Source organism: Schistocerca serialis, chromosome 5 (genome assembly GCF_023864345.2).
Source record: "Schistocerca serialis cubense isolate TAMUIC-IGC-003099 chromosome 5, iqSchSeri2.2, whole genome shotgun sequence".
In the NCBI taxonomy this organism is placed as follows: Eukaryota; Metazoa; Arthropoda; class Insecta; order Orthoptera; family Acrididae; genus Schistocerca; species Schistocerca serialis.
Genome location: NC_064642.1, coordinates 15,234,145 through 15,306,233, shown reverse-complemented (window position 1 = coordinate 15,306,233; position 72,089 = coordinate 15,234,145).

Genomic DNA, 72,089 nt, shown 5'->3' with positions numbered 1-72,089 from the left:
ATATTCCTTAACCTCTCAGCATAAGTCTGTTATTCGCTTTTGTGGCTTGATGTATTATTAGTCTTGTAGGTTCGAACAAGATTCGACTGCGCTCAATAAAATTATTTGAATTTCATAGTAACAGAACCACTTTCCTGGCCACACAGGGGATAGGCGGGACCGACCGACCGCCGTGTCATCCTCCTACACTCGATGTAAATGGTTTCATTCGGGTGCAGTATGAAAGGATGGAGCGTCATCACACCGCTCTCCCAGCAATTGGCGGCTTAGTAGATCTGTTGCCGCTACCATTGGGTCACGTGCCTTCTTAGTCTAATAATGGGTCGTAGCCGACTCGCTAGCGTCGGGTGAGGAGCTGCTGCAGCCGCTGTTTGTGCACGTTTTGCTTGAGGAGGAGGAAGAAGAAGAGTGACAGGCCGCGGCAAGGGAGGAAAGGGGCTCGGCAAGGGTGGCGCCAAGCGGCACCGCAAGGTGTTGCGCGACAACGTCGAGGGCATCACGAGGCCCGCCATCCGCCGCCTGGCTCGCAGGGGCGGCGTGAAGCGCATCTCTGGTCTGATCTACGAGGAGACCCGCGGAGTGCTGGAGGTGTTCCTGGAGAACGTGATCCGCGACACTGAGCACGCCAAGCGCAAGACTGTGACGGCCATGGACGTGGTGTACATTCGTTGTGGTCAATTTGTGTTATACCTGAGCAGGCATTCTGTCAAAGATAATCCGTTCTGTAATCCTTTCTGGTATTATGTTTAGTTCGATTCCATAATCTGGCTATTACGAGTGAATGTGATTGCGTGTGAGTGTCGAAACTGTAACTTAAGACTAGCACGGTTTTGTCAAAATGGTTTTGTTTCAAACATGTGACAATATATCGAAATACATATCACAAACTACTTTTCAGTTAACCGCTCTGTTAACCTCAAGGACATTAAGAAAATATTTGACGCGACTTGCAGAGATGCATAGTACGGCTAGTTTCCGCTACAGCTTTCTCTAGCCAACGTACGTTACTCATTTCCTAACAGATCAGACGTGTGGTCCGGTCTCAGAAAGAGGAAATTACCGCAAGGTTAGGATACGTCTTGTGTAGGAGGAGCAATAATAGCGCGTCGCTGCACTGCGCTGCCAGGACATGACCTTCACAGAAAGGTTTGCCTAAGTGGTGGTCGATAAAATTATGGCGTAGCTGTGCTACTCAACGAAAACGACACTGCGTTACAAACGACTTCAGTAGCAATATACGTAACCACTTCACCCTACAGTATGCTCCGTGTGCATCCCGTCGCAGGAATAGCTCGACGGCACAGCCTACTGATCTGGAGTGACAGCTCTCCCTCCCATTCTTGTTACCTGGTGACCTCAGTGCACAGCAGATACTCTGGGCCTCTACTGGCTGTTCACAACCTGTTGGTGTAAGAGGATATCTGTATACTTAACACTGGGAGAAATGACGCATTTCTGCACAGCTACTGCATCATTCTCCGCTAAATCTCACCCTATGCTCTCCTACCCTCGCAGATACGTGGGAAGTGACCAACGATTGACAGTCAAGTGATCACTCTTATCTAGCTACACGTAACCACGACTAAAAAGCCTAAACGGAAGCCACCTAAGTGATTGTTCAGCAGGGCGAACTGTCAGCTATGCTCTGTATATCCATCTTTTCAGAGATGGTTGCGGAACTCGCTTGTTCAGTACAGAATGTCTAATAAAACACCTTCCAGCCATCTAATTTCCAAACTGTTACTTCATTTGGCAACTAGATTCGCCGATTTATTACGCCATCTTCAGACCCCCTGACCGACATGTAGGAAGGTGTTTCGGTTCGGGTCCAAATAGGGGCCTGCATTCAAAGACTGCTATCTGTACATTACTGCTTGATACAGCATCTGTCGACAGTTAGATAAACAAGCAGAAATCTATGGATACCAGTCTTTGAATGCAGGCCCCTATTTGGACCCGAACAGAGGTGGGAAATTAGATGGCTGAAAGGTGTTTCATTCGACATTCTGACCGCTATACAGCCGATTTGCTGTATTCCAAGCCGGCCGTTGTGGCCGACCTTTTCTAGGCGCTTCAGTCCGGAACCGCGCTGCTGTTACGGTCGCAGGTTCGAATCCTGCCTCGGGCATGGATGCGTGTGATGTCCTTAGGTTAGTTAGGTTTAAGTAGTTCTAAGTCCAGGGGACTGATCAACTCAGATGTTATGTCCCATACTGCTCAGAGCCATTTGAACACTCAATCAGCGCCCAGGTGTGGGTGGATACGTCACGAATTTGATGCACGATGCTGTTCAATTCCTTCAGCCTACATGTTTTAGCCATCCTAGAAGAAAATCGTCCATTGGTGGGACAACGAACGTCGGTTAGCAATTAGGGACAGGCATGCCGCACTGCGTCGGTATAGGAAGAGATCAAGTGGAGCTGATCTCGCACACTTTCGCCAACCGGGGGCTTAAGCTAGACGAACCATCGAGGAAATTAAACGGAGTAAGTGGAGACAATCTACAACATCTATTAACCGTTCCATAGCAGCAACAATGCTATGCTGGTCTATTCAGCTTAGCCCCCCCATGAACCATGGACCTTGCCGTTGGTGGGCAGGCTTGCGTTCCTCAGCGATACAGATAGCCGTACCATAGGTGCAACCACAACGGAGGGGTGTCTGTTGAAAGGCCAGACAAACGCGTGGTTCTTGAAGAGGGGCAGCAGCCTTTTCAGTAGTTGCAGGGGCAACAGTCTGGATGACTGACTGATCTGGCCTTGTAACATTAACCAAAACGGCCTTGCTGTGCTGGTACTGCGAACGGCTGAAAGCAAGGGGAAACTACAGCCGTAATTTTTCCCGAGGGCATGCAGTTTTACTGTACGGTTATATGATGATGGCGTCCTCTTGGGTAAAATATTCCGGAGGTAAAATAGTCCCCCATTCGGATCTCCGGGCGGGGACTACTCAAGAGGATGTCGTTATCAGGGGAAATAAAACTGGCGTCCTACGGATCGGAGCGTGGAATGTCAGATCCCTTAATCGAGCATGTAGGCTACAAAATTTAAAAAGGGAAATGGATAGGCTAAAGTTAGATATAGTGGGAATTAGTGAAGTTCGGTGGCAGGAGGAACACGACTTCTGGTCAGGTGACTACAGGGTTATAAACACAAAATCAAATAGGGGTAATGCAGGAGTAGGTTTAATAATGAATAGGAAAATAGGAATGCGGGTAAGCTACTACAAACAGCATAGTGAACGCATTATTGTGGCCAAGATAGATACGAAGCCCACACCTACTACAGTAGTACAAGTTTATATGCCAACTAGCTCTGCAGATGACGAAGAAATTGAAGAAATGTATGATGAAATAAAAGAAATTATTCAGACAGTGAAGGAAGACGAAAATCTAATAGTCATGGGTGACTGGAATTCGAGTGTAGGAAAAGGGAGAGAAGGAAACGTAGTAGGTGAATATGGATTGGGGATAAGAAATGAAAGAGGCAGCCGCCTGGTAGAATTTTGTACAGAGCACAACATAATCATAGTTAACATTTGGTTCAAGAATCATGAAAGAAGGTTGTATACATGGAAGAACCCTGGAGGTACTAAAAGGTAGCAGATAGATTATATAATGGTAAGACAGAGATTTCGGAACCAGGTTTTAAATTGTAAGACATTTCCAGGGGCAGATGTGGACTCTGATCACAATCTATTGGTTATGACCTGTAGATTAAAACTGAAGAAACTGCAAAAAGGTGGGAATTTAAGGAGATGGGACCTGGATAAACTGAAAGAACCAGACGTTGTACAGAGTTTCAGGGAGAGCATAAGGGAACAATTGACAGGAATGGGGGAAAGAAATACAGTAGAAGAAGGATGGGTAGCTTTGAGGGATGAAGTAGTGAAGGCAGCAGAGGATCAAGTAGGTAAAAAGACGAGGGCTAGTAGAAATCCGTGGGTAACAGAAGAAATATTGAATTTAATTGATGAAAGGAGAAAATATAAAAATGCAATAAATGAAGCACGCAAAAAGGAATACAAACGTCTCAAAAATGAGATCGACAGGACCTGCAAAATGGCTAAGCAGGGATGGCTAGAGGACAAATGTAAAGATGTAGAGGCTTATCTCACTAGGGGTAAGATAGATGCTGCCTACAGGAAAATTAAAGAGACCTTTGGAGATAAGAGAACGACTTGTATGAATATCAAGAGGTCAGATGGAAACCCAGTTCTAAGCAAAGAAGGGAAAGCAGAAAGGTGGAAGGAGTATATAGAGGGTCTATACAAGGGCGATGTACTTGAGGACAATATTATGAAAATGGAAGAGGATGTAGATGAAGATGAAGTGGGAGATACGATACTGCGTGATGAGTTTGACAGAGCACTGAAAGACCTGAGTCGAAACAAGGCCCCGGAGTAGACAACATTCCATTGGAACTACTGACGGCCTAGGGAGAGCCAGTCCTGACAAAACTCTACCATCTGATGAGCAAGATGTATGAAACAGGCGAAATACCCTCAGACTTCAAGAAGAATATAATAATTGCAATCCCAAAGAAAGCAGTTGTTGACAGATTTGAAAATTACCGAACAGTCAGTTTAATAAGCCATAGGTGGAAAAAAACACGAATTCTTTACAGACGAATGGAAAAACTAGTAGAAGCCGACCTCGGGGAAGATCAGTTTGGATTTCATAGAAACACTGGACCACGTGAGGCAATGCTGACGTTACGACTTATCTTAGAAGAAAGATTAAGGAAAGGCAAACCTACGTTTCTAGCATTTGTAGACTTAGAGAAAGCTTTTGACAATGTTGACTGAAATACACTCTTTCAAATTCTAAAGGTGGCAGGGGTAAAATATAGAAAGCGAAAGGCTATTTACAATTTGTACAGAAAACAGATGGGAGTTATAAGAGTCGAGGGACATGAAAGGGAAGCAGTGGTTGGGAAGGGAGTAAGACAGGGTTGTAGCCTCTCCCCGATGTTATTCAATCTGTATATTGAGCAAGCAGTAAAGGAAACAAAAGAAAAATTCGGAGTAGGTATTAAAATTCATGGAGAAGAAATAAAAACTTTGAGGTTCGCCGATGACATTGTAATTCTGTCAGACAGCAAAGGACTTGGAAGAGCAGTTGAATGGAATTGAAAGTGTCTTGAAAGGAGGATATAAGATGAACATCAACAAAAGCAATAAGACGATAATAGAATGTAGTCGAATTAAGTCGGGTGATGCTGAGGGAATTAGATTAGGAAATGAGACACTTAAAGTAGTAAAGGAGTTTTGCTATTTGGGGAGCAAAATAACTGATGATGGTCGAAGTAGAGAGTATATATAATGTAGACTGGCAATGGCAAGGAAGGCGTTTCTGAAGAAGAGAAATTTGTTAACATCGAGTATAGATTTAAGTGTTAGGAAGCCATTTCTGGAAGTATTTGTATGGAGTGTAGCCATGTATGGAAGTGAAACATGGACGATAAATAGTTTGGACAAGAAGAGAATAGAAGCTTTCGAAACGTGGTGCTACAGAAGAATGCTGAAGATTAGATGGGTAGATCACATAACTAATGAGGAATTATTGAATAGGATTGGGGAGAAGAGAAGTTTGTGGCACAACTTGACTAGAAGAAGGGATCGGTTGGTAGGACATGTTCTGAGGCATCAAGGGATAACCAATTTAGTATTGGAGGGCAGCGTGGAGGGTAAAAATCGTAGAGGGAGACCAAGAGATGAGTACACTAAGCAGATTCAGAAGGATGTAGGTTGCAGTAGGTACTGGGAGATGAAGAGGCTTGCACAGGATAGAGTAGCATGGAGAGCTGCATCAAACCAGTCTCAGGACTGAAGACCACAACAATAACAAGCAGCAACGATGCTATGCTGGTCTATTCAGAAGATATCAGGGGAGAAAAAATGTTCAGAGACGATACCTGCCGTATTACATAATCGTATCCTCCAAACAGCACTTACGAAAAGAGCGCAGACGATGGTGAAACGCTTTTGTGATTCTACCACTATTTACATAAATCATTGATTCCGCCAATGTAGGGAGCACATGGACATACACAGATTATTCGTCTAACAACCCGGAGTCTTATAACTGCCGTTTCTCCGTGTGAGAACTACAGTCTACGTTAACTGCTGCACTGGATGGAGTCGAAAGATGTCCTCCTATGCCATTTCAGTCAAATATGGGCTGATGGCAGATTTTGTGAAAGTGCCTATCTACATACAAGTTTATCTTCACAAGCGGTAAATATTCGTTGCACGTCACAAAGGAAAAGAAACTAATCCACACCTGTTTAGTGCGCACTAAACTACTGTTCCCGTCAACACTGAACAATGGTAGATCGCATTCGTAGTAGTTGCAAAATGCATGAAACGTTCCGAATTATGTCAACGAGTTTCGAGAAGGGCTATGCGTCTCAGACTGTAGTATGAGAAATAGCAACTCTAACAATGTGTTTGAAGGGGGGGGGGAGGGGGAGGTGGCTGGGGGTACCCTTTGGCAACCTATTTGGTGCTAGAAACAACATATGTAGGCCTACACTACACCAAATCTTTATTGAGTAAATGAATGAAAAAGCACAATATATATAAATAAATCACAACCAAAGTTAATCATGAACATATGTTTACACACTTACCTTCTAACATAGATGTTTTTCTTGGTTTGACAAAGGCGAACTCCTGAATGAATTCGTTGAAATCCCAACATTCAGCTAGGTTAAGTGTATTCGATAACGTTGCCAGCCCACAAAGTCGTGCCTGGCCCGTTGTTGACATATGGTACGTTGTAATCAGTTTAAGCTTCCAGAAACTTCTTTCTCAACTTGCCACTGTCACCGCTTGTGTTAGAAACATTTTTAAGGCTAGTCTTAGTGTTGGGCGTAAAGCGATACTCTCGTATCGGTTTCTGAATACCGGAGACAATTGCGTCGTGTAGCTACCAGCCCAGCTGAGTACTGCATTTTCGGCGATATTTAGGCGCATCTGCTGTTCAAAGTGGAAGGTAATAGGAGGTACGTACATACAAATGCTTTATTTGCTGAAAAAAAGTGTTCTAATCGCCAGTGACTGTAGTACGTAAAGGAGAATTGGCAGTGGTCGGATATGCGATGGCAAAAGTAAACGTTACTTCCTAAATGAATTTGTTGAAACGCAAACAGTGTGAAATACGACGAAACTGGAAAAAAATAGTTCGTGCAGTGCAGTTTAGTGGCTACAGTTCCAAAATAAGACTAAGTTTCTTCCGTATGCTCTTAATATTAATATTTATAGATTGTTTCTGCAGTACCGAGAAACAAAAGGGAACGAGGGAAAATGTAAAATAAGTTACATACAAAGCGAAAATAGTCAATTTACAGGATCGTGGTAAGAAGAACAGAAATGTACTCGTAAATGGTGTTAATGAAGGATCCAAAGAGGAGAGGAACTGATGCAGGAAGGGTGCCACGCATCCTTCCACGTGCAAACGCCGCTTAATCACAACGTCTCGATTCAAAAGGCCGTAGTGCGCGTTTCACTTATTCCTTATTTATTTATTACAGAGTGTTTACTTTGGCAGTACTTGCACAGGTGTTTACGGTTGCTGTTAGGCCACCAGATGCCGACATTTATCTTACATCTTTATCATTGCGCTTCCGTAGTGGTTGCAGGCTGATGTAGTAGGTGCATTTGAAGTGTATTGTAGACGCATTGTCGAAACATTGCCTCTATCAAACCTTGCTATTTTGAAAGACACACAAGTAACTACTGCTCTTCATTTGTCATTTGTTGCGCAACTGCAAAGATAATTTTCAGTATGACACAAGACATTATATAAGATGTATGTATCCAATTTATTCTCAATTTCCTCATTTATGCAAAATTTTTATTATCTTGTTCATTTCATGCTTCTGGAATTGTATTAAAATTTAAGATTCTGCTGAACCCATAAATGTTCCGCTCTGGACAACGGCACAGCTACCCCCTCCCCTCCCCTCCCCTCCTTCATCCCCTCGCCCCCTGGAGTCGGCCGTGTGTGGCAGTTACTTCAATTTTTAATCGTCGATGTAGCAAACAACCACACTGGACGACTGACGAGCCCGCTTTCAACTTGGACACGGCAGAGTGCAAGAAGGCCACTGCAGCGGCGACCGAACAAGACACAGCCGGGCCAAGAGCACCCACAGGCGCAAAGATGCGAGCGACAGAGACTGGCCACTTGCGCGAGTTCCACCAGCGCCACGGGCGGCGCTCAGGATGAAGATATCGACTTCGGCTCGGCCATCTGCCGGCCGACTACAATCCACCAATGACGGGGCGACAACGGCCAGAAGCCTACTCGGAAGACAGAAGAGCAGCTGTCGCCCACTTGCTTAGAGATCACCGCCCGGCACTGGTTTAGACAGGGAACGTCGTTTAGTGAACTCCTAGAAGTGAAGAGTTGTTGTAATTACGTTCGGTATGTACTGTGGAGTTAACCTACGATTATTTGCACTTAGCCATTGAGGTCCTTCTTTGTGTTATAATACACGCAGTGTTGCATATTTAATTAATCGGCAAGTCACAAAGATACGTAAACCTTTCTAACTGATTTGTGTAACTTTTTTACTAATTGGTTGGAGTGTTGTTAGAACCTTCGTTTTCCTGTCCTGTTACCTGACCCTGGGACGTACTTTTGTAATGGTGGCAGGGCGAAATTGTCTTATCGGCGTACTGCACCAGAAGCCGTTTCCCGAACTCACAAACTCGGCCTACCGTAACAACTCGGTCTCCACAGCAGTGGTTCTAAAATGGATTTTTAACGGCACTTTATCAGCACACGATGGTTTTTCTTGCTCTTTCAATGCAAGGGGACAATGTCGGGTGCTCTGTTACCTTCCCAGAAGTTATCATGAAAATCAGCCTACCCAGTCACTTCTCACAAGGGTAGGCCGCCAATTGTGAAATTCAGACTCGATTCATACTGCGCATAATAAAAGCTCATGGCCAGAGGTGTAATGTGGCAAAGCACCAAGATGCACTTCTCAGCCGTTGTCGAGAAAATCGACAGTTAAAAGAAACCGTTGCCGTGAAATACTCTCTACGAGTAACGATTTTCTACAGCGTCGTGGCGCAGCGGTAAGCGCTCGGGTTCGTAATCCGAAAGTCGTCGGATCGAATCTCGCGCCATGCAATTTTTTTATTATTAGTTTTTTGTAATTCATATATATATATATATATATATATATATATATATATATATATATATATATATACTATTAATGAATTGCTTATGCATCTTGGTGAAGGCGGATCGCTCTCCAATTGTACCGCCTCCATTTTTCCGTTTGTACCAAAGCTCTCACGTCCGTACTGATTGTATATATATAATTCCCGGCAATCAGTTGCAACAATTATGCATATAACAAGTTGTTGAAAGTCGTTTGTCGTGGAGAAACTGGCGACTTCGAACATCATTATGTTTTCCGCAAACAAAGTTGTATTTCACAAATGTTATTAATTGTTCAAAAAAATGGCTCTGAGTACTAAGGGACTTAACATCTATGGTCATCAGGCCCCTAGAACTTAGAACTACTTAAACCTAACTAACCTAAGGACAGCACACAACACCCAGCCATCACGAGGCAGAGAAAATCCCTGACCCCGCCGGGAATCGAACCCGGGAAGTTATTAATTGTCTTCATAATATTAACCACGTATAGTTAACGGAAGACGTAGAAACGATATTCCGAAACGAATACGTATAGCGTAAGTCAAACATTAGAATTAGAATAGAGACCCCACGAACACAAATTTACTGTGGCAGGTATGAAATATAAACTCCGTTACTCGCTCGTTACACTTGAAGGACAGATGTTGAATGGGCCGAAACGAGCCGCCGCATAACAGCGTGTTGCCTGCTAACTTCGAAAGAAGGTAGATGCGGTCCCTAGTGCAACTTATGACATCGTCGAAAATCAGTGCGGACGTGAGAGCTTTGGTACACCCTGTTAAACAAACGGAAAAATGGAGGCGGTACAATTGGAGAGCGATCCGCCTTCACCAACATGCATAAGCAATTCATTAATGTTTGAATTACAAAAAGCTAATAATAAAAAAAAAGTGCATGGCGCGAGATTAGATCCGGCGACCTTCGGATTACGAACCCGAACGCTTACCGCTGCGCCACGACACTGTGGAAAATTATTAATCGTAGAGAGTATTTCACCGAAACGGTTTCTTTTAACTGTCGATTTTCTCGACAACGGCTGAGAAGTGCATCTTGGTGCTTTCCCACATTACACCTCTGGCCATGAGCTTTTATTATACGCAGTATGAATCGAATCTGAATTTCACAATTGGCGGCCTCCCCTTGTCAGTGTACTATGTAGAGGTCTGACTGATCACGAAAGCACTGGAGAGCACGAGACTCTTTGACGGAGGGAAGTGTCTTGTCTTCACAGTCTCCCTCAGTGCTCTGCAGGCTATTCACCAGTCATTCGGAGCAAATAGGATGGTTCAGATGTTCCAGGACACCATACACCTCATGGACGGCCAGAAGGAAGAGGTGGCCTCCCGCTAGGGCCTTGGACACATGGAAATCGACCGGAATGAAGAAGCTGACACGGCGGCCAAAGCAGTACGCCAGGAAAACAGCACAATACGCCTTAATGCCCCCGTCCAGGGTGTCGTGTCGTGGGTGACAAAGTGTGTGTCGGCTGACTGGGAACGGCGGTGGCTAGAAGTCGGTAACAACAAGCTGCGGTCGGTCACACCGACTATCCGTCCATTCCTTTCGAACTCCCCGAAGGGATGAAATACTCTTCACTAGCCTTCATGTCGGACATTGCCCAGTAGTGCATCATTATCTCTTGCCCGATGAAGACTCACCGGAATGCAGTGCGTGCGATGTCACACACGCGGTACACTACATTCTAACGTCCTGTGTTTTGTACGCTGATCGGAGGGGAGTCTTTGCTCTACCGAGGAAGTTACCCTCAATTTCAGACGATGACGAAACAATAAATGTGTGACGTCAGTATTCCTGCCAAATGTAATTGGTTGGAGTTTTCAATGTATTTTTGGGTGCCTAACTAATATAATTAGCTCTGCGATCAACTAGCCACGTTATTGCCTTACGCTGTTTTATTTACTCTTTCAGCACGTGACGACAGTATGGATACATCTACTGGAGACTGTATGCAAAATTTTTATTATTATGACTGTAGTTACGTGACCTTTGCCTTTAGTTTTAACACGAGTAACAACTCACACCCTGGTACGACGATTTTGAGAAAGAGCGCTGATGACCACTCTGCTTAGCGGCCACCAATTTCAAATTCGTTCATGCACCCGAATCTGAATTAAGGTTACCCAGAGCCTCCACAAAACAAGTTTCCCAAGCTTTATTCAACCGCCTTCGGTCATTGTCATACAACTGATGATGTAAACCACCAAAGCAATGACTTATTTCCTTTATTCCTCATTCTTATGGCCCTAACTCCCGACAAAGGTACCACAAAACAACGATGTAACAGCAAATTTTGTTATGTAATGTAGTGCGCCCAGCTGTCTAAAGGCCGGTTCCCACTAGAGCGTGGCAGCGCGGCGTGCGGCAACGGCAGCGGCAAGCGTTTTCCTCTTTGACTCGGCGGATCGTGGAATTGCCGTTCCCATCTGGAAGCGGCAGACGCTAGCGGTAGCCAATGACGGACAGCCACTGAGGTACGGGGCGGGACCCACTGAAACGCCCGGTGCTTTTGGTTAACTATATCTTACACCTACACGAAGGAAAGACGAAGTTGGGTGAAGACATACCAATTTTTCATTTTCTGTACAGTGTACTCTTGCACATATTTCATTATTCGTGTTTTCTCATTTCAACATAAACAGATTTCATGACTACCATTCATGATTGTTCACTATCTCCTAACACATTGAAACAATGTTCCATAAAAGAGATTATTCAGATAGTTAAACGAGACAAAAATTTAAAGTGTGATACGGTAGCAGGTACAGGAAAACACTAAAAACACAAAGGCTTGGGGGAAGGGATGAAAGTGGAAGCCACCTGATAGAATTTCGCACAGAGCACAATGTAATCATCGCCAGCACCTTGCTTAAGAATCATGAAAGAATAATATACACTTGGAACAAAGTTTTCGAAACCAGATTTTAAATTATAAGATATTTCCTGGTGCAGACGCAAACCTACAATAATTTATTGGTTGCGAGCTGCAGTTTACAACTAAAGAGACAGTAAACGGTAGCAAATTAAGGAAATGGAACTTGAATAAGTCAAGACCCACAGTTTTTCGATAATCTTAAAGTTACCGTAATGCAACGACTGACTGAAACAGAGAAAGGAATCCGCTAGAATGCGAATGGATATCTTTGAGAGAAAAAGTGGTGAATGCAGCAGAGTATGTGAACGGGAAGAAGGTACAGTAGAAATCATTAGATAAAACGTGATATATTAAATTTGACACGAGGGAAATATATAAAAATGCAGCAAATAAAGTAGGCCATGGGAAATAGAAATGTCTAAACATGACGTTGACAGAAAGTCCAAAATTGCAACGCGATTTTGCACTTGGAAAACAGGTGAATGAAAATGAGAAAGAACATAGAAAACTTTGCTCAAAGGAGAAGCAACCGTCAAGGACTCATTTGGCAAGCCAGAACTAAGCAAATAAGAGAAGGATAGAAAGTGGAAGGAATATGTAGAGAGGAGAGGGGGAGGGGTTGTGCAAAGTAACATAAGCACAATGTTATATTCCTGTGAGATGTCTGAACACGCAAGGCAATACTGATCCTACCACTTAGCTAAGTAGACACACTGAAGAACTGCGAAACTGTGTTCATAGCATTTGCATGTTTAAAGAAAGGTTTTGACAATCTTAATTAAAACATTCTTTGAAGCTCTGGAGATGTCATCGATAAAACACAGGGCCACAAGATTATCTACAACTTGTACAGAAACCAAACTGCATTTCTAAGACTTCAATGACTTGAAAGGGAAGCAGTAATTGAGAAGGCAGAAGTAGAGAGGATGTAAAATGTAGACTGGGAATAGCAAGAAAAGCGTTCTGAAAAAGAAAATTTGTTCACATCGAATATAAATTCTAATGATTGAGTACTATTTTACAAACGTATTTGTGTGGAGTGTGGTATTTGTGTGGAGTGCAACCTTGTATGTAAGTGAAACGTGGGCGATGAACAGTTCTGTCAAGAAGACAATGGACGCTTTCAAAACGTGGTGATCAATAAGAATGTTGAAGATTAGATATGAGGATCGTGTAACTAAAGAAGAGGTACGGAATTAAATAGAGGAGGAAGAGGAAATTACGGCACAACTTTGACTACAAAGGGGTTGACAGGACATATTATGAGGCATCAAAGAGTGAGGACAAAGGGGATGGGTGATAGTATTCTGATAATAATCATCTGTTGAAATGTTATTCTACTATTTTATCTATTAATTTACTCAATTTACTCATCCATGCACTCCTCCACAAAACATTTAAACCAAAACTGAAATCAGCTGAACGCCAAATCTTTCAACCACTGTCTGACAACTATTGCATTCACTTTCAACTTTCTATAACTATCACTGGTTAAACACACACACATACAGATATAAGGAGAAAAGAAATAAACAAACATTAGTTTCTTTAGGTTGGCAACATGTACATAAACAAACCAAACAGGAAGGGACATGAGGTGAACACACTGTAGTTACGACTTCAAATCAGTGTTTTCGGAAAAATGTCTACAGCTAGTGACAGAAGAAAAAAGAGTGAACATGAAAATGTGATTATGTTCCATAATCTAAGTTTTAGTTCAACCTCCAGCATGTGACCAGGTGAGGGGAAACGCAGATGTCCGCCAAAAAGTCGATTCACTGTAAGCAATCAGTTATTCACGTAAAAAAACGATGTGAACTGTTTTATAATCTGCAGGTATCACATATCAAAACAAAACTGAATCATTCTAGATTGCACTGAAGATGCCTTAAAGTAAATGGCGACACGCGTCTTGAACCAATAAAGTACACTGGATAAAGAAAAAAACGTTTGTTACTTACCAAAGGAAATAATCAATAGCTGTAGATACTTAGCAAATTACATCTTATGACATACCAGCAAATTAGTTTCCGTTTAACTTCTCATTCCACATGCTATTAAATGCCGTATAAAAAAATTCATCTATCCCTTCTGAAAAACTGTAGTTACTTTCATATCTCGGTGGATAAACAGATTTTGGATATTTATCATGCGACGACGAAATACATGACTTTTTAAAAGTTATCGTTTGCAAAAAAACACGTTTCGATTTCTTGAACCGTTTACGAAATTTGCAGTTGATACAACCACATGGCTTACGACGAGCAGGACGAAGTACCGGTCGCGTCGCGAGCGACCCGCGCGCGGTCACCGCACAGCCCGTCCGCCGACATATCATTCAATATCTCGAGAACGCTGATAGCTATCGTTCTGCTCTCAGCCTTAAAAACAATTTCGATATGTTGACTAAATTTCATACGCAATAATGTATTATCTACAAAGAACTGTACGCAAAGTCCATGCAATGCGTTTTTACCTCTGCACACTCTTTAAAATTTCGTGTAAAGGTTTACGTAAATGCGATACAGCGAGTAACCACGACGAATAACGAAAAGATATTCAGTCCGTTATCGAGAGAAGATATCAGGCTGTAACATGCCCAAGAATCAAATTTTTCTGCCGAATAATTTCCTTGGAATCGGATGATAAGTATTTCATAGCTGCCGCCGCGTCCGCCGTGGCCCGGGGTTCCGTGCCTGACGTCACGCTCAGTGCACTCTGTGATTGGCGGCGCGGACCTGGAGCGCGGCACGCGGCAGTGGAAGCGGTTCGACATGGCCAAACCGCGACGCAGAGCCCGCCGCGCCTTGCCGCTGACGCCGTTTCCATGGCAACCACGCCGCTGACGATCGGTTTTGACGCGCGGCAGCCCTAGTGGGAACCGGCCTTAGCGTAATGCATGTTCTGACGTTCCTACCCTGTAGAAGGGATAAGATAAACAATTATTTCGTCGTGTTGCAATCGTCTCATAGTTGGAAGTGACGTCACGATCTGACGTCACACCCCACGGCGTTTCTTCGTCCCCAGATTTGATCGAGCGACTCAGAGGCGCAGCGACGGTAACGTGCGGTGCGCCGTGACGCAGGTCATCAGAGCTGATGCATGGAGCAGGCGGGAAGGGTGGGGGAGGGTGGGAGGGAGGGGGGTGAGCGTGTGCGTGCTGTGCGTCCGAGGCTCAAGTCGTTTACGCACCTGTCAGTGCTGACGCTCCGACAGATTGACGCCGGAGCGTCCTCTGCTGCTGGCGGAGAGATTTTAATTTCTGGTGTTTGGTCTCACGGAGGAGCAGAGATACAGACGTACTCTTCCTGATTACCTAATGAACCGAAGACGTTGTCTCACTGTTGAACCAGTCTCTGCTTCTCCGCAAGGCCTCAACGAGTGTAGGATCTACGCTGTCTCTGGATTCGCCCTCTACCATTTCTCACGCATTGACTTCTGTGAGATGTACCAGACACTACGCTAACACATACACATCGCAGACTCTGAGCGGCTTAGTTGCACTGAAGACACAGACACATTTCATATTGAAATACTTGAGTGTAATTGAACAACGCTACTTGACATTTTAATGATGTCGCTTTGGGTAATTCTCCACATTACATTGCAAGGTTCCAGTTATTTCTAAATTCAAATGTGTCTTGCTACATTTTTAATTATATTTGATATAATCCCTTATCAGTTGCACAAGCGTAAAGACCGCAATTTTCAGCCCGTCTTTATTCATTAAATAATTATAGTCAGTTACGCACTTAATGGATTTCCTCTGCCCGATTGTTGTAAGGTATCAGTTCTACATCTACATCTACATGGATACTCTGCAAATCACATTTAAGTGCCTGGCAGAGGGTTCATCGAACCACAATTCTCTATTATTCCAATCTCGTATAGCGCGCAGAAAGAATCAACACCTAAATCTCTCCGTACGAGCTCCGATTTCCCTTATTTTATCGTGGTGATCGTTCCTCCCTATGTAGGTCGGTGTCAACAAAATATTTTCGCATTCGGAGGAGAAAGTTGGTGATTGTAATTTCGTGAGAAGTTTCCGTCGCAACGAGAAACGTCTTTCTTTTAATGATTTCCAGCCCAAATCCTGTATCAATTCTGTGATACCCTCTCCAATATGTCGCGATAATAGAAAACGTGGTGCCCTTCTTTGAACTTTTTCGATGTACTTCGTCAGTCCTACCTGGTAAGAATCCCACACCGCGCAGCAGTTTTCTAAAAGAGGACGGACAAGCGTAGTGTAGGCAGTCTTCTTATTAGGTCTGTTACATTTACTAAGTGTCCTGCCAATAAAACGCAGCCTTTGGTTAGCCTTCCCCACAACATTTTCTATGTGTTCTTTACTGTTTAAGTTGTTCGTAATTGTAATACCTAGGTATTTAGTTGAATTGACGGGTTTTAGATTAGAGTGATTTATCGTGTAACCGAAGTTTAACGAGTTCCTTTCATTTCAGCACTCATGTGGATGACCTCACACTTTTCGTTTTTAGGGACAACTGCCACTTTTTATAGATTCTCTCCTGCATGTTAAGCTGTGACAGATATAATACTTGCATCTCTTATCATGCTGGTGATGATGTGAATTTAGTTCGTAAGCGGATACCGACGTGTTCCAGCTTAACTACATTCTCTAGTCACTCTGTAAGGGAAGTAGTGTGACGCACCAATTTTATGATTGTGTTCGTTGTTTTGGTTTCCTCCCAGATTCTGTCACTATCTCAGCTGAATTTTCGTCGTACCGGTAACTCACATCGAAGCTGCTAAGCATTTCGATAGAACCTGCACCTATGACGGTTTCATGAATCGAATTATCAACTGTACATACGTCTGATGCGACACATCTCCCTTGTGAAAACGTTTTCCTGTTTTCAAATATTGGAACGACGGGGAACGTGGGAGTAGGGAAGTCGAGGGTGTTGGTGGTTTAACAGGACAAATTTCAATCCATAATTTATTAGTAAAGACCAAATCTAAATGTTATGCATAATTATAAGAGCGACTTCACCGTGGCTGGTCACAAATGGCTCTGAGCACTATGGGACTCAACATCTTAGGTCATCAGTCCCCTAGAACTTAGAACTACTTAAACCTAACTAACCTAAGGACATCACACACATCCACACCCGAGGCAGGAGTCGAACCTGCGACCGTAGCAGTCCCGCGGGTCCGGACTGAAGCGCCTAGAACCGCACGGCCAGCGCAACCGGCGGCTGGTCACAACAGTTCGCTCTTAAAGTGCAGTTTATTACAACTTGGCGTAAGACAAAAATCGTTAGCGACATCACTTCAAATCGAAAGGTACTTAATGACATTTAACCGCGAGAAAATGAATTTGGCCTTACAGCTGGAAGCCACCAACCGGGACGTGAAGGACGTAGCGTGTACCCATGAGTATTAAATTTGCGTCTCCCTTCACTATCTGAATAATTTCTTTTTTCTCATCATACATTTCATCAATCTCTTCGTCATATGCGGAGCTAGTTGGCATATAACTTGTACTACTGTAGTAGGCATGGGCATCGTGTCTATCTTGGCCACAATAATGCGTTCACTATGCTGTTTGTAGTAGCTTACCCGCATTCTTATTTTCCTATTCATTATTAAATCTAGTACTGCATTACCCCTATTTGATTTTGTATTTATAACCCTGTAGTCACCTGCCACCGAATTTCACTAATTCCCACTATATCTAACGTTAACCTATCCATTTCCATTTTTAAATTTTCTAACCTACCTGCCCGATTAAGGGATCTGACATTTCACGCTCCGATCCGTAGAACGCCAGTTTTCTTTCTCCTGATAACGACGTCCTCCTGAGTAGTCCCCGCCCGGAGATCCGAATGGGGGACTATTTTACCACTGGAATATTTTACGCAAGAGGACGCCATCATCATTTAACCATACAGTAAAGCTGCATGCCCTCGGGAAAATGACGGCTGTAGTTTCCCTTGCTTTCAACCGTTCGCAGAACCAGCACAGCAAGGCTGTTTTGGTTAATGTTACAAGGCCAGATCAGTCAATCATCCAGACTGCTGCCCCTGCAACTACTGAAAAGCCTGCTGCCCCTCTTCGGGGACCACACGTTTGTCTGGCTTCTAAACAGATACCCTTCCGTTACGGTTGCACCTACGGTACGGCTGTCTGTATCGCTGAGACACGCAAGCCTCCCCAACAAAGGCAAGGTCCATGGTTTATGGGAGGGGGGGCTAAATACTTATGGATTACAATTACAAATAATCTAAGTTGGAGCGATCACGTAGATAATGTTGTGGGTAGATAAAATCAAAGAGTGCGATTAATTGGCAGAACCCTTAGAAGGTGCAACAGATCTACTAAAGAGACTGCTTACACTACACTTGTCCGTCTTTTTCTGGAGTACTACTGTGCAGTTTGGGATCCGCATCAGGTGGGACTGACGGATGGGAGCGAAAAAGTTCAAAGAAGGGCGGCTCGTTTTGTATTATCGTGAAATAGGGGAGACAGTGCCACAGACATGATACGTGAATTGGAGTGGCAATCATTAAAACAAAGGCGTTTTTCGTTGTGATGGGATCTTCTCATGAAATTTCAATCACCAGTTCTCTCTTCCGATTGCGAAAACATTCTGTTGGCACCTACCTACATAGGGAGAAATGATCTTCACGATAAAATAAGAGGAATTAGGGCTCGCACAGAAAAATTTATGTGCTCCTTTTTCCTGCTTGCCGCTCGAGAGTGGAACGGTAGAGAGACAGCCTGAAGGTGGTTCATTGAACCCTCTGCCAGACACTTAATTCATGTAGATGTAGATGTATGTCGCGTCTGAAGTTTTGGCGGGGCTATGGTTGCAAGTATTTTGTATACAGGTGTGGAACTCAGGTACTCGGTGATGCCTACTTGTTTGGAGTGGTTAGACATCTCCCATAGTGGTGCCGCATAATTCTCCGAGTGCAAAACAGTCCCATCGCTGGCGAACGGAGAACTTCAGGCTGCGCTTTCCATGTTACACCAGTCAGTTTACGTATGCTATTGTTGTTTGCACTTAAATTTCCTTTTGGATTAGTGCGTTTTTGAAACGCCGTGTACGACCTAGGCTGACTCACAAGTATTTTGGCTTGGTGAAGTGTTGTAATCTAACCCTCTCCATTCAATTTACAACTGTCTTCAGGCTTCTGTGTTAGAAAGGAGGGATGGGTATACTTGTGTTTTTTTTATGGATTAGGTCGCAGGTGATTTTCTGCATAGTAGTTCCGCAAACCCTCTGTCAAGCTCCCTTGATGTGTTCGTGCCGTCGAAAATTGCGCGGCATTAAGTTACAATGATGACTGCTTGCGTTCATGCAGGAGCGAAGACTATATGAAGCACTTTTTATATGTATATGTACACAAATAAATGTAAAGCACCACTCACACAGTTCAAGATGTTTTGCCACATAGGAGAATGTATTGTATCTTTGTACACACCCGTGCATATAGCAAAACTTTTTGATGTGGGTGAATGATGCTTTACATTATGTGTGTATACACACATCAAAAAAGTGCTTCATGTAATCTTCACTCCTGCATGAACACAAGCAGTCAGCATTGCAACGTAATGCTGCGGAATGTTCGACGGCACCAATAACCCAAGGAATCTTCAACATATGTGGGAATAAAAATCGAAAACTAAAGTAAAGTACAACAAAAAATGTATCTTAACGTGAACAAAATAAAATAGCGGTATACTGTAGCGGCTACAGAAACAGGCTGGTTGCTGTTATCTTCTCTGTAAGAGTCAATCTGTATTTTGTACACAGCCACTGTAGTGTAACGACGTAAGTTTCTTATAAATGATTTTCTTTCGACATATGACCATGTGTAGACTTCGTCACCTACGTCAGTTACAACCCACTTCAAAATTATTTATATTCTTTTTTAAATTGTCTGAGAATGGTTCTTGAACGAAACTGTAAAACATCATTTGAGTCGTATGCGCAGAATTACGTCACTCGGGTCAATTGGTTTGCGTATACTTTGTCAGTTTAGATGTCGCTTGTTTCTCCTCAGAAATTATATTGATACACGTTATCTGATTTAATCGATATTAGAACCACATTGAATAAACTTTTGAGATTCAACGTCGCGATGAACGCTGTCAAAATTCAATAATCTTGTCAAATATATTATTAATTCATTCACATAATTCTTCGTAAATAAATCCTCGGAACACGTATTTCAACTTTAGTAGCATCCACTAGTTTATTATCTTCCTACATACAGACGTGAACCTGAGCCTTGACGGGACAAAACTAACATTTTCAATAAGATTAAACTTCCTATGATATCATTGTTGTACAAAACATTACAAATTCTCAATTATTTGATTTTTAGAAACACGACGCAACAACTCGGTTTCAGGATCTTCTGTTGCTCTTTGGCTGTCGACCCGTGACGTATAGTGGCCAGCAATTTTCTCTCTGGTCCCGGCAGCGAAGATGCTGTCTCCGTTCGTTGTGCCGTCCTCTCCGTACATGAAACATCAAAATAAATACAAAAACTTTAGACAATTCACAACCATTACAAATATTACAAAAATACAAAAACAAAACTAAATTAAACTTATATTCACCTGCAAAATGGGCTGACACTGGTGGATGGGTGACGCTTCAATTTCGCGTACCACTACACCACGAGCTCAGAATGTTAGTTTTCGACAAAACAGCACATTGTCAGTTGCCTTTCAACGCTTTCAAATGTTCTTCCATGAGCAGTAATGGCTCTGACGTCTGCATATACGTAACCTACGGTTATTTCGTGCTGCACGATGCTTGGGCACACGCAACCGATGCGTCTGTGACAGTACCTGCGTGGACAGTTCCTGTCATCAAGAACGCCCCTGACATTGGCGACTCCGCAACATAGCACTTGGTTAGATCCTGGAAGCCCCTGTGGTCTGTACTTTCTCGCCAAAATGACTTGGCTAAAGGGAACCATACCGATATCAACAGAGCCAGTGTTTCTCTGTCGTGCACACACTTCACTGAATTCCCCTGTCTCAAGACATGTACGCCATCCAGATGAAGCAACGTTGAAGTATCTCCATTGATGTTAAAAATTGAGCTCACTTTCTGAAACGTTATTGTTTTAGTAAACTTTCTGGAGAGATCAAATCCATTACAGCCGTGGAATCTCATTTACATTACACATTGTGCTGAGGCGTGTGACCTGTACGGTAACAGTGTTACACTTTTATTAGTTAGATTACTTTTACAAAGTGCTGTATATTAAAAAAAAATTATAATGTAATATCTGTACTTGCAACTTTGTTACGGTGTTTTGTGTCACTGGATTCTTATTCACGATATCCTGCGAGTTCTCTCTGAAACGCTCTATTACTACAGGTCCTGACGCAGGTGGTATATAAATCATCCGATTACCATTTCTGACCCACCTTTGATGCTTAATCCACATCAATTCTCATTCGAAATAACCTCGCTAGATGTCGCTGAATTCTTTACGGCAATAAATACGGCGCGACTATTGATGAATGACCTATCCTTACTAGAAATATGCCAGTCCGAATTTAGTATTTCATTTCTGTTCACTTCTCGTTTTAATCAACTTTTTGTTCCTAATATTACCTGGACGTTATAACTTTCACTAAGTGGTAATAATTCTGGGAGCTTCCCAAGGACGCACCTCCAGTTTACTGACATCACATTAACATTTTCGGTGGCAATTCATGTCTGATCTCACGGGGAGGGTGCTCTCTAATCTACAAAGCTCGCAAGTGTACGACACACGTACTCCGCTACACTAGCAGTAGCTTCCTGCCTGTAGCGCAGGCCAAACCTATTCAACGGAACCCTACAGTTCTGTACCCGACAGCGGAGGTCACGAAATTCGCATCCGATGACATTAGATCGACAGGAAGTGCAAAATGGCTAAGCAGGGATGGCGAGAGGACAAATGTAAGGATGTAGAGGCTTATCTCACTCGGGGTAAGATAGATACTGCCTACAGGAAAATTAAAGAGACCTTTGGAGATAAGAGAACCACTTGTATGAATATCAAGAGCTCAGGTGGAAACCCAATTCTAAGCAAAGAAGGGAAAGCAGAAAGGTGGAAGGAGTATATAGAGGGTCTATACAAGGGCGATGTACTTGAGGCCAATATTATGGAAATGGAAGAGGATGTAGATGAAGATGAAATTGGAGATACGATACTTTGTGAAGAGTTTGACAGAGGACTCAAAGACCTGGGTCGAAACAAGGCCCCGGGAGTAGACAACATTCCATTAGAACTACTGACGGCCTTGGGAGAGCCAGTCCTGACAAAACTCTGCCATCTGGTGAGCAAGATGTATGAAACAGGCGAAATACCCTCAGACTTCAAGAAGAATATAATAATTCCAATCCCAAAAAAAGCAGGTGTTGACAGATGTGAAAATCACCGAACAATCAGTTTAATAAGTCACAGCTGCAAAATACTAACGCGAATGCTTTACAGACGTATGGAAAAACTAGTAGAAGCCGACCTTGGGGAAGATCAGTTTGGATTCCGTAGAAATATTGGTACACGTGGGGCAATGCTGACGTTACGACTTATCTTAGAAGAAAAATTAAGGAAAGGCAAACCTACATTTCTAGCATTTGTAGACTTAGAAAAAGCTTTTGACGATATTGACTGGAATACTCTCTTTCAAATTCTAAAGGTGGCAGTGATAAAATACAGGGAGTGAAGGGCTATTTACAATTTGTGTAGAAACCAGATGACAGTTATAAGAGTCGTGGGACATGAGAGGGAAGCAGCGGTTGGGAAGGGAGTGAGACAGGGTTGTAGCCTCTCCCCGATGTTATTCAATCTGTGTATTGAGCAAGCAGTAAAGGAAACAAAACAAAAGTTCGGAGTAGGTATTAAAATTCATGGAGAAGAAATAAAAACTTTGAGGTTCGCCGATGACATTGTAATTCTGTCAGAGACAGCAAAGGACTTGGGAGAGCAGATGAACGGAATGGACAGTGTCTTGAAAGGAGGATATAAGATGAACATCAACAAAAGCAAAACGAGGATAATGGAATGTAGTCGAATTAAGGCGGGTGATGCTGAGGGAATTAGATTAGGAAATGAGACACTTAAAGTAGTAAAGGAGTTTTCCTATTTGGGGAGCAGAATAACTGATGATGGTCGAAGTAGAGAGGATATAAAATGTAGACTGGCAATTGCAAGGAAAGCGTTTCTGAAGAAGAGAAATTTGTTAACATCGAGTATAGATTTAAGTGTGAGGAAGTCGTTTCTGAAAGTATTTGTATGGAGTGTAGCCATGTATGGAAGTGAAACATGGGCGATAAATAGTTTGGACAAGAAGAGAATAGAAGCCTTCGAAATGTGGTGATACAGAAGAATGCTGAAGATTAGATGGGTAGATCACATAGCTAATGAGGAGGTATTGGATAGGATTGGGGAGAAGATGAGTTTGTAGCACAACTTGACAAGTAGAAGGGACCGGTTGGTAGGACATGTTCTGACGCATCAAGGGATCACAAATTTAGCGCTGGAGGGCACCGTGGAGGGTAAAAATTGTAGAGGGAGACCAAGAGATGAATAGACTAAGCAGATTCAGAAGTATGTAGGTTGCAGCAAGTACTGGGAGATGAAGAAGCTTGCACAGGATAGAGTAGCATGGAGATGGAGAGCTGCATCAAACCAGTCTCAGGACTGAAGACCACAACTACAACAAGTATTCTGTAATGGTGTAAGCCTCTTATTTAGCTCTTCTCCTTTGCTCCAAACCAGAGGACCGCGATCTACCTTGGGTACGATGCTACAAACTGTGAGCGTAGGCTGCACGCCGCGTCCGATACTACTGGCCTGCACCAAGTCAGTCATCCGCCGAAAGGAACCGAGGCTGCCCTCACAAGCCAAGCGGCAGGCGCCATCCGTGCCGACATTTGTCACTGTTTGTAGCCTGTTGCAGCCAGTCCGCTCGACATCCGCCGGCAGTGCCTCTCGCACGCCACGCACGAAACCCCCGGGCAAACTTATCGAGTGCGCACTGGCATTCTTCTTTCGTGCCTTGCCTGCTATTTCCCTGAGTGATTACCCGCGTAACGCTGGAGCTCCGACCTACTAGCAAAATGGTTCAAATGGCTCTGAGCACTCTGGGACTTAACTTATGAGGTCATCAGTCCCCTGGAACTTAGAACTACTTAAACGTAACTAACCTACGGACATCACACACATCCATGCCCGAGGCAGGATTCGAACCTGCGACCGTAGCGGTCGCGCGGTTCCAGACTGTAGCGCCTAGAACCGCTCGGTCACAACGGCCGGCACCGACTAGCATACCAGCTCTCTGTACCTGTCCCGACTGGGCAGAAAAATCGGTTGCTGGCTCAGCAAGACAGCCATCCTGTGCTGGCTCAGAAGTACAATCAACGGTGAGTGGCACCTCGTACCACTTACTGTGGTGTAAAGAGTCCGTCGTGAGGCGAGTTCCCTGTTTTCCCTTCCGACCAGAGACACACGAAAACATCGCTGTCCGCCAGTCACTCTCGAGTGAAGACAGTTCTTTCAGGTGTTGCTTATGGGAAGTCGCAGCGGCAGTTTGGTCAGCAGGGGATTCGAACGGCACCAGAGGTTCCTCAGTTCTCGTCTCCAGTGCCGCAGCCCTGTGCCGTAGACAGAAGCCTCCCGATCGGTGAATGCAGCTTCCAGCATGCAACGAGCACAGTCCCTGTTCATATTGTACTGTGTGAAGAGCCGTATGAGATCTGAAAAGATACAAACAAACCAGTCTGGATGGCTGGTCCCGGCGGAGGTTCGAGTCCTCCCTCGGGCATGGGTGTGTGTGTTCGTCCTTAGGATAATTTAGGTTAAGTAGTGTGTAAGCTTAGGGACTGATAACCTTAGCAGTTAAGTCCCATATGACTTCACACACATTTGAACATTTGAACTAACTAAGAAAGAACAAGTAGACCCCCACAAAAAGAAAATTACCCCACTGTGACGCTACTGTGGATGGGGTGAATGCAACATACGCAGGGTGAGGTAGGAAGAAAGGTACGTGCTTTGAAGGGTGATGTTTTGAGAGGTGACAGGATTGGTGATTCTGAACAAAAAACTTGATATGGACATATGCCCTATTCCGCATTGTTTCAGAGACACTACTTTTGTAAGTTATACTTGAATAACTCGAAAACCGCACCCTCCGGCGAAAACGTGTCCCAGTAAAAAATTAAACTACATTAAATTTCCTACAAAAGGGATGTATTCGTTTTTCCTCAGCATTAATAGTTGGTGTGAAGAGAGCAAGAGAAAACTGAAAATCTAGAGCGACTTGCATGCCCTGTAGCTTAAGTGGTTTCTGCAGGGCAATTTGAGGTAGTTTCCCGATTTCATAGCCCAGCAAGTGTCCCCTATCAAACTGTTCGCTTCAACTTCCTCTACACTACTGTAATACGGTGTAAACAATGAAAATGTTTGAATAATACAGAAAATAAATAGCACTGTGCATTACATATGTTCTACCTCGGAAACCATTCGGATAGGGCATACGTCCATATGAATTTTTTTGTTCAGAATCAGTAACAGTACCACCCCTCAAAGCATGTACCTTTCCTTCTGACACATACTGTAAACAAAAGAAATAAAAATCTGCTCTGAAGAAATTTAAGAATTTAAACTAAAATGCCCGCGTGACTGCTACGGTCACAGGTTCGAATCCTGTCTCGGGTATGGATGAGTGTGATGTCCTTAGGTTAGTTAGGCTTAAGTAGTTCCAAGTCTAGAGGACTGATGCCCTCAGCTCTTAAGTCCGATAGTGCTTAGAGCCATTTGAATTTGAAGAGGGAACATACTCCTTCCACCGGGCCTCACGAATCACTGCCGAATGGCAACACAAGATGCAAAATGCTGGGGAAAATCCGTTGCAGAATGTCACTCAGTACCTTTATGATCTTTTGCATGCGAGAATAAACGCCTCCGATGCCGCCACAGAAGGCTACAGTATGCATTAATGCGACCGTTTCGACACCCTTGGTGTGAATCTATGTTCCTGATGGCCCGAATTCCTTAACATATGCTGCCATAAAAATATAATTTACATTTGGGATGCTAAAATGACTGTAAAGTAAAGACGTCACATTTCCAAATGCAAGTCCATGAATATACAGGATGAGTCACTAACTATTGCCATCTAGAATAACTCTGGAAGTATGGTAGTAGCTGAAAAGTCAGTGGGACAAATGTTGTATGGGACAACGGGGGGCCATAATATGACGTTGGTTTTTTGTTCCTAGGTGGGATCGCTTCAAAGATATGAATTTTGTTTTTTTCAAATGGGATGCTGTAGTTTGGTACTTATTTTATGATAGCGGCTATCGAGCTAGTATCTTCGGATCAAGCGAATGTGAATGATGGATTTCTTCAAAGAGCAAGCCGATATGATTCTCGTTTACCGAGAATGGATATTTAGTGAGGGAGAGAGACTTATACGCTGAAAGAAAGCCTGAACGTACTCACCCCACACGTCGTACATTTACATAGGTGTATGATACGTTGTGAACAACTGGATCTTTAACACAACGGAAACATATCCGGCAAAGGTACTACCGAGGAAACGGAAATTGGTACTCTTGCCACTGTGGTTCGCGATCTTTGCGTTAGTTCGCGTGAAATCGCAAGGGAATCTGGCATGAGCCAGAGTAGTGTTGTTCGTGTTCTGCATCGCCATAAATATCATCCTTACTATGGCAGTGTCCATAAGAATTAACTGGTATGGGTTGTACGCGTGGCATCGAATTCTGCTGTTAGGCTCAACTTCACATTCAGAGGGATGGCACATTTATTAATTTGATTTTATTTACTGATGAGGCTACATTCACGAACCATGCAAATGTAAATGTGCATAACATGCATTATTGGGCAACTGAAAATCCATGTTGGCTGCGGCAAGTAGCACACGAAAAACCGTGGTCGGTAAATGTATGGTGTGGGATTCTGGAGGAGAGAATTGTAGTCCCCTATCTCGTCGAAGGAAATCTTAATGGTAGGAAGTACACTACATTATTGCAAGGAAAATTAGGTCTGTTATTGGAAGAAATACCTTTAGGAACAATGAACAGAATGTGGTATCAACACGATGGGTGCCCGGCACATTTTTCGCTGAGGGCTAGAAATGAGTTGCATAGAGAATTCCCAAATCGTTGTATTGGACGCGGAGGAGATGTGTCGTGGCCGGCTCGTTCGCCAGACTTGACGCCTCTGGATTTTTTCTTGTAGAGATTCGTATAAGAAATTGTTTACAAAGACATTCCAACTACATCTGAAGATATGCTAGAATTGTAAGAGCATGTGCTCCGATAAGTGCCGATGTGATAAGGAGTATCGATGAATCCGTGATAAGAAGATTGCAGCACTGCATTGATGCCAATGGTCATCATTTCGAACACCTTCTGTAAATGGACGTTCATGCCACCTTTGTGACCTTCGTTGACCTTCAAAGATCTTACTGTTAAACATCGTTGGATTCGTCTCGATACCCGTTATCAGAAAATAAGTACCAAACTATAGCATCCCATTAAAAAAAATAAAAAAGTCGACCTTCATATCTATGAAGCGACCACACCTAGCAACAAAAAAACCAACATCATATTACGGCCCCCGTTCTCCCATGCAACTTTTGTCACACACAATTTTCAGCTCCTATCATACTTTCGGAGTTATTCTTGGTGGCAATACTTAGTGACTCACCCTGTATAGTAAGTGGACTAGTATTCCCTTGATATCAGTCATTTCGGTTGGAATCTGATTCTTCGGTTTACGGCCATGAATAGATGTTTCTATTTCAACTTGCAAGGGAAGTACGCACCCATCGGGTCACCAATTTTGCTTATTTATCTCACCTATGTAGTACATACTTCGACGTAACGAGTGCTGTTCTGCTAGGATGTGTATATCAAGCGTTATCGAGAAATCATGGTTCAAAATTTTACGAACTTGTTGAACACCATACGAGCGCGGTAGCCATCGAGAATCACCACTAACGCAACCAGTGACGCAACGTCGGAGGACATGAAGTCGACCCCATACTGCCGTCGAGTTTAGTCTTTTTTTCTGGTCTTCTAGCAAACACGTATATCGCTACAACTAACCACGATATGAATAATTATAGACATAGTGGAACATTGTGGCGAGGTATAATCGAGATATAATAAGGAATCGTGCTGACGCGAACATTTATCTATCGGCACACGCATGCAGTTATCGACATTACAATGTAATTCTTCATCATCATTCGTAGGCTGACAGTATCTGGGATGGAGTCTATCATAAAAGCATGAGAAAAGACTGGCATGAAGTACATTTCTTGAATGCCAGTTTCTGACACGCGCACACGAGTTTCAATTTTTAAGCGGAAAACGTACCCCAATAACCTTAACATTTAAAAAGAATGGCTATTCAGATACAACATTTGACGCAAACAATGCATATTTCAACATGGATACTAATAACGGAGCTGCCGACTGATACAGTACAATTTGCAGGAGAGGATATTTCTCTCTGTCCCTGCGAGAATGTAGAAATTTTCTGCAGTAGCTTCAGGAAATGTTTGCTTTGATCATAGAAATGTCAATTACAACGCAGGCTCAACAGTGTTACGATTTTTCATTATATCTCGCTTACACCTCGCCGAAACTTTAGCACAATGATTTTATGTATATATATATATGTAATTGTAATTAATATTATTATTGTATCTCCCTGAAATAAAATGATTCGTTGTTGCGATACAAATGTTTGCTGGAAGAGTAGAAAAAGGAAGGTGAAACTCGAAAGGCGATGCGGGTTTTGCAGCGTAGCTAGCAGCGGTAACGCCGCAGGTTTCGTGCAGTATTCAACAGGTTCCTGAAACTGTGAACCTCGATTTCTCGTAAAGGCTTGATAAGCACATCGTGCCACAGCAGCATTCGTTAAATCTGTCTGCTACAGTTGTACGAAAGGTTAGCAAAATCGGTGACCTAGTGGGTGTACGCCAGCCTTGTGTTCGATGTCTGTTTTTCAGTTCCTTCCCTGAGCTGCACAGTACATGGACATCTTCCCCTGTTGTAGGACTGCCGCTTGTTTGCCGATATGTTTTATGGCGATATTATTTATGTTTCACTACGAACAAATGTGGAAGGCCGTTGGAGGACTGAACCGTGCTGCTTCCGAACATGAACCCAGTGCTTTAGCAGCCGCGGCGTCTCGCGCTGGAGCTATGGCGAGCGGGCTGTCCTACGTGCAGCATCTTGTAGCTCCGCACATACCGAAAGGGTCGGCAGGAAAACGGTGGTGAGCGCGAATTGAAAGATCCGCCAGGCGTGCAGTAGGTCACACCGTGTCCGTCTGAATGGTGCGTCGCAATCGTTTGCTCGGGACGTCGCTTGGTTGTGTCAGCAAAGGAACGGCTTAACGTAGCTGTTATCTGCTGCGGTTACCCTTCCGTCACCAGACCACTTGCTGTATCGTTCCTCTTCCGCATACGCACCGAATTCTTGCAGCACACGAGGATTTACGTCGCTGCTTTCGCTCTTTCCTTTTTGACATCCGTAATACGTGCCTCGCAGCTAAACATCGTTACGCTTTATTTCACACGCTTGCGCTATCTGATGATTCACACGGCTAAACTATAGCTAGTATCTGTGCAACAGCCGGCCGAAGTGGCCGTGCGGTTAAAGGCGCTGCAGTCTGGAACCGCAAGACCGCTACGGTTTCAGGTTCGAATCCTGCCTCGGGCATGGATGTTTGTGATGTCCTTAGGTTAGTTAGGTTTAACTAGTTCTAGGTTCTAGGGGACTAATGACCTCAGCAGTTGAGTCCCATAGTGCTCAGAGCCATTTGAACCATTTTTTTCTGTGCAACATATCCGTACGCGTACATCCCAACTTAGCACACAGTGTAAAATCGTTGATAACTTGTTTCCTTAACAGTCAACACGAAATCCACAACACGTCTAAGCCCTTCATTTGAAATAAAATAAAACTATTAGTGTTGCTCTACTATCAATTGCTTTACAAGATGTTATATTTTTTTATTACATATAGAGTCTGTAAATCATTTCAAAACGAACTGCAGCTGTATCTGAAGCCATTTCCCACGAATGTGTTAATGACATCAACAACAGATTTATCATTTGTTGCTCATTACAAGACAAAGGATGCAACATCACGAATCCCTAACCCCAAGGTGAATTTCTTAAAATAGCAGCGTTCAAGTTTAAACTCACAGACAGATGATGTGACGAGGTCTTTTCAGTCTCCGTGTAACAGATAAGCTACTGTAACTAAACGAAGGGAAAGCATTAACTCTCGCCAGCAACAAGATAATGTTTGTTGCAGGAACATTCATACCCTTGTTTACGAGTTCAGAATTTCGGATTGAACTACTGTTACCTAAGTGATAGCGAAACGGTGGTTTTGTGTTGCACAGATGATTAAGACTTGCAGAGATGAGTTACTTATACACTCCTGGAAATGGAAAAAAGAACACATTGACACCGGTGTGTCAGACCCACCATACTTGCTCCGGACACTGCGAGAGGGCTGTACAAGCAATGATCACACGCACGGCACAGCGGACACACCAGGAACCGCGGTGTTGGCCGTCGAATGGCGCTAGCTGCGCAGCATTTGTGCACCGCCGCCGTCAGTGTCAGCCAGTTTGCCGAGGCATACGGAGCTCCATCGCAGTCTTTAACACCGGTAGCATGCCGCGACAGCGTGGACGTGAACCGTATGTGCAGTTGACGGACTTTGAGCGAGGGCGTATAGTGGGCATGCGGGAGGCCGGGTGGACGTACCGCCGAATTGCTCAACACGTGGGGCGTGAGGTCTCCACAGTACATCGATGTTGTCGCCAGTGGTCGGCGGAAGGTGCACGTGCCCGTCGACCTGGGACCGGACCGCAGCGACGCACGGATGCACGCCAAGACCGTAGGATCCTACGCAGTGCCGTAGGGGACCGCACCGCCACTTCCCAGCAAATTAGGGACACTGTTGCTCCTGGGGTATCGGCGAGGACCATTCGCAACCGTCTCCATGAAGCTGGGCTACGGTCCCGCACACCGTTAGGCCGTCTTCCGCTCACGCCCCAACATCGTGCAGCCCGCCTCCAGTGGTGTCGCGACAGGCGTGAATGGAGGGACGAATGGAGACGTGTCGTCTTCAGCGATGAGAGTCGCTTCTGCCTTGGTGCCAATGATGGTCGTATGCGTGTTAGGCGCCGTGCAGGTGAGCGCCACAATCAGGACTGCATACGACCGAGGCACACAGGGCCAACACCCGGCATCATGGTGTGGGGAGCGATCTCCTACACTGGCCGTACACCACTGGTGATCGTCGAGGGGACACTGAATAGTGCACGGTACATCCAAACCGTCATCGAACCCATCGTTCTACCATTCCTAAACCGGCAAGGGAACTTGCTGTTCCAACAGGACAATGCACGTCCGCATGTATCCCGTGCCACCCAACGTGCTCTAGAAGGTGTAAGTCAACTACCCTGGCCAGCAAGATCTCCGGATCTGTCCCCCATTGAGCATGTTTGGGACTGGATGAAGTGTCGTCTCACGCGGTCTGCACGTCCAGCACGAACACTGGTCCAACTGAGGCGCCAGGTGGAAATGGTATGGCAAGCCGTTCCACAGGACTACATCCAGCATCTCTACGATCGTCTCCATGGGAGAATAGCAGCCTGCATTGCTGCGAAAGGTGGATATACACTGTACTAGTGCCGACATTGTGCATGCTCTGTTGCCTGTGTCTATGTGCCTGTGGTTCTGTCAGTGTGATCATGTGATGTATCTGACCCCAGGAATGTGTCAATAAAGTTTCCCCTTCCTGGGACAATGAATTCACGGTGTTCTTATTTCAATTTCCAGGAGTGTATTTTAAATTAACTTCAGCCATACGGCTTGCAGCAACCATATCATTGTTAGACGTTTAACAATACACATGATCACCCGCGTAACTTAGAAATCCTAAATATTTCGTAAATAGATCGAAATGATAATTCAGCTAAGAGCAGCTATGCAAACGGACGAGCAATTTCCTGTACCGGCGGAAAAATTCTCCTATCGGAGAACAAAAAATGCGAATGTGTTCCTCTTTATTTAAAGGATTCTGACTGAAAAGTGGGATACCAGCTGCTTCATTCTACACTCTTCAGCAACTTTAAAAATTTTTGTCAAAAATTTTGATATGTGAACGTATTCTGTCCCTTTATTTTAACATGCAACTCGTCTCATACTCCCACAAACTCCCCTAACTGTTACTCATTCACACCCACTAGTCAATCGCCGTAAGCCGCCAACACCCATCCACTCCCAGTTGCCCTTCCTCACTCACTCATTCAGTCCAACTCGTTACCTCTTTGTGTCTCCATGTCATTGCCCCCTGTGTCACAGCCACATTCTCCTTCCCTCTTGCTCTGTCTTACTGCTACTGTCTGGTTCCTTCCTTGCTACTACTGCTGTTGTCTCTTTTCCCTGTCACTATCTCTCTCTGCCTCACTGTCATTGTCATGTACTCTGTCTCTCATTACCACTGGTTCTCAGCAACTTCCACTTTCTCTTCCTTTTTATTCCTCCCCCCCCCCCCCCCGCTCCCACCCTCCACCCCTTCCCGACACTATCTCCTTCACTCTTTTTCCAGCGTTGTTCTGTCACAATCAGCTATGTTCTCCCACTGTCTCCCTCTCTTTCTGCCACACTGTCATTGACTCGTTCGCTCTTTCTACTGTATCTAGCACTATCTTCCAGTGCGTATTACTTTTCCGTCTCTTTGCCACTGACACAGTCTTCTTCTCTCCCAGCATAAAGAGTGCGAATATGTTCGCTTCCCAAATTTTTGGGGAATCGTTAAAGGTGCTGAGGAAGACAAAATAAGGCAGCTGATGCCCTATTTTTCAGTCAGTCTTTTATATAAAAAGGAACATATTCTAACTTTTTTGTGCTGCGATAGGATCATTTTTCGGCGGGTTCCTTTTTCCCTGTTGCACACGGCATGTAACTCATACGAAAAGAAATGTATGGATCAGTAAAACTTAGGTAGTTTACTTATATGAAACTGAAGTAATATAAAACCTCTGTGTCTCGGAAACAGATAAAGATGTGAAGCAAATTTTCAAGATTGTTCGAATTGAGATCTTAGGACTATGTCGTAAAAATTTCAGCTATCTTCTGTGCATAGCCACCTAGGCAGTCCTCGAATCGGTGTTGGTCCACTGCTGGCAGGATAAATGTACTCTGGTGTACAACATTAAAGCAACAAACGGAAATTTTGAAAGGTCGCGTTTATTTTGCCACAAAAGAGCACACATAGCTGATAACAAAGGGAAAACTATGCTATCGAACGAATACATCGATAGGTCGTGTGGAGAACGAAAGTGTTTAGGATCTTTGGTAGTGTGAACTCTGTCGTCGTGCCAGACTTAATTATGGAAGTAATTATCGGGTTAGACTGGCTATTAAAATACCGTGCAGTGATTAATTGTGAAAGTAAAACTTTGACATGTACGTCACAAGATAAAACAATAGTAGTTAGTTTTGACGAGGCAGGAGACGGTGTGCATAGGCAATACCAGGCTATACACATTGTTAACTGGCCGGATGCCATTGACGTAGGTAACTACTGTAACGTGAGAACTTTCGGCATTAACAATAGTGTAGAAAGTGAATTGGAAAGTATTGTAGACGGTGTATCGAACGTAACACACGATCAAAGACGAGGCCTGTATGAAGTAATAATGAGGAAATCCTGTTGGATGACAGAAGTAAAAGTTTAGTGGAAGAGATAATCAAATTCCCTCCACGGATTGACATTAGCATTGGTGTGAAAAAAGATCGTTTGCGTGAAGTAATGAAGCTAAAAGCCGCTGCTCGCATACGTCGTCATGACGCTAAAGCGCGTTTTGCTAAGTTTGCAATCGGAGACTTAGTACTTGTAAAAGCTCATGAGAAATCGAGCGAGATAGACAATGAAATCTCTAAATTTAAGTTTGTTTATAATGGACTATATAAAGTCATTGGTATACCTCACACAAATGCTTATTGCTTAGAGTATCCAAGCTCTGGAAAACTATTGGGTATACGGAACATTGTAGACTTGAAACTGTACCAACCTAGGATCGATTAATACCACACAATGGGTAATTTGTACAGTATGTAAACATAGAGTGTAAGATTTAATGATTTGCTAGATTGCCATGCTTTTGCCTGACCAAGAGCACATTAAAGAAGTTGTAATTAATAAGTAATTAATTTTTACTAAATGATGTAAGAGTAACTCATTATTAATCAATTGAAAAGTCCAAGCTGCTAGTGTAAGTTTTCAGCTGAGTCACAGTAGATTAAGGAATGTAAATATGATTTTGTAACTAGCTGTAAGATTTCATAAACATGTGATTTTCTAGTCATTGCCGATGTACTTAGACGCTGTTTTAAGTTTCAGGCTAGTACATGCTTGTGATGATGGACAGTGTTGAGTTATCCACTGTGATAGTGTTAATGGACTCCTTGAGATTACTCGGGAGTGAGTTTTTCCGAAAAAATTCAGTGAAACGGACGTTCTGGAAATGCAGCTACACAGGGCGAGTGAGATCAAGCGTGCCGCACAGGCGGGCGCAACAATACTGGCGAGGCGGTGCCGCTGTCGGCTCTTGTGCCGCTGTCGGCATTCTTTGTACTTGCAAGTACGGAAGGCGGAATTGTTTTTCTTCCCGGACAGATGATGTGAAAGAATTCTGTTGTCAATATTTATGGTTTTTTCAATCTACTGAATATTATTTTCTTGTTTATTGTTAATTGGACTCCCATGACGAGAATATTAATTATGAAAAGGTTACATAAAAATGTGTATAATATGTAATTAATAGTTAATTTGCGTATTTTGATCTACCTGTTTTTATGACCATGTACTCTGATTAATTTTGTAAATAGTATTCCGTTTCTTGATTCTGTTAGGAATTTTGACGATTTTAGAGTAGCTAAACCATTTTCCATCTTTTCTATGAATTTTAATATGTTGTCGACCTGTTTTCTTTTGTGTAAGATGACACAGTGGAATAAGATTAGGAGTGTCTCCACTCAATTATTATGGTCTAAACATTGGTTTATGGTTGATTAGCCTAATGCTAAATTTTCTCGATGTTTTGAGCATATGCATTTCCGCTGTTTTTTTCCTTTTTGGGACATTTTCTGAGTCTGTTTACGTTACACGAACATCCTCAGACAATGTGGGGCACGTGTAACGCCGGAAACGCATATCCTCTTATTTCCATCTTTTGTACTATAAAATTTTTTCCTTATTTTGTTACCCGAAGATATAACATTTCTGTGTCTTTGTATATTGTATTTCTTTTACTATTTGCATATATATGCATTTATGTCGATTTGTAATTGGTTTGTTTTGTGAATATTATTTGTATTTATACGCTGGGTCTGGCGTAGCGAAAACTATGCTATCGAACGAATACATCGATAGGTCGTGTGGAGAACGAAAGTGTTTAGGATCTTTGGTAGTGTGAACTCTGTCGCGTGAAGCGTGGGCAGAGAGGGTCTGGCTGGGGTGGTACAGTGGAGCAGGTGTGTTGTGTGACGCTCCCGCGAGTTGCCGCGCTTTCGGGGTTGGGCAGCATGTAATTGCGCTCGACTTGCTATGATAGTTTCTGACATGGTGTCGCGGACGGGAAGCATTAGCTGGCGCACATCTAGAGCCCGTTTCGCCTGGTGACCGTGTCGAGAAGAAGGCGCGCCAACATCCAGCTTCTGCAACAGCGACGGCCGACAATGAGTGACTGTCGCCACCTCCTCGATCGACGGCTTCAAACCTTCAATCAACCAACAAGGAAGACTGGAAGCACGTAAAGTTTTAGAACTGTACGGCAAACCTCAGCTTTTCAAACTGTTCCATTTTCATAACTAAATTACAGCAACGTAGCATGAACCTTTGTTGCTCATTGTCCCAATTGCATTACCAAGCAGGGCCCCTTCCTTTTCCGGAATGGACCCGAGTGTCGTTGAAAATCAAACGCCAGCATCATTCGATTTCACTGCTTTGATTTCAAAGTTCAGTTAAGGTATTCATAGCTGGCTACAATTTTTAGATTACACAAGCACAAATTAAGAGTGCGAGTTTGGTTTACATATTTTAGCTTACCTGTGACTGCAGCTCAGCTAGGTACGTACTAAATTTTACTATTGTTAATTGTTGAGAATCATTTAGTTCAAGTTCAAAGTTAAATCTCTTATTTCTAAATTGCGTAGATTCAAGTAGCTTTTGAAATAATTGTTGAGGTAGTCCAAGACTAACTGTATTTTACTGAATTTCGATGTGCTTCAGAAAGAAAGCTCACTATTAACTTCAGTCACTAAATTAACTTTCGATTTTCCGATTTTATTAATTCTTTTGCTAAATTAAGTCGGAGTGTAGCGAAATTTATTACTTCTGACAAACTTTCAGTTTTCAAACTACACGTGCCAACCTTCAGTTGCCACGCTTCTAGTGCTAATTGTATGTGTAATAACCTTTCTTTTTCAGTTACTATAGTAATTGTCCTTAGGACTGGCGACCGCAATTTCCCCCAAATCTCAAATATCTAATTACCGCTAGTTAATTGTTAACGTAACGGCCGCACATTTACTTTCTTTATTAACTTTACCCCTTTTCAAAATTAATTTCCACTAGTTTCATTGGCATTTTTCCTTTCATTTAGATGTAACCCTTTCCTCCCTCTTTACCGACAAATTAACTTCGGTGACGATTGCTTTTCCCAAATTTCCATTAGGTACACGCGGTTTAATTTTTCACTGTCATTAAGGTCGATAAGTGAGGGGGAGGTTACAAGTGTCACGTTGAGGCAGTAATGCCCATTGTACCTGCGGAGCTGCTCACAAGTCTTGGAGAGCGGTTGGTGCATGTTGACGTGATGCGACCCATTACCCTAGTGTATCTCACACATGCTATACGGGATTAAAATCGGGATAGCGAGCAGACCACGCCATGCGTGCATTATCTTCCATTTCCAATAAAACATCAACTACTCGTTCTGTATGAAGTCAAGCAGTAACGTCCATCAGTTCGAAGTCTGGGCGCACAGCACCTCGCAGCAACCGTACATGAGGTCCTAAGACCTCGTTACGGTACCTGACAGCAGCTGAACTTTCCGATTCACCTGTACAATTTCATGTAGAGGTGTTCGAGTTGTCAACACAACGCCTGCCAACACCATCAGCGATCCTCCTCGATATCGGACTCTTTGCATTTTTGTGTCTCGAAATCGAGTTCCAAGTTCCCTCCAGATGAGAATCTGTCGAAAATCACTCTCCACTCCAAATCGGGACTCATCTGTGAAACGAATATTGGCCCACTGTTCGATTGTCCAGGTAGAATGCTGACGATTCCAATCCAGACGTTCCCTCCTGTGAAGACGCGTCAGAGGCACACACACACCCGGCCTCCGGCAATAAAGGCCACTCTGCGGAAGCCTTATGTACGCCGTTTGCCTCGATACAAGACGTCCAGTGGATGCTGCGAGGTCCGATGCCACTTGCTGCGCAGTTCCAAGGCGGTACCGCCGTGCCATTACAGCCAGATACCGGTCCTCTCTTTCTGACGTCGCACGTCATCGGTCCTGCCCTGGTCTTCGGGAAACAGTTTCGGTCGCTATAAACTGTAGCCACATCCGAGAAACGACAGAAAGATTGAGGTTAAACCATCGGGCTACATGAGTTTGCGACTGCCCTGCTTCCATTGTTCCTACTGCCCTCCACAGCGGAGACTCTGGTAGTCGTCTTCTCTGTGCCATATTGCACCATCTGTGCATGTGTGCACAGCGATTCTGTATGTGGGACTACCCGGAAAACACTCCATTAGATAGGTGCCCTCATCTCACCATTGGCGTGGTTTTCCATTGACCGAAATGCCATCTTCCGTGCAGAATATGGTCGTACGGACATCTGTTGACAGTTTGTATGATTATATCGTGAATTAGACACAGGGTGGGGAGATAGCGAAATTGTTGCTTTAATTTTGGACACCAGTGTAGTTAAAAATAATTTTTTGGCATTTTCAGAGGAACTGCCCATGAACTAATGGTACATCTGTAAGTCCCATCAAGCCCGTTGTAGACCACATCAAATGCAAAAAGAACCAACCCATTTGCTCCTTTTGCCTACGCAGGACGAAGTGTGTAATACTCATATCTTGACTGTATACTGTAGGAAATTGACACACGATCCTGCTATTGGGTATACAAATGGTCCCCAGTGCAAGGGCTACTCGAAACACTGAAATCGAGAGTAGTAAAGCAAAAACAGAAATGGTTAACTCTGTTTAAAATTGTACCTGTACAAAGGAAAGCCCACTATTGCTTCAGTTTAATTCTCATACCACAGAAAAAATGAATTAAATAGATATTAGTGTCAGAGACATTGAAAAACAGCTGGAATCGTTAAAATTGAAGAAAGCTTCAGCATTCGATGGTATCCTTATCGGATTCTATACTGAATTTGGGAATGAGCTAGCCCATCTTTTAACTATAATCTACCGTAGATCCCTCGAACAAAACAACCGTTCATATTAATAGGAAAAAAGCACGTTTACAACCGTCTACAAGAAGGGTAACACAAATCTACCGTCCAATATGCCTGAAGCTGATTTGTTAGAGAAACTTAGAAGGCATACTGAGCTCTAACGTACTGAGATATATCGAACAGAAGGACCTCCTCCAAATCAACCAGCACGGATTCCGAAAACAAGAATCATGTGATACAAGAATCGCACGTTTCTCGCCAGTCATTACCACTGAGTGCGTATTTCAATAGCTGTGCGTTTGTGATAGGGCGAGAAGTATGAGATTCAAACAAATCTTCAAACTGTTCTACCTGGCTAGTCATATCAAAACAAAGGTTAACAAGAATCTATAACATTTGTGAAATTCTTGCTATCGAGAGAGAGAGTTGAGACAACAAGCCACGAATGAAGACACAGATTGCTACACGCTGAACGATGTGAGAAAGAGGCGATCAAAGAGCTTACGTTCGAAGGCCGTACGGTCCACAATAGGTATGTCAATCAGGCAAAATCGCTGTGAGCTCTGAGGCAACCATCCCACCGACGCACCAGATGGAAGGAATCAGTTAACAAAACACTGTGTTCTGTTACTTGAAGAAGTCCGTAACTGCAGGCTGTACATCCCCGCCCGACAGGAATCGTGGATCCCTGATGGCATTTTTTTGGGGACCGAAGCCGTGAAAATCGAGTGGGGAGAGATTAGGATGACGAGTTTCTCCCACTTGAGTTGACTTAACTCCTGCGTTATGACATTTGCGGATGGGGACGTGCGTTGTCATGAAGCAGCAGCTCACCTTATCGCAGTTTTCCTGGACTTTTAGCCTTGATTGTACGCCGTAATTTCTCTAGCGCTGTGCAGTGCCGTTCCCCAGTGATGGAGACACCAGATTTCTTGAAATCAATAAACATTGGGCCCAGGTAACCGAAGAAAAGGGCGAACGTTAGCTCTCCAGCAGATGACTGGTTCTCGAACTTGCTGGAACGAGGGGGCGACGGGTAACACCATTGCATCGTCGACACTTTTGACTCCGTTCATCAGTGCTGGCACCGGCTTTCGTCGCCTGCAACGAGGCGCTCAGGAACGTGTTGCCTTCACTGCTGAAGTGCATCAGGTGCTTCAGGCAAACAGCCATTAGTTTTGCTTTCTGTTCGGAATGCAGCGCCTGGGGTATCCGCTGCCTGCACAACGTACTGCAGCCCACATCCTGCCTTATAATGTGTCGCACGCTACAGAAGCTGATGTCGATATCCTTTGCTAGCGCAGGAATGGCAATGCACTGGCCCACACTTATCGCGTCATCAACCTCCCACTTGTCCATAACGGACTGGCAGCTTGTGACGAATCGCGACCGTTATCGAATGTGGAGCACAGTTCCACAACGGAGGTTTTCGATAGACGTGGTGCCTCCCACGTTGTTCATTCACTGATGACTGGTTGCTGGCGTCCGTCGTTCGGCAGACAAGAAATGAATCAGAGCACGTCGGTCCTGTTTGGAGGCATTTGGTAATAACGCCGCCGGAGTGCACGAACCAGCATTTATCACAAGCACGTCAGAAAGACAAGAATGCCATACCAATCCCTTATCTACATGTCAGTGCTTACATACCCGCATCGGCGTCGCGCTATGTCGCTTATACACTGCAGTAGCGCCATCAGATGCGAACTTCTTGATCGCCCCTTACAGATTTTGGGATCCCCTCTGACACGTTAATGAGATTTATTTATTTATTTAGGGTATGGCCAACATCACATCACACAAGAACACGTCTTTTCTTTAACGATACATATTCATATATTTAACTTAAATGTTATAGTTATGAGTTTAATTAAATTTACAGTATTTACAAAGCAGAGAAGGTTACAGGCATATTTCCATTTGCTGGACATACACAGCTGGTGTCTTTGTTGCCAAAAGATAGTTCTTAGTTTGGTTGGAATCTCCAGTATTACTGACCTCTCGTCTCCTTAGAGTCTTATAACTGCTGATTTTTATCTGCAGGACTTGCAGGTAAAATTTCGTTCGCCGCATTTTATCCCTAACTCTAAAACGTGTCTTACAGTCTGCAGTGCCAAAAGATGTTTCAAAATCTACTAATGCTATAAATGGAGGTTTATCTTTCTTGACCCTACATTACAAGATAAGTTCTAGGGTCGATTTTGTCAAATTTGTTCCTTCCCCCCACAAGTGTTGCCAATGTGTCCATTGGTAACAGTCTCGTTTGTAAAGAAACTGAAGTCAGTTTGAAGAAGGAAGGAAGATTATTGTTAAAAGTCCCTTTGACAGCAATGTCATTATAGGAGGAGCACAACCTTCAGTTAAGGAAGTATGGGGAAGCAAATCGACAGTTGTCTTTCACAGGAACCATCCCGTCATTTGCCTTATGTGACTAGGGAAATCATGGTAAATTTGAATGTGGTTTGCGGAACGTCCTCCAGAATGTGAGTTCAGTGTGTTGACCACTGCGCCACCTCCCACGGTGCAGTCCATTTGATGGTCGGTATTGGACCTTTACGCACCAGAACGGATCATGAAGATCTGTTATTTGCGCTGTCCTGGTATCTTCCCTGCCCAGCAACAGGCGTCGAACCTTCATCAAGCACTACTGGCTGAAATGGATGGCCACTGCATGTGACTTAGCTGACTGTTAACTGGTGCAGTCTAGATTTCAAAAGAGATACAAGTTTTTTATTTATTTGGTTAACTTTGGATAAAATAACAAAACCACATTCTTTGTAAGGACCTGTATTCCCATCCAAATCCACGCGAAAAATAACCCACGCATGTAATTGATACGCTTTCCACACACTAATAAACCTCAGAGGAAACTTTCCTATCATCTTGCATTGCTGACAGATTCACAGCGAGAACTACGTCTCTACAGACCGCCGACCAAATGTGAGCTCTGACAATAGTCAACTCTGCTGGGCGCACGCGTGGTTTTGTTGTCTGTAGTCACGGCCGGCGCAGAACACTGCAGTGGCGCAACTTCACGACAATGCATCGAGTGATTCGGGCTGTTCGTAAGTTTCCTCATCTTTCATAAGTTGCTGCCATATTATTTTCATTTGTACGTGATGGGAAACCCTTTATATTTATTTATTTATTGAGCTTTTCCTCTACACAAAGGTTTTTCTCCAACATAACGAATGCCCCGAAATTATTACGTCTGTTACATAAGAACTTAATTTGTCTTCTCAGGATATCCGTCCAGGTGTTTCGATCTTGTGTATCTTCTTCCTCTGCACCAAAGTTTTCTCGTTGTCAATTGTAGATTTTGGAGCCAGTTGGTAATCGGGCGTTCTCTTCTCTTCTTTCCGTCCGGTTCCCATTCCAGGATCATATTCGGTATTCTGGCCTCCTCCATTCTTCTTACATGCCCGTACTAATGTAACTTCTTCTAAGCATGTATTCTTTCTCTTACTTTCATTCTTTTTATTATTTCGCCGTTTCTTATTTCGTCTTTTCTAGAAATTCCAGCTTATTTTCTCCAGGAGTCCATTTCTATTGCACTTCATGCATAACTATACTCTCTGATATCGATTTATATATGATTCTCTTGGTTCGTTTTCTTACATTTCTGCTCCGTAAAATAGAGTTCAGCATCCCAATGACCGTCCTTCTACATCTAATTCTTTCATTAATTTCTACCTCTGACTTTCCCTCAAACTCCAAAATGGATCCCAAATAACAGAAAGTATTGATCTTCTTAATTTTCTTTCCCTCTGTGTACGAGTCATCTGGACCATTAGTGAGATATTCTGTTTCATGATAATTAATCTTCAAGCTCCAGTTCTTGTATTTCATTGCTAACTCATTACATATATAATTTGCAACCTCCCCGTCTTGTGCTATAACTACTTGATCATCAGCAAATTAACTCCATCTTTAATTTCCAGCCCCATCCCATTGCATTTACGAGACCATGTCTTAAGGCTTTTGTCTATATAGATCATAAATAATGTTGGTCACATGGAGCAGCCTAGTAGCGGATCCTGGCTTGTTCTACATTTCTGTGAAACAGTACTACCCATTTTCACTTGAGATATGTTGTCTTTATATCATCATCATCAGTTATCTGCTATATTAGCAGGTCCTTTGCCTCTCCATTTTCTGAGATCCATTGCTTCCTTCTTAAGGCTGCTGTATGTTGTACCGTCCATCATGTCATCCAGTATCTGGAATCTCTTCCTTCCTCGCTTCCTTTTCCCTTCTACATAACCTTCTAAAACTGTTTTTATCAGTCCGTCATTCTTTCTTAATATATGCCCAATCCAATTTCTTTTTCTTCTCTTTATTACATCTAGTAACTGCCTTTTCTCTCCCACTCTTTTCAGTACGTCTTCATTTTTTACTCTGTCCATCCAACTTATTCCTTCCATCTTCCGCCATGTCCAGATCTCAAAAGCCTCCAGCCTTTCTCTGTCTTTTTTCCTCATAGTCCATGTTTCAGCGCCATATAGAAGAACACTCCATACAAGACATTTTATGAGTCTCTTTCTGAGTTCTCTGTCCATACCGCTGCAGAAGATTCTCCTTTTCTTATAAAACGCCTCTTTTGCCGTTGCTATCCTTGTTTTAATTTCTGTGGTGCACTTCCAGTTGGTGTCTATCCTGCTTCCAAGATACTTAAAATTTTGCACCTGTTCTAGTTTTTCTCCATTCAGCACAATTTTTAGTTCCTTATTTCCTCCTATTGCCAATACTTTTGTTTTATTTGTGTTAATTTTCATTCCATATTTTTTTCCGTTAGTTGCAATGGTGTCCACCAAATCCTGTAATTCTTTTTCCCCTGTGGCTAGAAGGACCATGTCATCAGCAAATCTCAAGCACCCTACTCTTCTTCCTCCAATTTCTACTCCTTTGTCATCTAATGAGCATTGGTCAATCATATTTTCCAAGTACAGGTTGAAAAGAGTAGGTGATAAACAGCATCCTTGTCTTACTCCTTTCCCTAGTCTGATCCAGTTTGTACTTTCTCCTCTCACTTTAACTGAAACTTTTTGATTAAGGTACAATGAGTTTATAAGTCTTCTGGTTTTCCAGTCCACTCTCTTTTCCCTCATAATAGTCGCCAGCTTGTCCCAAACCACATTGTCAAATGCCTTTCCTAAATCGATGAAGCACATATATAGGTCTCTTCCTTTTTCAATAAACCTTTCTCCTAAGATTCGTAGGAGCCCTATTGCATCTCTGGTGCCCGTATTCCGTCTAAAGCCAAACTGCTCCTCGCCGAGATTCTCCTCTATTACTTTTTCAAGTCTTTTATTAATTATTCTTAACATCACTTTGGCTGCATGTGAAATGAGGCTGATTGTCCTGTGCTCGCTGCATTTCTTGGTTCTTGTCTTTATATATTACTTGTGTTATTTTAATTAAAGGACCCTTCATGTTCGCCATAAGTAACACTCTCCAAAATAGTTTTCTCGAGAGAGTATCGCATGCTTTTTCTAAATCTATGAAAATTTATCCTATGTTTTTATTTTTTTCTGTGTTTCTCTAAGTTCTGTCGTAATGTGAAAATATGGTGTACGCATGATCTACCAGCTGTGAAGCCACATTGTTCTTCCTGGGTTTTAAAATTTATTGCCAGCTTATTTTTAATTTTATTTCTCCAAAAATTCTCATTAATGTATTTATAACACGCATTTCTCGATAGTTAGAGCAGATTTTGCGATCCCCTTTCTTAAAGACAATATTAATATAGCCCAGCTTCATATCCTTGGGTAATGAATCTCAATGGAATATTTTACTGAATAACCGTGTTATTAGTTTCTCAATATTGTCACTACCATTTTTTAAGAACTCCAGATTGATACCGCCTCGTCCAGGTGTTGGATCTCCTCCCCCTCCTGATCCTTCTCTTCCACTTTTCCTTCCTCCAGATACTCTTCTCTGTCCTCATTTAATAATTTGCTGAAATATTCTTCCCATTGTTTCGGCGGTATCAGTAGAAGATTGGTTTTAGCTTTCGTCTCCTGTAGAAATCCTTTTAATACAGATCACGCTTCTTTTGTTCTCCCAAACCCTTGTTTGCTATTGACATTGGCACATGTACTTTCCCGTGTTCCATTCTTTGCTGTCCTCACTTTTTAACACTTTGTTCTTCTTTTCCTCGTAGATAGTTCTTGTTATTTTCGGTTTATCATTCAACGTCTGGTCGAATGCCTTCTTCCTCTCTTTAACTCCCAACTCTATTTCCTCCGACCACCATTCTGCTGTATGGTTGTGGTTCTTTCCCCTTATACCGAGAACCTCTTCTGATGTATTTATAACATTGGATTTTACATGTTCATATATTTTTTCTGTACTTCCTTCAAATGATCCTTCCAGTGTTCTTTCCATTCTGGCAGAAAAGGATGTTCGTATACTTTCATCTTGTAGGCTGAAAATATCGAAACGTAGATTTTGAGCTTTCCCAGCACAATTCGTTTTTGTGTTGTTAGAATCATTCTTTGGTTTCTTCTAAGGCCAAAAACTATTCATTTTAAGTAAATAATTATCTAATCCTCACTGGGCTCCTCTGCGAGATGTATCACATGCTGCATTGAAACAACTTAGACAAGTTGTTTCAAGGCAGCATATGATAGATCTTATAGAGGAGCCTAGTGTGGATTGGAAGGTATTAATGATAACATAATCTATTATAGAACAAAGTTGTCTAGACTTATGTTGCCAAGTATACTGATCATATGTTTGTGTTTAAAAAATTTGCTGGTACTTTTCAGATCAATCTGTTCACAAATTTCAATCAATCGTTCTCCGCTATCATTCTATTCTGTCTCTCCATGTTTTCCCACTATCGTACATGATTATCTAATTCGTACACTTCCATCCATATCCCACATGATAATCAGTTCCTTCCCTCTTTAGATTTTTTTCTGTAGTATCCCTCTGGATTGTCCAGAAAGTATCTTTCTCCTTCTTCATCATAATGGAGGCTCCTGTTGTGGCTCTTACCGCTTTGAACACCCCCTCAAAATATGTACGTAAATACGAAGTTCTTCTCCTCATTTGCCTTTCCTCTTGTATCAGGAAGTATGACACAATCCATTTTGAACCTGTCAAGTTCTGTTGGTAATATATTCAGTTTTGTGGAGATATCTTGCACATTCCAACATCTAAATGTCATTCTTCTTTTTTCTTCGCCGGTTAGTCGTCCAACATTCCACTTTTTTCCTAGGCACATTCTTAGGTTTCTTAGCATTTTAATTTTTTCACGTGAGTGAGGAGCTGGCCCACTGCAAAATCCCCAGTGTGGTGGACCAGGTAATTTATTCTCAAGGTTTTCTTCTTTTAGCCTTTGATAGGCCAATATCACACCATAAGGCAGCAGCCGATAGTTTTCGTCCATCCTGGGTATTTTATTTCCCCGATACCCACCAAATCTGGTGAGCATTCCCTATCCACCACCTCGGAAGGAGCCCGATGGGAGACTAGCAAGTCTACCTTTTATATTTACACATTCTATTCAATCAATAATAACTAATGAAATTATGCGTATTGTGGCGTATGCAGCACCCACCATCAGTCAGAGTGTACGATAGCTCCGGTGGTGATACCTCAGCCAAATAAAGGCGCCAAACAAACCATGATGCCGCGTGTACATGACATGCGTTCCGTTTCACGGTCATATACACCCGTCAGTACAATGTAACGACGTCATCTGTCTGCTGCAACACAGAGGATGCTCTAATAACAAAGTGACCATAGCTGCAAGAGGTAAAAATATCACATATCTTGAACTTATGACCTACTGCTTATAAAACCATGGTAGTATGTTTGTTACGCTCTGCACCTTTATCCGCACAGCAGAGTTTATTCATTTTAACCACAAACTAATCTCCTTCATTCATATTCACCTCCCGGAGTCATTTAGTTGCACTGGATGGTTCCCCTCATCGTCCTATTCTTTTTGATCACGAAAATTTATTGACACGTCATAGATTGTCATGCTGTTCTTCATACGTCGTTCAGTTTGACAGCAATGACATGAACTTAAATCATCACTTGTATGTGCACACATGACAAGTGATTATTTCATTTCATACAACTTTATGTCAGACGCCCACTTTTCTTTCAGGAGAGGTTTAAAAACTAAAAACACTACACTCTCTTCCTCCGTGAGGTACTGGACTGATCATATGTTGCGAACGCTAGGCATATTCTGCGTTTTGACCTTTGGAGACTGATTGTGTTGATCACAAAAAGTTACAGCAGAAGTTGGACCATCATGAAACAAGAGGGGTAGCTCTCAAATTAGAAACGGGATGTAAGTAGAAACGTTCCTTCTGGCGATATGAAAGGGAGAAGGAAGTTTCCATATGTAATGTATTAGCAACGGGCCGTGGTCAGTGTGAAATTCATAATGCTAATTTTATTATCTGGCACTTATACAGTTTGTTCATTATGGCCACTGGAGAAGTCGACGAGATGCTGCATCCGTAGAACGACGTGATGAGCAGTTGCTCGTAGCAGTGGCGGTGGAATGTGAGCAGCGTGTTCCTGTGTGCTGGCCTTTAGATCAGGTATTGCGAGAACTGTAAAATGTGCTTTCTCACTGCACAGAGTATTGTCTGGCCGTATATCATCAAAACTGATACGAGCCAGGAGCCGAAGAGCAAATTCAGAATATTGATATTGATCATTAGGTTTTAGTTGCTGCGCCGTCTAGATCTTGTAGAGGTACTAGTGCAAAATAGGACACAAAATTTTCCATGCTGTTCAGCATGGGATCGACAGTTCTCGTGACACTGTACGAACACTAGCTCTACCCGGGCACATGCTGCGTGGTCAGTTGTAAGTAGCGTGAATAAAAGGACGCTATGTGCAAGAAGCATGAAGCGCCCTTTGAATGTATCCTGATAGCTAAAAGAGCCACGCGCACTTTGAATAAGAAAATGCTACTTGACACTGAAATCAATATAAAGGATAGGGTCGCCACCAACTCTAGCCACACGACAAAGAAGAGGTAGCACTGAGTTGGAAAATTACTTAATTTATTAATAAGAAAAACTCACAAAAGAACATTCATTGTAAAGCCATTGATAAAGAATGGGATGTAGTTATTAATATGATCCAGGCATTCTTCCCGTGAATCAAATATTGAGTAAAGTAAAGAGGGCGTGAACACCATGCATAAGTGCAGCCTGCAGCAAGATTCGTGAAAACACGATCTATTCCAGAGCATTTGTTTCAGATAAAAAAAGGGACACTAATCACTACACCTGTGCACATGGAAACTCTATAGATGGGCCAACAAGGAAAACTACAAGGTAAATGGCGAAGGTAACGGCGACGTAACATCGGTACACAAGATAAGATTGAAGGCAAAATTATTTATTCCTTAAAACATTGATGTAGTGCATCTATAGACTGCTGTTGCATGCTAACTATGTACAATTGCTTGTGAAATACTATACGTTTCATAACAGACTCGCGTGCCCACTCGGTCCGCGGAGACAATTTCTATGGACCGTGGCCAAATTTTAATCACATGAGACAAAGAAAATTCACAAATACACAAAAATTACCAAGATCCGGAAAAGATTAGAAGCATACACTCACAGTTGTAGGCACATAAACATTCACACTGTACCGAGGGCACTTCAACATATGCAACTCCTTTGTGCTGCGTTCCTCTCACGGATCAAAGTCAAGACTGCATTGGGAATCAAACTGAAAGTCTACAAAAGCCTTGCATTCCCTGCTGCAACCCAGCAAGTAAATCTTTATAAGACGAAATTCGAGACCAAAAGCTAAAAGCTCCCCTCTCTATGTGACAACGCGCCACGCGGTCAGTCCAACACACCCTTCTTCAACTGGAGCACAGCTGTGTACGCTTCCCGTACCGGCGGCAGACTGCCTCCCGCTTCTCCAGCCTCTTCCACGCTCCGCGTGGACCGGAAAACCCCAGGATGCCATTTCCGCCACCAACCTAACGCAGGTGGATTTCTCCCAAGTAGCGGAAACCTCTTTGCCGACTTGACCACTACGAGAGTTGGTAATGAAAGGTGGCTACAGGACCCTTTCATCACCCCCAAACGTCCCGGAGAAGACTGTGCCGCGAATTTTCTCGCCATGCTAGGAGATTCGCCAACAGTCTTCGAAACAAACATACCCTAACGTGTAACAATTGCAACAGTAAACAGCAGCACAAAGGAGTTGATTAATCTCTTATATCCAAGTGAGCTTAATCTGACCTTAGTCAATAATTGTGACCTCATGCGGTCCGCAAAGCAAACAGAACAAATTAAATTAAGCGTGATATACTACGCTAACATCATGTCATCTGACCTACTACGACCACAACCATGAGATATTATTTTAAAATTGCTTTAACCAACTATCAAAAGTTAACATAGAGACATAGGTGAACAGGTACATAATATATATATAAATATATAAACAAATACAATGATGCAAAATCATTATCACGAACCAAAGCAGTATCATCTGGTGCTGACATATATAAAAACATGCAAGTGAAAGTGCAAAATCCAATATTCACAACAAATACAGTGATACAAAATCATTAATGAACCCAGTGGTATGACAACTGGTAAATAATCACCTATGGAAAATAAGACATGAGTACAAAAACACATCCAGAAATCAACTCGTTGACACGCTGTCATTTTTCAGTTTCGCCACATGGTTGTTTCACTGGGTATTCTGTTTAGGTGCTGGGGTGGGCGTCTCTTCTAAAGGCGACTTGGAGGATAAGCTACTAGGGGACGACTACACTGAACTGGGGAGTTCGCAGCGGCGTTGATTGTAACGTCCGTTGTAACCCAGGTTGTTCATCCTAGACAGCACCCCGCGACGTTGCCTCGTGCCCGTTTCCACCCTCTGCGTCCATACTGTGGGATGGTTCGGCGTTGCAGATTTGCAGGACATCGCCACTTGTGGACCCTGCCTCATGATCGAGAAGGCGGCTTGGCGGTCGTCGTCCGTGTGTTGTGGAGGAATGTGTTTTACCGACACACGGCCCCGTCTCCTGTCGTGTCAATGGGGAGACACGCGCTCTTCTGCGTCGCATCGAGGTCGACGTAAACTCGTGCGGGTGTCGGACTTGAGACCCGCTTGTCACCTCTTTGCGCCGTCTCAGCTGATGCGTCAGTGGTGGGACCCGCGTCCCTCCGGGCAGTGGGCGTTACCTCACCGCAGCAGCCGTCTGGACTAGCGGCGCTCAGGGATCGGCGGCCTTGCCTGGTGTGCGTCATACTTTCCCTTTCGCTTGTCAGATGACTAGCGCATGGGGTGGAACGCCGGCCATCAGCTGGCGCTGCCGTGGTGACACGCCTGCGGGCTCCGGTGTGAGCCTGCGCCTGGGGGAAGACCAGCATCCCCTCCCCTCTGACGGGGAAACAGCTGTGACCGCTCGCCGCATCACTGCTTCGCCGTTGATACCAGGGTTCGGCAACGCCTGCCGGTGGACCAAGCCCTGTGCTTTCTGATGCGGAGGCTCCCTAGGCGGCCTTGCACCCACTTAAGAACTGCGCTCACAGGGATCGTTACAAAATATCATGTGTACAGATTACCACAAAATCTTCGGAGTTTCTCACTCCTGATCAATACATGGAATAGTGCCCAAAATTAACTTGACAAAAAGGGCCTTCTTAACATTACTAATAAAAAAAAACAATGAAAAAATTAAATAAACAATATTCAAACAAAGAAAAAAATCCTTTTTATAAAATATAGTTCCAGCATTACATCTGCTGTCAATCATTCAGGGTAGATCTTGTACAAGGTTTGGTCAGGATTTGGATAGGATTTGGCGCCGCTGCTAGCTACAGACACGAAACTCTACCTACTCCTAACTACGCTCTCACACACAATCTACACAGCTCGTACTAGTCACCATCACCATATAGCCCGACTACAATTCCCACATATAAACAAAATATTTCTTTCAACACCAATACCCATATTGTTGTTCATTGACTGCTCCTCCAAGGTTTGCAGAACATGTTTGCTGATCTGTGAAAAATTTCCGAGACTTCTTTTCTATGGACATTGCATAATAAAAGTTACGATTAATGAGACACAGAAGGTTCATTCAAGTCACATCTGGAATGGTAAATGTTTCAACATCTATTCATCAGACTAATGCAAAAGGTCAGTGGGCATAAAAATGAAAATAAAAATCATCCTATCCTATTACCAACACATAAACACTTCGTCCTATAAGTACATAAAAAAATACTGTTAAAAGAAATCCACTGTCCAGGGCCATGAGTACCCAACTTACTGCTGTCATAAGATACTCATAATGATTACACATTTACTCACCACATGTCCCCAGGGGTCCTCACCTACCGTCATGTTATTTTAGCTTGGAGGTAGTCGCATTGATTCTCTATTAAACATCAAGCTGCTTGAGGTTATAAGCTGTTTCCATATACATCTTCTGGGGTTTCACACCCTGGTGTCCTCAACCGTACCTAGTAGTATGTGACGGCAAGTTACACTTTCCAAATATCTTATAAGATGACAACTCTGAAAATCAAACACTATTAATCTCTCTTCATACACAAGTCCTTCACCTACAAGTCACCAAGTTGCTTCATTAACATCGCAGTACATTTGAAAAATGTCACTGAATCATGCTCACCTAAGGGGAATAAGAACACTAAAACTGTAATTTATCATCAAGAATTACCTTACGACCATTGACTCGCCACGCCAACACACCCGATACCTTTTTAGTCATCAAAGAACGAAAGCCATCTTACTGTAATAGGAAACGCTTCATATGAGCCTCATAATCATTCACATTCAGATGTTTTGAAACTGCACAACACTACTCCTTTCTGCTGACAAGAAGAAATAACTATACACATATTGGGGGACCCTTTACAATACACAGAAAATATACACTTTAATTTTAATCACACCAGTGTGAATCAAAACATTGGAAAATATGCACTGTAATTTTACTCATAAAAGAATGAGTGCGAAAAAGCATATGGGCAATACGTCATTCCGACCTCCGAGGGGCAAGATCTTCTGCTTCTTATTCAATGTAAGGTTTTACGTTGGAGATGTGGTGCAGGCCCTTCGACTTTCGAGAGCGGAGTGTTTCTACTTCAAGCTCATTCGGATGTGGAATCCGCTTGATTCAGTACGGCCCGTTGAATAAGAAGAAGAACTTCTTTGACAACCCAGCCCGTTTATTAGAGAGCTTGTGCGAGCGTACAAGTACTTTCTGGCCCACGTGAAAAGTTATATTCCGCACCTTCTTTTTGTAGGTTCTTATCCGAGCCTCGGTGGCACTCTTTATATTTTTCAGGGCAAGCTCCACAATTGCAGATCTTCGTAACCTGGGTTCTACTGGCCAGGGAACCACCTCTTTTATTTTACTCGGAGGCTCCTTGTTTTTCAGGACCAGAATCGGTGGCAACGTCGTCGAGGAATTTGGCAACTCATTTAGTATGTTCTGGAAACCAGCTAGTTTCGTGTCCCACGTCCGGTGGTCACGGTGGCAGTATAACCTACACAATTTTCCAATCTCCTTCATCCACCTTTCACAAGGATTTGCTGAAGGGCAGAAAAGGGAGATAAAGATCGGTTTCACTCGCTTTCTCCGAAGCATATGCTCCCAGTGACGTGACCTGAATTGTGGCCCGTTGTCCGAAATCACACGCTTCACAGTGCCAACCTCCCGTAAGAAGTGAGTTGCGAACGCGGCAGCTACTGCCTTCCCGGTGGCCCTACGCAGCGGGGTGAGGCAGACGAATTTTGACGTCAGCTCTACTGCCACAAAAATGTATGCAAATCCGTTCCTAGAACGCACTAACGGACCGAATAGATCTACTGCTGCGAGATCCCTGAGTTTATTGGGAACGATCGGGTGTATTGGTGCGGCAAACGACACAGTGGGCGGCTTGGCTTGCTGACAGGGCTTGCATACCCTAATTAATTTACGTATACGCCGAAGCATATGATTAAAGTAACAGGTTTCCCGCAGCTTCTCCAAGCATTTCCTCGCACCAAAGTGACCGTAGCTCAAATGCACGTACCACACGAGCTTGTTCACCAGTTCCTCCGGAATCGCTAACAGCCACCTGGAGTCATCCAGAGCTCGCCTCTTAAATAGGATGCCATTCCGGATAATATAATACTGCCTGATGGCCTCGTGGGATTTATCATGCCATTTCTCTTTGATGTCACGCAAGACTTCGTCCTTGTCTTGTTCCGCCCCGATATTGCCTAGTGACGTAGTGACATGATTCTCGAATGCCACATTTTGAAGGTATAACACACTGAAATTGTTTTCATCAATAGCGTTATCCTCAGCATGGGTGAGCCCGATAGGCATCCGAGATAGAGCATCAGCAATGATGTTCTTGTGCCCCGGAATGTACTCTATCGTGAAGTGGTATTCCTGGAGGAACACCGTCCACCGTCCGAGTCTACCGTGATTGATTTTGGCGCTCATTAGGAATTGTAGTGCTCGGTGGTCACTGTACACCCTGGTCGTGCGCCCGAACAAATAGTAACGGAACTTCTTGAATGCCCAGACAATCGCCAGGGCTTCAAGCTCCGTGACAGAGTAGTTCCGTTCACTCCGCGAGAGCACACGGCTGGCGAACGAGATAGTTTTCCAGGTGGACGGGTCCTTTCCACCATCCGTCTGGAACAACACCGCTCCCAGCCCCGTCAGTGAACTATCTGTCATCAGGCAAAACTCCTGATTCAAATCCGGATGGGCGAGCAATGGAGCGTTAACGAGTGCATTCTTTAATTCGTCAAATTCGCTCTGTGCTTGTTCGTCCCACATCCAAACGGTGTTCTTACCCGTCAGTGCACATAAACGAGGGGTGGACAAAAGATTGAGATTTATAAATCTCTTGTATAAATTGCAAAGCCCCAAATAACCCCTGAGCTGACGCTTTGACGTGGGCGTTGCGCACTCCGCAACTGCTGAAAGTTTTTCGGGATCCGGATGAATTCCATCCGCCGACACAATATGACCCAGAAACTTTATGCTTTCACGCCCGAACTGGGATTTGTCCAGATTCACGGTCACCCCCGCTTTCTCGAATACTTCGAGCAATCGATTTAGAACCCGGTTGTGTTCCTCCCATGACTTCTCTGCAATTAGAATGTCGTCCACATACACAGTTACGCGCGCTCTTAGGTCGTCAGGTAGTATGCTATTCAGGCCTCTTATGAAGGCGGGTGAAGAAACATTCAACCCGAATGGGAGACGTTTAAACTGGTAGCAGCTCCCATAGCAGAGGAAGGCAGTGTATTGCCTGCAAGACGAATCGAGCATAATTTGCCAATAGCTGTTTCGGAGGTCAACGGATGACAAAACTTTCACGCCATGAAACCTTTGCAGCAGTTCCTCCAATCCTTCTGGCCTATCTGTCTCAGACATGATTACCGTATTTATTTGGCGCGAGTCCAACACCAAACGCACGGACTTGTCCCGCTTTGGCACAACGAGTAATGGCGAGTTGTATGAACTCCTAGCTCGCTCTATTATACCCTGCTCCAGCATTCTACTTATTTCGGCTTCCACACTGCTCTTGTGCACCAGTGGGATGGGGTAGGGCTTAACAAAGAAAGGAAGATGCTCGCGCACCGTAAAGCGGTACAGAAATCCATCAATTGCCCCCGGTGAATCCGAAAATACTCGGGAATGGCTTCTCAGAACGCGACACAGTTCCATACGATTCGCTTCCCAGGCTCCCGCACCAGCAATACACCTTTTCACCGAGCTCGTGAAAACATCGTTCCTACCATACTCATTAGGTTGTGAATCTAGGTCACTAATCAGATTGACCAAAACCTCCTGCCCAGGTCGCGACTCAGTCCTAACGTGAAATTTCAGACAGCTCACCTCAGACTCTTTGCGCAAAACACATTCCTCGAAAATTAGACTGACAGGGTTGCTCCCGGCAATGATAGTCACAACACCGCCAGCCACGTCGATTACGGCGCGGTGGGCATTCATGAAGTCAGTCCCCAATATCATCGCCACGCTCATCAGCGGCATCACAAAAAAATTGAATTCAAACTCATGTCCTTGACAGACGAAGTTTACTCGAGTCTGAACTTTAATCTTAACACTTTTTCCATATATCGCGCCCCTGACTGTAGTTCCTCTCACCTGGAAAGATGGCCAACTCCCCGTTTCCTCAGACTTCCGAAACGCCGCCTCACTAATCAGCGAAAAGGGGCTGCCTGTATCGAGTACACATCTAAGACTGACTCCCCGAATGTAAACAGACATGACTGGGTTTACCGCGGGCACACCAATACTGTGGTCCTCCCGCAACAAATCTTCCCTGATATCGTCTTCCTCTATCAAATGCACATCAATATCACTGGTCCTCATTAAGTTGTCGCCAAGCGAGTCAGCCGCTAGTCATTGATCCCTTTGATTAGGGTCACGTGGCGGATTGTGACGCGGGTTTGCGGGACGAATTTCAACACCCAATGGCGGACCACCCGTACTGTTTACAGCACCCCTGTTGTTGCTTGTTCGATAATTATTCTGTGGTCGGTTACGACTACCGTTCCTAGGTCCGCTATAATTACTCCAATATCTCTGCTGATTAGCATATCTTCTAAACTCCCGGGGGTGTCTTTGATTTACTCTCGGCGAATGATGACGATTGGCATCGTTCGTTCTGCCCGCGTTCCGTGGGGAATCGCGACGCTGCCAACGCTCGGGCGCCCTGTAGCTCTGAGGCGACCCGTTACGTCTGGAGTGCCACCTGTCTCTACGGCTGCGGCTTCGCTCGCGCGGCCGCTGCTCGTAGGCGCTCTGACCGTAATTCTGCGTGGTGCCATTCGCATCGCACTCAAGCTCTAAAAGGAAATTGCGAAACCCCTCTACGTCATCCTTACATCGTCCTGCAAGGATAACGTGCCGCAACTGCATTGGAAACTTTCCCAGGCAAATACGAATAATTTCTGCAGGTCCATGAGGATCGTCAAGATGTTCATTCGCCTGCAGCATGTGCTCGAACATCTGCACAGGGCTGGAGAATTTTGACCTGTTTAACTCTGGTAGCATAATGAGTCCGTGTTTTACACGACTTTGCGCTGCCACTGACCAATATATCGACAGGAAGTGTTGACGAAACTCCCCAACAGTGTAGCAATTGCGTGCAATTGACATCCGCGCCGCTGGCTCACCTTCGAGGTAGCCGCACATATACTCTATTTTGTGCGCGCTGGGCCACGTAGGAGGGAGGGAGAACTCGAACTGCTGTAACCAGGCCCGCGGGCGAATCCCCGTAGCCGAGTTACGGAAGACTTCAAACTTCCTCACGGTCAGAAAATGTTTAAAGTCAAATTCGTGAGTTTCCCTTGGCGAACGTTCCTGAGGGGATCCGCGCCGTTCCCACCTGGTACGAGATCCGTGATCATGACGATGATCAAATTCGCCATCGTTCCCGGAATCATCGTCGGAATAATGGCCCTTTCGTTCATTTCTTTCAACTTCATGGGCCTTTAACCCTTTTAGGTGAAGTTCTAAACGGGCCATGCGCTCACATATTCCCTCGGTAACCCCTCTTTGTTGTATTTTTATTTCACACTGTCCACGCGGACATTTCGTTATCGACCGTATTTCGTCTGCATCCGATGATGACGAGGTAATCGTTTCCCTATTATTGTCAGACTTACGCGCCACTGCGTCTGAGATCCTGGCTATTTCTTCTCGCATCTCTCGGTTGGCCGTGTCTTGTTTTGTTTGCGTAAGCCCTTGCTCTCGCTCGAGAGCTATTATCGCCTGGCTGAGGGTTTCTACCTGCGCGCTAAGGTGGACCGTGCACTTAGCCGCAGTGTCCTCTATTCGGGACACAAGAGCCGCGTGGTCACTCTGGCATTGTTCTGCTAACGCGCGGAGATCCCTGGCGGAATTTCGTCCTACTCGGGACTCAAGAGCCGCTTGTTCACTCTGGCATTGTTCTGCTAGTATACATATATTCCCAGCGAACCTTTCTTCTTGCTCCATCACCTGCTTGCTAATGACTTGGTGTCCCTCTTCTAAGGCGGAGATGCGTTGGTCAATGATCGCCAGTTTCTCCCCAACACCCTGTACTATTTCACTACTCAATCTTTTATTTGCTTCCTCGATATCCCTTTTATTACTGTCTAGTAATTGCCGTAGCATAGTCTGTAATGAATTTGCATCTATCGACTGATTCGAAAACACTACAGCGGGCTCAGGATGGACAACACTTGTGCTTGCGTTTTCTGCGTTTCGTTCCTGGTCGGACTCGACGTTCTGATCTCGTCCTTGTTCAGAGTTGTTGTCTGACTGGTTTTTCCGATCGCGGCTCCCTGAACAGCTAAGCGTCTCCATCATAAGGATAGTTACTTCGTGCTCCAAAATACAAGAATAGTACCAAAGTCTCCTAATGGACTCACAGTCCCCACAAAGCACCCAAGATTTACTATATGACACCGATACACGCCACAGGACAAGAGTCAACTCACTCTTGTAACACAATTAAATACTAAATCACAATATCTATACAGTAATACATATACAAGATAAAACATGTAAGAAAATGCACACCTATATCATAAATTCACGTAAATTCTGTATCACAGAAAGACAATATACCAATTAGCACATCCAACCGAAAATAACTAATCCTCACTGCGCATCAGAAGATCTCTGGTTTACCGAAATCCGTGAGCAGGGTAAGCCATGTGTAAGTAGCGTGAATAAAAGGACGCTATGTGCAAGAAGCATGAAGCGCCCTTTGAATGTATCCTGATAGCTAAAAGAGCCACGCGCACTTTGAATAAGAAAATGCTACTTGACACTGAAATCAATATAAAGGATAGGGTCGCCACCAACTCTAGCCACACGACAAAGAAGAGGTAGCACTGAATTAGAAAATTACTTAATTTATTAATAAGAAAAACTCACAAAAGAACATTCATTGTAAAGCCATTGATAAAGTATGGGATGTAGTTATTAATATGATCCAGGCATTCTTCCCGTGAATCAAATATTGAGTAAAGTAAAGAGGGCGTGAACACCATGCATAAGTGCAGCCTGCAGCAAGATTCGTGAAAACACGATCTATTCCAGAGCATTTGTTTCAGATAAAAAAAGGGACACTAATCACTACACCTGTGCACATGGAAACTCTATAGATGGGCCAACAAGGAAAACTACAAGGTAAATGGCGAAGGTAACGGCGACGTAACATCGGTACACAAGATAAGATTGAAGGCAAAATTATTTATTCCTTAAAACATTGATGTAGTGCATCTATAGACTGCTGTTGCATGCTAACTATGTACAATTGCTTGTGAAATACTATACGTTTCATAACAGACTCGCGTGCCCACTCGGTCCGCGGAGACAATTTCTATGGACCGTGGCCAAATTTTAATCACATGAGACAAAGAAAATTCACAAATACACAAAAATTACCAAGATCCGGAAAAGATTAGAAGCATACACTCACAGTTGCAGGCACATAAACATTCACACTGAACCGAGGGCACTTCAACATATGCAACTCCTTTGTGCTGCGTTCCTCTCACGGATCAAAGTCAAGACTGCATTGGGAATCAAACTGAAAGTCTACAAAAGCCTTGCATTCCCTGCTGCAACCCAGCAAGTAAATCTTTATAAGACGAAATTCGAGACCAAAAGCTAAAAGCTCCCCTCTCTATGTGACAACGCGCCACGCGGTCAGTCCAACTCACCCTTCTTCAACTGGAGCACAGCTGTGTACGCTTCCCGTACCGGCGGCAGACTGCCTCCCGCTTCTCCAGCCTCTTCCACGCTCCGCGTGGACCGGAAAACCCCAGGATGCCATTTCCGCCACCAACCTAACGCAGGTGGATTTCTCCCAAGTAGTGGAAACCTCTTTGCCGACTTGACCACTACGAGAGTTGGCAATGAAAGGTGGCTACAGGACCCTTTCACAGTTACAGCAAGAGCAGCCTCGTCAGTAACTTACAACGGTATAGGGTGCCTACCTCTTCCAGGTGCCACACCAAGGTCACTCGTTTTTAGAATTTCAGTATCACCTTCTTTAAACTATTTAATGACATTTGGCCTCTCCTCGCACCTTTCCCTCACCGATTCTCTCTCAACGCCGAACTGTAACTGCTGCCCTCCAGGTAAAATAGTTTCATTAACAGCACACTGCCTCTCTTGTCGGTAGCCATACTGTTCATACTCGTTATGGTTCGTCGAATGACAGCGTGGGTGTCACACTGTCATACAAGTGGTGTACAGTGCCAGATTTGCACCTAGTGGCCAAATCTGGAACCATTTTTTCCAGCGTAAATCGAATTCACACTGACACATTAGCATGTCTCCCAACTTTCGCTTCTGTACGATAATTACAGCCAACACTGGACCTATATGAATAACTGCACTTTAATTACAGCCTCTCTATATATGTGACAAGAGCACCCTGGGCAGCTGGTCAGATGTTGACGTGTGAACTCGTGGACGCAGACCGTTTGGTCTACACTGATAGACGTCAGTTACGACCGTACAGAAGACGGCAGGTAGTAAATTATGTGACGTATTTTTGGGAGGACTGTTCGATACAGAAAAAAACAACAAGTAACAAGCTGATTTGTGTGCATATTAAGGTACCACATATAAAAATATCTCCACTTGTACCCGTTACACCCTGTATATATGGGGCGTCCTGCCTAACACTGCCACCTCATGTACTTCCAACACGAAACAGGATGTGAAAAATGCAGTTGGCCAGTGATTCACTCATGTCAGGGGCCCACATAAGGTGCAGGAATGCCCAGTCCGTAAATGTAAACAAGTATCACTTTCAACAAGAGTTACGTCTTTTTTTAATGTCACACGTATGTTATTTCTGCGCAAATGAAGGCTAAAGGCACAATTAGTGACGGCGGATTTGTTTTAACTGTTCTAAACCTTCTGAAATACGTCGACTTTGAAGGACGTCAACGGCGTCGCAGTTTCTGTCGCAATGCGAAAAGAAAGGGTTGCCTACAGCAGGCTTCAGAACAGTGCAGGCAACCCGCATTACGCCATTGCAGCATTGCGGCAGAATCTGTGACACCGTTTCCAATATTTGAAGTTACGCATTCAGGAAGGCATGTGGTTCAGAACAATGAAACCAGGTCCGACATCACTACCGGACATCTGGTTTTCATTTCGGTAGAAAAAAAAACAACATACACCTGTATTAAAAGTAACGTAACTTCGTGCTGAAAGTGATTTTTGTTTACTTGTAGGGATTGTACGTTCCTGCTCATTGCGTCAGCCACTGACGTATGTGCATCCTTGGCCAGTTCCATTTTTGACATTTTGTTTCATTCAGAAAATACATGAAGTGGTAAAGTTAGGTGGGATATCCATGAAAAGACTTTCACGGAATAGTCTAGTGTAGAAAGCTGCATATAAGCAGTCTTTGTGCTCCTCTTCAGTCCTAACACTTCTTCACTGCAGCTCTCCGCAGTAAGACTCTTCATCCCTGCTTATCTGCTGCAACCAATATGTATTTGAACCTGCTTACCGTGTGCCATAAACCACTTTTCCCTTCACTCCAGTACCTTATCATTGCTTATTAGATCTAACCATCCAATCTTTAATATTCTTCCGTAACACCACAAGTCAAAAGATTTATGCTCTTGCTGTCTGAAATGTTTATAGTCCATGTTCTCAGCTTCGTACAAGGCTAAACTCCAGACAAGCAGATTCAGGAAAGGCTTGTTGACAGTTAAATATATATTATATGTCATTAAATTCCTCTTTTTCAGAAATGGTTTTCTTGCTATTGTCAGTTTGAATTTTATTTCCTCTTTACTTCCGCCGTCGACACTTATTTTGCTGCCCAAATAAGAAAAGTCGTCTACTGCGTTTAATCTCTCACTTCGTAATCCAACTTCCTCGCAGTCACCTGATTTAGTTCTACTAAATTCCATTACCCATGTTGTCCTTTCCGTTCAAATGGTCTTATCCCGTTGCAGTCTATGATATATGTACAGTCTATGAGTGCCCCGGAATGTTACATTATTTCTTCCGTTGTCAGATATTGGTTACAGATTTAAAACAGTTCACGGAAGGTTATTATTACAAAACGGAAAAAGTTCAATGAATTATTTTAAATCCATAACCAATATGTAACAAAGAAAACAATATTGTAGCATTCCAGGACACTGCATGATGATACCTTCTAAAAAGGCGAAAGGCGACTACGTGAGCAAATAAATTTAGAAAAATTAGTGTGTAACGTGCAAAAGGCGTTTTTATTCTAAACTATTTCAGTTTACAAATATGTAAATGATCATCATCATTATCATTATCATTATCATCATCTTCATCATCATGACCCAATGACTTTCAGGAACTCGCGAAATGCCAAATGCTTCTGCTTCGAGTCAAATGATTCTTCAGGCCAGTGGAGACGTAATAGGATGGGAGAGTGTTCAAAAACGAGTCACATATTTCTTCCATCTCGATGAACTTTGCTGTAGTCGTCTTTTTATGTGGCTGTGTGAGCAATGGCCTCTTGTGACTCCAAATGTTCATTGCGTGCAATTCCCATCATACTGTCCTCTGCGCTAACAGGAGCGATGGACCATCATTGACTGCCTGCGGCAATTCCTGTCGGGTTTGGAAGCGATTTCGATTCACAATGCGTGAAAAGTGACTCCAGTCCCTCTCAGTGAGCCACCTTTTCCCGATCACCATTCTGACGTCGTGCATCGTGGCCACGTGTGTTACAGCACTGCTTGCAGGAACGTGAACGCCAGCAAATACAGCAACTTCACGCACCCCAATGGCCATGGGCTCTGTCAAACACGATTGCCCCTTCTATGAGACTTCGGGATTGCAGCCGGATCATGTTGACTTCTTGCCACAATATTTCGGCTGGCAACCGTCCACGGCTGAAGATGGCTGGACGGTTCGAAACCGAAATATTGTGTCAAGAAGTCACTATGATCCGGATGCAATCTCGAAGCCTCATAGAATATCCAGTACGCCGGGAAAAATTCAAGAATCAAATTGCTCCGTTTTGCCCCGCTTATACGTCCTTGCATTTTACACATATTTCCGTGCGATGTCCGCTTTAAAAATGAATGTCTCACTGATCGCTGCTGCCTTATGCTCACGTAGATGCAGTGCGTGCGTGGTTGAGCACGTGACTCGAACGCTACGCCATATGTGAAATCTTAACTATTCATTTGTGCGTGCGCCCACGGGAGACTATAATTTTTTTTCCCGGTAAGCTTAGATACCAGCCATCTGCGTGGGAGGTTTGCAGTATTCTGGTTTGCTGCGTGTAGCACGGATCGGCAGCTGATGCCGGGGGCAACTGGTTGACTGTGGAGAAGCCAGCGGATGTTCACAAAATCGTATTTAGGCTATTGCTAACTCTTAAATAACTTTCGTCTTGTACCAAATACGGGAGGCCAAAATGAATCTCGATATTTATACAGATGAATAAGATTATGAACACTCTTGTGCCGACTTACAACGTAAAAGAAGGAACATAACTCCGAAATTCTAATCCATGAGCGCCCATTATTTCACTTGACGTCCATGTGGCACAGCTACCTAAGACGTCCGACCGCCACTGTTGTTTGCAGTGCCACCATGTCGAACAGCTCGGATCCCTGAGCGCCGGGCTGCGGTCGCGTCGCTCCTTACGTGTGATACCTGCTGGAGGCCGTGTGTGTGGAGCATGGTGCTGCCTCGCCCGTCCCTCTCCCCTGGTGCCACCACACGCGGAACAAGGAGAAGTGGCACACGACCGGACGCGGGGAATACCGGTTCGCCCGTGCACCTTTACTGAGACAAGCCTGGCAGGAAAAACGCGAGAATTACTGGCGTCCCAGCGTGTGACCACTTTCCAGTGTCACTAATATACACGGCTTGTGCGGTCCAGCCCGTGTCAGGGGGTATGCGAGATTTCCACCACACGGCAGACTAACCCGTTATCTGTGCAAGACTGTTAAGATTTTATTAGGTATTCTATTTGCCTGAGGTGACCAACTCTTTCCATATGTCAAGTTACGCAAGTTCTCTGTGGCCTTGACAGAGCTAGTAGCCGAAGGATTCTCATAAAAAAAACCAGAGCACAATGAACGTGCAAGAAAATTAATTAGAAGAAAATATTATACTTTTGCTTGCTTTACTTGCTTGACACTCATAAGCTTGTCAAGGACGTGAAATTTTACGAGCCTTGACGTACTTACCAAATGGTTCAAATGGCTCTGAGCACTATGGGACTTAACATCTGAGGTCATCAGTGCCCTAGAACTTAGAACTACTTAAACCTAACTAACCTAAGGACATCACACACATCCATGCCCGAGGCAGGATTCGAACCTGCGACCGTACCGGTCACCCGGTTCCAGACTCAAGCACCTAGAACCGCTCGGTCACGCCGGCCGGCCCGTACTTAACAACCATGACCGCTAGAAAATGTATGCAATGTACGAGAAATACTGTTGCAAGGCAGGGGGAGGGAGAGGACTAGGGCGACTTTCTAATAAGCCAATCAAAATGACAAACTCCACAATCCATATTAGCACAAGTCCGAAAATCTTTTGTTTTTGAATTATTATTGAGTTTTTCCATATAAAATCAACTGAAGTCTGTATCCAAACGGAAATTCATTGTGTCATAAGTCAGTTAATACTCGCAGCTCTTTTCTGAGAACGTGGGACTGCCGGTGCAAGAGGCTAGTGTTGAAACGTCCCCTTAGAAAATTTACTGAATTACTGTGCTGGAAAACCTCTTACGTTATTTGATTTTCAAACAGCTGAGCAAATCTGAACGTACTCAGACATTACTCTCTTTACTTATTCTGATCATCACTAAACTGACACACAATATTTTTAGCGCAACGCAATCTGACTTTCAATAATCCCTACAATAGAATGGCCCTGACTGACAATAACCTATACCTTTCATGAATCACTTACCTCACAAAAATCTTCGTTACTCGAACTATTGCAATACAGCGAGAGCCAATACTGCCAGATAAATAAAGGATTCAAACTACTGAAGTCACTAACTACTGACAGACATAGTTAGCAAATGAAAGATTTTGATAGAGAGCAAACAATGTATTTACCTTAATAGTGTTCAAAAGTCATAATATATATAGCAGTTCATGACATCCAGTCTTACAAATTTACTGTCTCTGATGGACACACGTCCAGATCATCCGCTCTCAACTCCGCCATCTCTCTCCCCACATCCACCACTGCTGGCGGCTCACTTCCAACTGCGTAACGCTACGCGCTGTTCACATCCAACTGCCCAACACTACAATAGCAAACAACAATGCAAACCAGCCACAGACTGCACACAGCACAGCCAGCGATTTTGATACAGAGCGCTACGTGGCGTTACCAATAAAAAAACCTAAACAGCCTACTTACAGTGTCATGTATCCTATCACATACCTTTTATGTATCCTCGTATTACACATTACTACGACCACCGCGGATAGCTGCGCGCGTCAGCACGTTGCTTCCGAGATTCGGAGAGGCGCACCGGCCCCCGATCTAACCCGCCCGGCGGGTTAACCATAAGGGCTGGAGTGCCGGCAAGCCTGGCTGTGGCTTCTGGGCGGTCTCCCACATCCGACTAGGTGAATAGCTGGCTGGTACCCACGTCTCACCTCTGTTAGATAATTAGCAAAGATATAGAAAACGTTCTCACACTTTCACACGGGACAACACTAGATGCAGACGAATGAGGTTTACGTATTCCGTCACAGGGGAAAGGATGGGTCGGCAGGAGGATGCACACGGGAGGAGTATACGGCCACTATCTAATCTGCCACAAACATTGCCAAATTCGTAAATTAATGTGCCGACCCAATGACGACACGGCATGAAGATCTCCAGCGGATAGGCACTTGGTGCAGGGAGTGGCAACTGACCCTTAACATAGACAAATGTAACGCATTGAGAATACATAGAAAGAAGGATCCTTTACTGTATGATTATGTGATAGCGGAACAAACACTGGTAGCAGTTACTTCTGTAAAATATCTGGGAGTATGCGTACGAAACGATTTGAAGCGGAATGATCATATAAAATTAATTGTTGGTAAGGCGGGTGCCAAGTTGAGATTCATTGGGAGAGTGCTCAGAAAATGTAATCCATGAACAAAGAAGGTGGCTTACAAAACACTCGTTCGACCTATACTTGAGTATTGCTCATCAGTTTGGGATCCGTACCAGGTCGGGTTGACAGAGGAGACAGAGAAGATCCAAAGAAGAGCGGCGTGTTTCGTCAAAAATGTTCAAATGTCTATGAAATCTTACGGGACGTAACTCCTAAGGTCATCAGTCCCTAAGCTTACACACTACTTAACCTAAATTATCCTAAGCGGAAACACACACACCCATGCCCGAGGGAGGACTCGAACCTCTGCCGGAACAAGCCGCACAGTCCATGACTGTAGCACCTTAGACAGCTCGGCTAATCCCGAGCGGCCGCGTTTCGTCACAGGGTTATTTGGTAAGCGTGATACCGTTACGGAGGTGTTTAGCAAATTCAAGTGGCAGACTCTGCAAGAGAGGCGCTCTGCATCGCGGTGTAGCTTGCTGTCCAGGTTTCGAGAGGGTGCGTTTCTGGATGAGGTATCGAATACTTTGCTTCCCCCTACTTATACCTCCCGAGGAGATCAGTAACGTAAAATTAGAGACATTCGAGCGCGAACTGGAACAAAAAATGGTTCAAATGGCTCTGAGCACTATGGGACTTAACTTCCGAGGTCATCAGTCCCCTAGACTTAGAACTACTTAAACCTAACTAACCTAAGGACATCATACACATCCATGCCCAAGGCAGGATGCGAAGCTGCGACCGTAGCGGTCGCGCGGTTCCAGACTATAGCGGCTAGAACCGCTCGGCCACCCCGGCCGGCTGACTGGAACAGGAAAGGGAGGTAATGACAGTGGCACGTAACGTGCCCTCCGCCACATACCGTTGGGTGGATTTCGGAGTATAAATGTAGATGTAGAAGCCGGTAAAGAGATATTATACACTGTAAGACATAAAGAAAACGACGCATCGCGAAGAAATTATCCATATGGGACAAAAATCGGTAGAGGTGATGTACAGGTACAGACAGACAGCTGATAACAGTATCAGAGAAACTGAATGATTGATTCAAGAGAAAGAGTTTCAGAAATTGAGCAAGTCAATAACACATTAGCACACGCATTGGTCTCCACCTCTGACCCTTAAGCAAGCATTCATTCGGCGTGGCATTGATTGAAAGAGTTTTTGGATGTCGTGCCAAATTCTATCCAATTGGGGCGTCCAATCATCAAAATCACGAGTTCGTTGGAGAGTCCTGCCCACAACGCTCTCAACTGGGAAGAGATTGAATGGCTCTGAGTACTATGGGACTCAACTGCTGAGGTCATAAGTCCCCTAGAACTTAGAACTAGTTAAACCTAACTAACCTAAGGACATCACAAACATCCATGCCCGAGGCAGGATTCGAACCTGCGACCGTAGCGGTCTTGCGGTTCCAGACTGCAGCGCCTTTAACCGCACGGCCACTTCGGCCGGCGGGAAGAGATTCGGCGACTCCGTTGGTCAAGGTAGGATTTGGAAAGCATGAAAACAGGCAGTCGAAACTCTTGCCGTATTTGGGATCCTCATCACGTCAGATCAAAGGAAGACATCGAAGCAATTCAGAGGTGGGCGTTTAGATTTGATACCTGTACGTTCGATCATCACGCAAGTGTTACACAGACGCTTTGGAAAATCAAATGGCAGTCCTTGTGGGTAAGACGACGTTCTTTTCGACATTATTGAGAATATTTAGAGAGCCGGTAATTGATACTTGCTGCAGGACGATCCTAAAGCTGCCAACGTACATTTTGCATAATAACAACGAACCTAAGAGAATTTAGGGTACATGTGGAGGCATACAGACAGTCGTTTTCCCGTCGCTTCCAGTGGAACAGGAAAGGAAATGACTGGTAGTGGTACAACGTGCCCTTCGACGTGCACCGTACTGTGACATCCGGAGTATGTATGTAAATGTAGGTGTAGATGTTCTCTTGTTTTTGGGATCAGAATGGTAAAACGAGCGTCCATCACATGTCACAACGTTATTAAGGAACCCATCACCCACACCCTCAGAACGCAAAAGAAATTGTTTCATGGCAGTTGAGTGCATTTTTTTGTGTCACATAACAGGCCAATGTCGACCTGTACACGCTCTCTTGATATGCCATGCATACCTGAGAGGTCTGTCTGTGTTATCCTCTGGTGAGTTCATCAGCCCGTTCCGACGAGACTCGCCGATTGCCGCACGCGGTCGTGCACACCGAGCTCTGTCACACAAGCTGACGATTTCTTCTTTACTTGCACGATCAACCGGACGTCGCACGTTACCGAGAAGTCGAGACAATCGTCACCGTAAACAACTTTAATTCGTCTTTGGATGTCAATTGTAGGTAAGTTTTCTGCGATTATAAACTCGAATCCAGCACACTGTTTCACAAGAACGGACACAGTTACGTTACACACCCCCCACGTTACACGCAACAATTTGGGGCCCTCTGGCGGCAAAGGGCTACAACTAGCGCCAGCGAAGCGCGAAACTCGGCCAAATAATATGCGTGACGCGTAACATATCATTCGATCTTACGAAGAGAATAAAAGATTCTGAAGCATTACTTTTCAGCAAAGTAATGCTAAAGACACTTTGGATATAATAATTTTCGGAACTGGACCACGTCATCGTAAATTACTGAAACAAATAAATTAGAAGGAAGGTCAGCGTTTGCCGTAATTTTGATGGTTTATTGACAGCAAAGTCAGTTTTCAATCACATAGTGATCATCTTCAGTGCTGTTGTGTACAAATTAAACTCATAGGCACTGGTGTCAAACAAAAGCTATGAAACGATCACAACTCTATGGAGCCGCCAATCAATTAAACAACAAAGCTGCCTATGTTTCGAACGACTTGCTTCGGTCTTGCTCAGTGTGGTTCACTGCTGTACAATGCTGAACGTTACTCAGTAACGCTCACGTAATTCTTCAGTTATATGGCCTTGGCAATGAAGCATAGAAATATCTCATGTGATACACTACTGGCCATTAAAATTGCTACACCACGAAGATGACGTGCTACAGACGCGAAATTTAACCCACAGGAAGAAGATGCTGTGATATGCAAATGATTAGCTTTTCAGAGCACTCCTACAAGATTGGCGCCGGTGGCGACACCTACAACGTGCTGACATGAGGAAAGTTTCCAACTGATTTCTCATACACAAACAGCAGTTGACCGGCGTTGCCTGGTGAAACGTTGTTGCGATGCCTCGTGTAAGGAGGAGAAATGCCTACCATCACGTTTCCGACTTTGATAACGGTCGGATTGTAGCCTACCGCGATTGCGGTTTATCGTATCGCAACATGACTGTTAGCACAATATGGAATCGGTGGGTTCAGGAGGGTAATACGGAACGCCGTGCTGCATCCCAACGGCCTCGTATCACTAGCAGTCGAGATGACAGGCATCTTATCCGCATTTCTGTAACGGATCATGCAGCCGCGTCTCGATCCCTGAGTCAACAGATGGGGACGTTTGCAAGACAACAACCACCTACATGAACAGTTCGACGACGTTTGCAGCATCATGGACTATCAGCTCGGAGACCATGGCTGCGGTTACTCTTGACGCCTGCGATGGTGTACTCAACGACGAACATGGGTGCACGAATGGCAAAATGTCATTTTTTCGGATGAATCCAGGTTCTGTTTACAGCATCATGATGGTCGCATCAGTGTTTGGCGTCATCGCGGTGAACGCACATTGGAAGCGTGTATTCGTCATCGCCATACTGGCGTTTCACTCAGCGTGATGGTATGGGGTGCCATTGGTTACACGTCTCGGTCACCTCTTGTTCGCATTGATGGCACTTTGAACGGTGGAAATTACATTTCAGATGTGTTACTACCCGTGGCTCTACCCTTCATTCGATTGCTGCGAAACCATACATTTCAGCAGGATAATGCACGACCGCATGTTGCAGGTCCTGTACGGGCCTTTCTGGATACAGAAAATGTTCGACTGCTGTCCTGGTCAGCACATTCTCCAGATCTCTCACCAGTTGAAAACGTCTGGTCAATGGTGGCCGAGCAACTGGTTCGTCACAATACGCCAGTCACTACTCTTAATGAACTGTGGTATCGTGTTGAAGCTGCATGGGCAGCTGTACCTGTACGCGCCATCCAAGCTCTGTTTGACTCAATGCCTAGGCGTATAAAAACCGTTATTACGGCCAGAGGTGGTTGTTCTGGGTACTGATTCCTTAGGATCTATGCACCCAAATTGCTTGAAAATGTTATCACTTGTCAGTTTTAGTATAATATATTTGATCAATGAATACCCGTTTATCATCTGCATTTCTTCTTGGTGTAGCAATTTTAATGGCCAGTAGTGTACAATTAGCAAGGACGACGTGCTCCACAACCATAGATTACGAGCGATTTGTTGATATCATCGGTTATATAATTTCGTTTCTGATTTGTTACTTTTCTTACTGAAATATACAGAACAAATAAATACGCCAATAGACAGACTGAAGGTTCACAAGAGTGGTGCTGAAATTTTCTGTTTTCTAGATCGTCCTTTTCGTTCAAAATAATTGTGGGACACGTTGTGAAACATATGAAAATATATATTTCTTCTATTATAATCTAGTAGACTTTTACAGACCTGTGTAGCATTCATTAAAGTATCAGTAAGAGTATCTTGATAACTTTAAAAATAAAGTGTCACTATAAAATCTGATTACCGATTCGCACTCCTACAACCAAATGGTTTCGTTTCATACATTTATTAATAACACTCCGTTCAGCTTTATTTTGGAAATTCTAATGTTCCTTTTGTTTTCGCTTGTTTTCAGTCTTTCTATCCTGATGTCAACCAGAGTCAGTAAACCTATTGTAAGCGAAATATTGAATGCAAACTGATATGGCCACTCTCTTAAGATCTCTCGTTGCGACTTGACGCGCTATTTCTGGATATTTGGCCATCAGCTCAGTTTAAAATTATCTTATGACATTATGATGAATGAGTCTGTTGACATGACAATGCCACGTGTTGCAATGATTTCACGAAAGACAGTTTCAAAAGAAGCTAGCGAGCGTCAGAAGAACCGGGACAGGATGTGACTGACTGCTCCGAAAGCGGGGCATGGAATCTGGATCACTACTTCCACTTGTAATATTTTTACGGAACTGGCATTGATGTCAACTATCTTGGAATATACAGTACATATATCATAGACTGCAAAGGAATTAGACCAGTTGAACGGAAGAGACAGATATAAGACGAGCATCAACAAAAGTACAACATGAGTAATGGAAAGTAGTAGAACTAAGTCAGATGATCGGATTAGGAAGTGAGAGATTGAACCCAGTACACGAGTTTTCTTATTTGGACAGCAAAAGGAGTGAAGACGGCGGAAGTAAAGAGGAAATAAAATGCAGACTGACAATAGCAAGAAAACCGTTTCTGAGAAAGAAGAATTTAATAACATATAATATAAATTTAACTGTCCGTACGCCTTTTATGAATCTGCTTGTTTGGAGTTTAGCCTTGTACGGAAATGAGAACATGGACGATAAACATTTCGGACAGCAAGAGCATAAATCTTTTGACTTGTGGTGTTACGGAAGAATATTAAAGATTGGATGGGTAGATCTAATAAGTAATGATAAGGTACTGGAGTGGAGGGAAAAGTGGTTTATGGCACACGGTAAGCAGGTTCAAATACATGTAGGTCGCAGCAGTTAGGTGGGGGTGAAGAGCCTTGCTGTAGGGAGCTGCACTGAAGAAGTGTTTGGCCTGAAGACGAGCCTAAAGATTGCTTAGGCGCAGCTTTCTATGCTAGACTGTCCTGCGAAAGACTTTTCAAGGGTATCCCCCTAACTTCGCCGCTTCATATATTTTTCGAATGAAACAAAATGTGAAAAATGCAACTGGCCAGGGATGCACTTACGTCAGTGGCTGACGCAATGAGCAGGAACGCACAATCGCTACAAGTAGACAAAAATCACTTTCAGCACGAAGTTACGTTACTTTTAATACAGGTGTATGTTTTTTCCTACCGAAATGAAAACCAGGTGTCCGGTAGTGACGTCGGACTCGGTTTCACTGCTCTGAACCACATTCCTTCCTGAATACGTAACTGCAAATATTGGACACGGTGCCACAGATTCTGCCGTAATGCTACAATGCCGTAATGCGGGTTGCCTGCACTGTTCTGAAGTCTGCTATAGGCAACCCTTTCTCTGGGCATTGCGACAGAAACTGCGACGCCATTGCCGTCCTTCAAAGTCTACGTATTTCAAAAAGTTTAGAACAGTTGAAACAAATCTGCCCTCACTAATTGTGTCTCTGGTCTTCGTTTTCGTAGAAAAAACATACGTGTGACATTAAAAAAAAGACGTAACTTTTTTTGAAAGTGAACGTTTACATTTACGGATTGTGCATTCCTACACCTTTTGTGAGCCCCTGACATAAGCGAATCACTGGCCAACTGCATTTTTCACATCCTGTTTCGTGTTGGAAGTATACGAGGTGGCAGAGTAAGGTGGGACACCCCGTATATACAGAGTGTAACGGGAATAAGTAGATATTTTTATATGTGGTACCTTAATATGCACACACATCAGCCCGTGTTAGTTTTTTTTTCTGTATCGAGCAGTCTTCCCAAAAATACCATCACATAATATACTACCTGGCGTCTTCTGCACGGTCATAAGTGCACCACTAAGTGGACTACGTCTGTCAGTGTAGACCAAACGTTCTGCGTCCACTAGCTCACACGTTGGAACGTCCTCTTTGAACAATTATACAAGACTGTGCTTAAACCGACACACAATATTTTTAGTGCAACGCAGTCTGACTTTCAATAATCCCTACAAAAGAATGACCCTGACTAACATTAACCTATACCTTTCACAAACCACTTACCCCACCAAAAATCTTCGTTACTCGCACTACTGCAATACAGCGAGCGCCACTACTGCCAGCTAAATAAAAGATTCAAACTACTGAAGCCGCTAACTACTGATAGGCATAGTTATCAAATGAAAGATTTTGATAGAGAACAAATGATGTATTTACCTTAATAGTCATAATATATATAGCAGTTCATGACATCCAGTCTTACAAATTTCATAGCTCCGTCATATCTCTCCCCACATCCACCACTGCTGGCGGCTCACCTCCAACTGCGCAACGCTACGCGCTGTTCACATCCAGCTGCCGCTGCCCAACATTACAATGGCAGACAACAATGCAAACTAGACACAGACTGCACACAGCACAGCCAGTGATTCTCACACAGAGCGCTACGTGGCGTTACCAATAAGAAAACCTAAACAGCCCACTTACATAGCCCCCATACTCCACACAAAAAATTTTACAAATTG